This window comes from Clarias gariepinus, chromosome 27 (genome assembly GCF_024256425.1).
Source record: "Clarias gariepinus isolate MV-2021 ecotype Netherlands chromosome 27, CGAR_prim_01v2, whole genome shotgun sequence".
NCBI classification, from domain to species: domain Eukaryota; kingdom Metazoa; phylum Chordata; class Actinopteri; order Siluriformes; family Clariidae; genus Clarias; species Clarias gariepinus.
Genome location: NC_071126.1, coordinates 23424743 through 23496831, shown reverse-complemented (window position 1 = coordinate 23496831; position 72089 = coordinate 23424743). Strand labels below are relative to the sequence as shown.

Below are 72089 nucleotides of genomic sequence, written 5' to 3'. Positions count from 1 at the left end.
ATTGGGCCCTAATGTTATCTACTGTAGCACAGCACGTAAAGAAACAGGTAAAAACATTGAGTCACAACACTTGTGTCCAAAGGAAAAAAAAAAGTTCTTTTTTTTATGCACGAGTTTTTGAGCATGTTAAGACCCCAAAGCCTGATCTAGTGTCCTTTAGCCCAAAAAGGTCCTCAGGAAAACGAAAGGGTTCTGCACACCCTATAGTGCTTGGGCCCTAAAAAAAAAGTTATTTTGGGAGAAGGCTCTTTGGGGTCTTAACATGCTCAAAAACTTGTGACGATTGGCAGACAGGCTGGAATCTGCAGCCATTAGGATGCCTGACAGTCACGTGGCCCGGGGCCCCTAGGGGCCCCCCACACGAGATTTTGCTGCATAACTTATACACACTTGCACGTATGCACACGAAACTTGGTACAAATTTAGAGTTCATTTAGAGTTCAAACAACTTTCACATTTGCCAGAACGCACTCGATTGATTTTGATCTACTCCTCTTAGGGAATTTATACAATCGCCATTAAACCGGGCCGATGTGATCTAAAGACATTGAGGATATAAAATTGTAGAGGGATTTTTAATATTGCATGCCCGTGATAATGTCCTAAACTTATGCTGAAAAATTATTAATAACTTTCTGTGTGACATTATATTGAATGATATATATTGAGTGACATGTTCAAATCAAATTTAAATTTTATTTGTCACATACACAGTCATACACAGTACGATATGCAGTGAAATGCTTTTTCGACTACCAGTGACCTTAAAATAAAAGCCTAAACATAAGAAATAAATATAAATAAAAAGTAATACGGTAGAAAATAAAGTTAACTGGTAAAATATACTGTACAAGTAAAAATAAAGATATATTGCAGTAAAAGAAATATTGCAGAAAAATGAAATTAACTAGTAAAAGTAAAATATACTCTGCTAAGTGAAATAAAATAAAAATAAAAATATACTGTACAAATAAGAACAAAATATATATAATATAGAAATGTAAAAGAAGAAAATAGAAATTTGTCCATATAAGTAATGTAAAAATGGCTGAGGTGTGCAAATATGCATAAAGTGACTTTTTAAAGTGTCTTATTATTAAAGTGATTTGTGCAGTGGTCCATAATGAAAGTATAAGTATATAGTGCAAAAAGTGTGTATAAATGTGTCCATAGTGTCCATGAATGCCCACTGTTGGATGTAAAACAGATGATATTAGTCCTGTATTGGGTGGTTGAGAGAGCTTATGGCCTGCGGGAAGAAGCTCCTCCTCAGTCTCTCTGTGTTGATCTTCAGGGAGCGGAATTGCTTCCCAGACCGCAACAGAGAGAACAGCCTATTGTTGGGGTGGCTGAGGTCCTTCACCATCTTCCTGGCCTTAGTCTAGCACCGCTTGCTGTAGATCGAGTGCAGGTCAGGGAGCTCGGTGTGGATGATTTGTTCAGCTGATCGTACAACCCTCTGTAGAGCTCGTCTGTCCCCGAACCAGGTTGTGATGTTTCCCGTCAGGACGCTTTCTATGGTGCAGGAGTAGAAATTCCTGAGCACATTGGAGGGCAGTCTAAAGTCTCTCAAGCGTCTGAGGTGGTAGAGACGCTGCCGGGCCTTTTTCACCACGTTGTTGATGTGACAGGACCATGATAGGTCCTGCGTGATGTAAACACCGAGGTATCGAAAGCTGTCCTCTCTCTCCACTGGGCTGCTGTTGATGACTGGGGTCTGGTAGTTCCAGAAAAAGTCCACAATCAGCTCCTTTGTCTTGCTGACGTTCAGGAGGAGATTGTTCCTCTGGCACCATTTCTCCAGATTTCCAATCTCCTCTAGGTAGGCAGACTCATCGTTGTTGGTGATCAGGCCCACCACGACAGTGTCGTCTGCAAACTTGATGACGGTGGTGGAGTTGGTAGTGGCCACGCAGTCAAATGTATACAAAGAGTACAGCAGGGGGCTCAGAACACAACCCTGGGGGGCTTCAGTGCTGAGAGTGAGGGAGGCTGAGAAATGACCGCCCATCCCTACTGCCTGTGGTCTGCCAGTTAGGAAGTTGGAGATCCACTGGCACATAGATGAGCTGAGTCCCAGGTGCTCCAGCTTGGTGGTGAGTGTGGAGGAAATTATGGTATTAAATGCAGAGCTGTAGTCGACGAAGGGCATTTTCACATAATTCCCTTTCCTAGTGTCCAGGTGAAGGAGTGATGTGTGGAGGAGGTGAGAGATGGCATCATCAGTAGAACGGTTTGGGCGGTATGAAAACTGTAGTGGGTCGAGTGTGTCCGGTAGTGAAGAAATGATGAAGTCTCTGACCAGGCGTTCAAAGCACTTCATCACTACTGAGGTAAGAGCTACAGGGCGAAAGTCATTAAGAGAAGCAGGATGAGGTTTCTTTGGGAAAGGAACAATGATGGTCTCTTTGAAGCGTGTGGGGATCACCGACTGAGACAAAGAGAGGTTGAAAATCTCAGTTCACAGGTGCTAACTGGTCTGCGCAGGCTCTGAGAATACGGCCTGAGATGCCGTCTGGTCCCTCTGCTTTCCTGGTGTTCACTCTCTTGAAGGCTCTCCTCATGTCGTGCTCGGTGATGATGAACGCGCTTCTGGTGCTGGCAGTGTCTTCCTGTCTGTAGCCATTAGCGCCACTGGCATTAGCATTGCTAGCGCCTTTAGCTGCAGCCTCGAAGCGAGCATAGAAAGTGTTCAGCTCATCTGCCAGAGTCGCATATGCGTTCATCATACCGGTTGTTGGTGCTTTATAGTCCGTAATTGTCCTTAATCCCTGCCACAGGCTCCTAGAGTCAGTCTGTTGGAGTTGTGACTCTAGTTTTCTCCCGTAGTGCTACTTCGCCTCTTTCACCGCCTTCCTGACGTTATACGACGCAGCCTTGTACGGTTCCATGTCCCCCGACGTGAGTCCCGTGTTGTAGGCAGCGGTGCGAGATCTCAGAGCGTTGCGAATGGTTTTATCCATCCACGGCTTCTGGTTGGGAAACGTTTTAATAGTCTTTTTCCCAACGGTATCATCCGCTAGTTTCTCGATGAATCCCACAACCACTTCCGTAAACACGCTGATGTCATCTGAGCTGTTTCTGAACATGTCCCAGTCTGCGTCATTGAGTGCGACCTGTAACGCAGTCCGTCCAGTGCGCGACCTCCCTCTGAACTGGAACTTCCTGTTTCAGCCTGTGTTTGTATTTTGGCAAAAAATGGCAGCGTGGTCGGATTTACCAAACGGAGGGCGAGATTGTGCCTTGTAGCCGTCCTTGACCGTTGTGTAACAATGATCTAGTGTCCTTTCGCCCCTGGTGGGGCAGGTGATGTGCTGATAGAAGTTCGGCAGCGTCCCGATGCTGTGTTTGGTGCTGTGTGAGTGCTGCCTCATGCAGCTCGCATAAGGCAGTGTTCGTGTCCGCTTGTGGTGGAATATAAACGGCACTGATTATGACCGATGTGAACTCCCGAGGTAGATAAAAAGGACGACACATGATGGACAGATCCAGATTTTGTGTGCAGGAGCGTGTGAGAAGGACATCGCTCGCGCTGTTGCACCAGCTGCTGTTCACCATTAAACACACGCCGCCTCCCCTTGACTTCCCCGAGTCCTGTGTCCTGTCCATGCGGTGAACCGAGAAGAACTTGGCCGGCTGGATGTCGTGGTCCGGCACCGCTGGGTTCAGCCATGTCTCGGTGAAGACTCGGTGGAGATTGCAGTCCAGAATGTCTCTCAGGGAACTTTATCTTGGCCCTAAGGTCATCAAGCTTGTTTTCCAGTGACTGGACGTTGGCGAGCAGAATGCTAGGCAGAGGTGTGCGGTGTGCACGGGCTCTCAGCCTGTTCCTGACGCCGGCTCGTTTCCCTCTGGGCCCCTGCTTCACATCGCGTCCTTTGTTGTCTTTCAGGATCTCACTCGGCCAGCTCGGATCCGGAGTTAAAAACGTTAATTCGTGAGTACATTGTATACCAATAGAAACAAGAGTGTCTCTATCATAACTAATGTACTCCATGGTGATGAATTAGCCGGTTTAAAGTTACTGAAAGATAACTTAAAAGACGAAAACGAAGTAAAATAAGTCGGAGCAGTCGTGACGGCAGCCGACCTCACTGGCGCCATCTTGTTCAGTGACATCATGTTCAGTGACATCATAGTCTATGCTTTTTTCCAGCTTCTGCGGCTTATTCTCCACACGTACACATCACAAATGTTAACACTCTCTCTCTCTCTCACACACACACACACACAGACACACACATCTCTCTCTTTCTCTCTCTCTCTCTCTCTCTCCCCCTCTCACACACACACACACACATCTCTCTCTCTCTCACACACAGACACATGCACGCCTAAACACACTCATACACACACATCACAAATGTTAAAACTCACACACTCACATCTCTCACTCTCACACATGCGCACACACACACACACACACAGTTGACATGACAAATATTTAGGGCCCAAGCTGACATCAGCCCTATATAGTGTGTAAAGTGTGCAAGTTGTGTGGTGCACCAGGGCAGCGATGGCTTTTTGTAGGTCTTATCACGCTCGAAAGAAAAACAGGTTGACTGACTCTGAAGACTGCACTATTCGCTCCCTGTGTGAGCTCACAGACGCCCATGATTGATGTGAGAGTGCAAAGTACCTTTCATCCCACCTCGCTAAGAATGCTCAGCCAATCAGCTTTCCCCTGGCTGCGAGAGGCTACAGCAGGAAACAATCTAGCAATCTCCGGGTGATGTGGCAAACGCTTTAAAGTGTGTTCTTGTTATCTGTTATTTCCAGTATTATCATTATTTATTCTTTTTTTTTTTTGGAGCACACAAATGTTTTTCTAATAAGCATTTGTTTATTCATTTGGTCTTGGAAACCATATATATATATAATGACTCCAGTCAGATTTTACTCTGTAGATACATTTCCAGGATACTGCCGTACCTCAGCATGAATTTTTTAATTAAGAACTGAAATTTTGCAAGGAATATCTCGGCATACAAAGTGTTTTGGCATATAAGTGACCAAACCAAGCCAAACCAAATTTTGTGTGGCTGGAACGGATTATCTGCATTTACATTATTTCCTATGGGACAATGTGCTTCGCAATACGAAATTTTACCTTAAGAACTCGCCTCCGGATTAAACTTGTATGTACGGCTGTAAGTGTTATCTGTTTTTTACAAATAATTCTGCTTTATATGGCTTGAATACAGTAACTGAAAAGTATAAATCAGAGAATGTGTGTGTGTGTGTGTAGCTAAAGTAAGGAGCCCCTCCCTCTTCTTGTCTTACCCAGTTACCCTTCCTCCACTCTTTTCACACACGCACACACACAATGAAAACACTGTTTTATCTGAAAAATAAAAGTGATAAGGTCAGGGATGGGGGATCAGTATCTAATTCAGTTTCTGCCCTATTTAGGCCCTGGAACTGCATTGTATGACCTGTAGTTGTTCCATCATCTAAGGGCTGATGCAATAACTAGGGGTAGATTGTAGTCAAGTGGGTAAGTTCCCGCCAACATTAGCCTATCAGAGCTTGGTACAGGTTATATAAAGACTGCACCCAGGCTACCTGGAATGCGTCATTGCTAGCTCCGCCCCCTTGGTGTGTGTGTGGGTCTCTGGTCAGCAGGTAGGTTTAGCCATTTGGCTAATGTTGCAGTGAGTTTGTGCATTTTAGTTAACTACGTTGTTTATTGTAGCTGGAATAGTATCTTGTTCACAGCGTTAGGGTGGTGTATAGGCTACCTGAGATTTGTTATTGCCAGCTCCACCATTGGGGCATGTGGGTCCTTGTCTAGCAGGTATGTTCTAGCTGTTTGACTAATGCTGCAGTGAGTTTGTACATTTTGGCTAACCATATTTACTTATTGTCTAGCAGCAGCACCTTGTATCCCTGGCTTTGCGGTCCTGTGCAGGCTGTTTATTTCCTGGTGGTTTGAGTCGGTCACCTTTACATTTACATTACATTTAGGCATTTGGCAGACGATCTTATCCAGAGCGACTTACATTTTTATCTCATTACACATCTGAGCAGTTGAGGGTTAAGGGCCGCGTTTAAGGGCCCAACAGTGGCAACTTGGTGGTTGCGGGGTTTGAACCTGGGATCTTCCGAACCGTAGTCCAATGCCTTAACCACTGAGCTACCCCTGACCTTTGTCTATACTGCAGAGATTTTGGCCGTGAGCAACTGTTTGACTTAAGTGCCCCGGTGACCAACACCTGCAGGACAAATTGGTTTATTGGAAGCGCCTTTTTTATACAGGGGTCAGTTCTTTGTACATTGCTAACTCGGTTAGCTGGATTTGATTGTTATGGATTTGTCCTGATCTTGGATTGTGTCGTTCTTCTATGTGCTTCTCGCATTTGCTGTTATGGCAACATGTCCATAAGCTTGAACCTGGGGTCCGTTCTTTGTATGTCGCTTGACACATCCGAGATAAATTGACACATCTAAGATGAGATCATCGTGCTAATTACGATACGGCTAAGTCAGTTCTTCGAGCACACCTGTTGTTGATGATTAGTATAGCTGGATTGAGTTGTCTAGGATTATTGCGCGCTCGTGCGTTGGTTTAAAAGGCGATATGATCGACAGTAGAAACACTGATCACAAGCCCTCCGATTGGTTGACGAAATGGAAAAAGAGCGGCTCAACTTTTTTTTGTAACACGTGTTATGCACTGAAATGCCCCCTGCCATGGATTGCCCCCCCCCACATAATCGCTATCAAATATTATATTAGAACATAAATTCATAGCTTAATGGTTTACAAATTACAAATTACTGTACATGAGAATAAAATAAAATAAGCAATATGAAAATTAATATGTTGTACATCAAAAATGGAAATATTAATATTTTTTCAAATACAACATGTATACTTTTATATTGTTTATTTTATAATAAAATTAGTTTAGTCTAATTTATCATTATAATTTTTTTTAATATATACTGAACAAAAATATAAACGCAACACCTTTGTTTCTGCTCCGATTTTTCATGAGATGGACTTAAAGATCTAAAATTCATTCCAGATACACAATATTACCATTTCTCTCAAACATTGTTCACAAATCTGTCAAAATCTGTGATAGTGAGCACTTCTGCTTTGCGGAGATAATCCATCCCACCTCACAGGTGTGCCACATCAAGATGCTGATTAGACAGCATGATTATTGCACAGGTGTGCCTTAGACTGGCCACCTGTAAAAGGCCACTTTGAAAGGTTCAGTTGAAACACACAGCACAATGCCACAGATGCCACAAGCATTGAGGGAGCGTGCAATTTGCATGCTGACAGCAGGAATGTCCACCAGAGCTGTTGCTCGTGAATTGAATGTTCATTTCTCTACCATAAGCCGTCTCCGAAGGCGTTTCAGAAAATATGGCAGTACATCCAACCAGCCTCACAACCGCAGACCACGTGTAACCACACCAGCCCAGGACCTCCACATCCAGCAGGTTCACCTCCAAGATCGTCTGAGACCAGCCACTCGGACAGCTGCTAAAACAATCGGAGTGCATAACCAAACAATTTCTGCACAAACTGTCAAAAACCGTCTCAGGGAAGCTTATCTGCATGCTCGCCGTCCTCATTGGGGTCTCGACTTGACTCCAGTTCTTTATCGTAACTGATTTTGACAGATTTGTGAACAATATTTGAAAGATATGGCTATTTTGTGTATGTAGAAAATGTTTCAGATCTTTGAGTTCATCTCATAAAAAATGGGAGCAAAAACAAAAGTGTTGCGTTTATATCTTTGTTCAGTATATATTAAAAATAAATATTTTATAATGATAAATTAGACGAAACTAATTTTATTATAAAATAAACTATAAAAGTATACATGTTGTATTTGAAAAAATATTAATATTTCTATTTTTCATATACAACATATTTATTTTCATATTGCTTATTTTATTTCTCATGTACAGTGAAACCTCGGATTACAAGTAACGTGGTTTACGAGTGTTTTGCAAGACGAGCAACAATTTTTAATAATTTTTTACTTGAAAAACGAGCATTGTCTTAGTTAACGAGCACTGAGTATCATGTTTCACGCATGCGCTTCTTGTTTTAACAACGAGCGTTACGTCATCACAAGTGAGCCAACGGTTTTTCTCTTTCTTGCAGCAGAATTGTAGGTAATCGTCTCTCCTGCTGGGTGAATACACACACGCGCTGTGTGTGTGTGTGTGTGTGTGTGTGTGAGATGTGCGCGCACTCACACACACACACACACACACACACATTAACGGAGAGACTGTTTTTAAAACCGTTTAAAAATTAGCAAGGAACATCGCTAGTCACATTTGCGTGAGTGCATACTAACGGGATTACTACTGTAAAGTAAAACAACAACAACAACAACAACAACAACAAAAATTAAATAGCTCCTCACCTTTGAAAACAGTCGAGGCAGAGAAGATTTTGTGTGTTTATTTGGCAACCTGAGAGGAGGCGAGCTGTAAAGCCGAGACCTATCGTCTCCCCTGCTGGGTCTTAGAGCCTGCAGTGTTTTTGAGTGTGTGTGTTTGTGTCTGTGTAAGGCAGAGAGTTTGTGTGTTTGTTTGGCAACCTGAGAGAAGGGGGCCGTAAACGCGAAGGGCCCCCCTTCAGCCCCCCTCCTCTCAGGTTGCCAAATAAACACACAAACTCCTCTCTGTCGCGATTGTTTTTTGTTGTTGTTTTACTTACAGCAGTGATCCTGTTAGTATGTGCTCACGTGAGTGTGACTAGGAATGTTCCTTGCTAATTTTTAAATAGTTTTAAAAACGGTCTATCCGTTAGTGTGTGTGTGTGTGTGTGCGCGCGCGCACATTTTACAGACATACGGTACACTGCATGCACAAATGAAAACCCTTATCTGTCGGGGTTTAATTTTACATTTTTTAAGGTAATGTACAGGTTAATTTGTTTTATTTTTACTTTATATTTTGTATTAATTATATTTATGTATTTATTTTTTTGGGCTGTAGAACGAATAATTTAAGTTTCCATTATTTCCTATGGAAAAATTAAATTTGGTTTACGAGTGTTTTGGAATACGAGCCCACTTCCGGAACGAATTAAGCTCGTAATCCGAGGTTCCACTGTAATTTGTCATTTGTAAACCATTAACCTATGAATTTATGTTCTAATATAATATTAGATAGCGATTATGTAGGGGGGGGATCCATGGCAGGGGGGGGCATTTCAGCGCATAACACGTGTTACTAAAAAAAGTTGAGCCACTCTTTTTCCATTTCGTCAACCAATCAGAGGGCTTGTGATCAGTGTTTCTACTGTCGATGCATATCGCCTTTTAAACCAACGCACGAGCGCGCAATAATCCTAGACAACTCAATCCAGCTATACTAATCATCAACAACAGGTGTGCTCGAAGAACCAACTTAGCCAGATCGTAATTAGCACGATGATCTCATCTTAGATGTGTCAGTTCATCTGGGATGTGTTGAGTGACGAACTGTCCAAAGAACGGACCCCAGAATGGGATAACAAGGGCGCTGTTGTGTTGCTACTGTCTTGCTACTTTGTTTTTGTTTGTGTATATGGATTTTGGTTGCTTTGGTTGTATGATTTCTTTGATTTTGGTTTTTGTTTGTTTGTTTAGCCTGATCGAATTTTGTTTATAATTACTTTTCTTTTTTTTCTTTTTCTTTAAGTATAGTGTCTATTGTTTTTTTTCCCGTTAATGATGAGTATGGGATATTGCTTTTTTTTATTCAGACTTATTGTAATTTTTTGTGTCTGCTTGTTTAGGCCCCTAAGCTGAAAGGCAAGCTGTTCTAGTACCATGGTGTTAGTAGCACGGGGTGTGGATTGGTTGTGATCTAGCTAGCCTACCCAACTCCGGGTAAGCCTTGGTGGCTTCATAATTAGTGGGTTGTTATGCTGTTTAGTTCATCTAAGCTATCTTTTATTTGGTCTTTTAAGTGTGTACTTGGTCAATGTAATTTTAATAAACATTTTGTATACTGATTTCATGTCTCTGCCCTCCATGGTAATGAACTTGTGTGCCTGAATCGATTTAGTAATTAGTTCCCCTTACTGTAAAGGGGTGGCGTAATCAGATCATTTTTTGTATCAATCAAAAAATACTCTGGGTGTTCATAGTGAACTTGGACCCCCGTGCCCCACACCACATAAACAAGAAATCTCTCTAATGACACTCAATTGAGCGACACACTAATGGAATCACTGCTGTAAAGTAAAAATAAAACAAATGAACCTGCACTTTACCTTTGAAAAGAATCGCGACAAAGCAGTGTTTCTGTGTAGAGCAGAGAGAAAGAGTGTGTGTCTGTAAAGGCTAAAGTAGGAGGGGTGTGTGTGGCATGGTGTCCAGTGACGTGCGCACATACAGACACAAAAAGCATCTGATACAGAAAGAGAAAATGGATCTTTAACCTCTTTAATGAGACTTGCTTTTGCTTTAGACGCGTGTTGTACACACGCATACAGACAAAAAATAAAATGTTTTACACACACACGTGGTCACAGGGTTATAGTAAACAGTACACACTAGCAGAGATGTTCAATATACCAGTAAGAGATGCGCACTAAGACCCAGCAGGGGACACGATTACCCACAATTTCACAGCACAAGAGAAAGAAAAACTGTTGGCTAAGTTGTGATCACGTGACGCTCAGCATGCGTGATACATGATACTCAGTACTCGTAAAGCAAGACTTGTTCGTTTTCCAAGTCAAGTTTTTTTTTAACACTTGCAAACCGCATTACTCGCAATCCGAGGTGTTACAATATTTAAATTTGTATTTTTTAATATTTTAAGTGTTTCCTAAAAAAAAATCACACAAATAATTAGAATACAGAAGCCATTCAGTGCAAAGATGAACACCCTTTTAGAGGTGATATCACTATTTAGTGAACAATAACACATAAGTGGTTCCTCTTCACACCAACAGAACAAGCTGAGGTGGAGATCTACAGTCATGTCATTCATAATTATTATTATTTTTTTCAATGACAGCATCACATTTATTATCTTGCTCATGAAGGACTTTGTTTTTAGTCATGAGTTTATCACCCTCTAGTGGAACAAACACATAAAGGAATCAACCAAGAGGTGTAGCGCTATTTGTCTACGTGCTGGAGCGTACCTTTGAGCCATATACACACACTATTCCAATCAGCTCTAACTAACAACCATGTCTTCAGGGACAGGAGTAAAAATCTCATACATTTTTATGAATTATGTTGTTTAAATTTTTATCAGATTAGTTTAGTTAGCCATCCATCCATCCATCTAGGAAACTCTGTAGTTGAACCAGTGACCGTGGAAATAAAAATGAATCTTGTGTATCAGGATTGTCAGATATAGTGAACAGTGGAAAGCCACAGGACTTATTCATATCAGCTGATTATCGTCCCTCAGGACCTGCACTGATCCAGACTACAGAACTCCAGAGCATGAAGGTTCCAGAGTGACTTTACACACCTAAGGAAATATCCAGGTCATTTTCCCCGACTCAGAGTTGTGTTGTTGGTTAAATAAACAGCACTTTAATCTAAATAGTGATGAATCATCAGCAAACCAAATAAGTCACGCCTACGAGTCTAAACTCCACTCAGCTCAGCTCAGGTGCTGTTAAATACCCGAATTGATGTATTCTGTAATTGTATTGTATTCAATTGTATAGAGTATTAGTTAATTGAAACAGTGCGCAGATATGAGTTGAAGCAGGACATGCAAATTATCAAACAGATTTGTGAATGTTGATTATTGTTAAAAATGCTATGGAAGTAAACTTTAATGTTAACTTCTGATCTGAAGCTGTAACTGGGTTTCTCAGGATACCTTGGCTTGTTTTTCAGAACAGCGTGGGCTAAAGTTGGAGTTCGCTCGGATGGTCAGGGTCGGAGAGATCGATAGCTTTCTACAGCAAAAACAAACATCAGTGGAGTTTGGAAGTTTGCCTGAACATGACCTTTTTACGATATTTTATCTTTGTGCGAAAATAAGACAAAAAAGGTGAGATTAAAATTTCAAAACAAACTTATCACCTTTAAATTAAACGTGTTCTTACCCTATTATAATAAAATATATCTCATCACAACACTTTAAAATAACACACCTTTCATGCCTCCTGTTCTTGTAGTCTATATTGTCAGTATTAGATACATAAATACAGGATGAGTCTAAGGGCATTTTCACAGGTAACGATCACTGAAACTAAAACCGAATGAACAAAGTGCCTAATGCTTTATATCAAACACTAACTCCACTTCTACAAGACCTAGACTCTACTCTGATGGAATCGCTCCCCAAAAGAATACTTCATGGCTCATGATTTAACCTTTGGGATGTAATTTTGTTGGTAAAGACAAGGCTAATAATCAGAAATAATCATAATATTGTTTTCATTGTTGTTCTTTGAGCTGCTGCTGTCTAATCCAGTGGATTAGATTTGCTAGAGGTTTATGCTAAATGCTCTTCCTGACAGGACACTGACTTGTGCACCATCATGGCTAGGCTTATCAATCAGGAGGTCGAATCCTGAGCTTCCACAAGTCGGGCAGAGATACTCTCACTAATACAGTGGCATAAACTAAAGTAAACAGTTCAAATAGGAATTAGCAATTTGAAATCTTTCCTATTATAGAAACATTTTTTTTTATTTCAATGTTTCAAAGTTGCACTGAAATCATTATTGGTGTTACTTGACACTACTATATCAAGGGGAAAACAGCATGATGTTTAAGTCAAACCAGGACTTTTCAGATTAGGAAAGAAGGTGTAAAAGCGAATAACATTAACAGAAAATTTGTAAGCACAGTACGGTGATGAGACTGCACGTACGGTGCAGACGTGTTAAATAAGGCCGAAAGTCTGTGAATGACGATCCCGGCCAAGGTGGATCGAAGCTCACTGGAGGCATTCCTGTGAACATTTAGCGAGTGGAACGCCTGACCCTGCGTAAGAGACGCATCTGTCTGTGTAAACTATGCACGCGATCATTCACCAACACCACTTACACATTACAGGAACCCGGCTGCCACACCCCCTGTACAGTCCTGACCTCACTCCAAGACATTTCCACGTGTTTGGGCATTTTAGACATGAAGCAGGCAATCAGATCACGGGTCCGCCGAACTGAGAAAACTTGATGGTGTCTAAGCACTAGTGGGAACACCCCTCATAGTTTTGAGGTTTTGATGCTCGGCCTGTACCAGTCTTGTTTTTACCCAATTAAATGCTCTTATAGTGACCATGACCTGCCCGTTGTGGACGTGGCTTGTTCTACAGTAGTAGCTAAAGTAGTTAGCCATAAGCATAGTTCTCCTGTGTGTTTTGTATATATATATATATCTTCTCAAACACACAGTTTCTTTCTTGATTAAGTTAAGGTCATGTGACGTTTCTGTTTGCAGCTCATTTTCTCAGACCGGTGGAGCATTCCATCTTTATACCCTCCATCTGGTCTTTATAGTCTCCATCAGTAAGAGTCAGACGTCTCCAATGATGTCTCCGTAGCTCTGATTATTAGTTTCATGTATTTTAGATTTTAGTTTGAAACAGTATCAGCTCATGTTTTAAGTGTATTTTGTGTAAGCGCAACAAACCTGAGGTGATGAATAGCTTCAGCTTGTAAATCACTTTGCTTAATGAGGTTCTTCAGCATCTCACTGAATATCAGTCCTGAAAGAGTGGTGCATTGATTGTTCAAAGTTCTCTCATAGTGTGTGTGTGTGTGTGTGTGTGTGTATATATATATATATATATATATATATATATATATATATATATATATATATATATATATACACATCTAAAAATTCAATAAGCAGTATGAGTGTTTTGTATCATTTATGTTTGTGTACAACTTAAATAATAATAATAATAATAATAATAATAATAATAATAATAATAATGAGAAGAAAGATATTCAGGAACAATTGCAGAAAGGTTTGAAGCTAAACAGCCTTTAGATACAGAGTAATCTAAAAACTTTACTTATTTTAAAATAAATAAATGCATGGCTTTAAAGTATTATCTTATTTTTATGTCCATATTAGGTTAATACCGTGCAAAAAAGAACTTATATAATGCAGCATCGGGAGATCTCCTGACTCAGCTGTAAGTGTTGCATCACAGAGCTGAGGCTGATCAGATTCCAGAACGCAGTGTTAGCTCGCTGGTTAATGTGTAAGCCTTGGAGTCGAGCTGATGGTGAGGATATAAGCTTGTGTGAAGCCATGCTAAGTGTCTCCTATTGGACAGGACGCCGCTGGTGAGTAGCTCAGGTACAGGCTTTCATTTAACCTGTGTTAGAGTGTGTGTTTGGACATCTGTAAGACCGCCTTAACAACAACAACAAAAAAAGAAATAATACAGATTTAGGTTTATTGTCACTTCACACTGCAGTAAAAATCTACAACATGAGGGAAGAGCTCCAACAACAAAGTCAAATAACATAAGAATGAATTTTAACAACAGTAAAGTCAAAGGAAACAAAATACCAGTGCAATATACAAACGTGTGTATGCAATATTGTGCACATTTTTATTTCTTATTTATTTTTTTATTCATTTATTTATTAATTTACACTTCCACTGAACTACCACACCTCAAATTCAAACATATACAAATAATGATAAAAAACTGCACACACATCTTTATGCTGTTTCATTATACACGTGAGGTAACAGTGTGTGTCTCAGCCAAATAACTGACTTTCTTTCTTACCCTGGCAAATAGTTTTGTATGATGATGTGTTAAAGTCTGCAAATGGCTTAAATGTAAATATAAATGTAATCTTAATAATCTCTCAGTCAAACCCTGTGGAGTATCAGAATTATCAAAGAGTAAGATTTTTTTGTCGATAAACATGACCATCTCCACAAAAAGAACATCGTCCTATCTCTAACATAAACAAAGTTGAATTTCATTACTCTGTCTAGGTGACAAAATGAGGAGCAAGATCCATTGCTGTTTGGCCTTTGCCCTCTTCCTGATGGTAGCCTTGGCTGACCACAATCATGATCATGAAGGACATTCAGGAGATCACAATCAACATCTCCACCACGGCAAGAATGAACCTCACCCCAGTCATGATGGAAAAGATGAATTGTGCCATAAACTTGCACCTCGCAATGCTGACTTCGCCTTCAACCTGTACAATAAACTCTCCAGCCACGCTGACGCCAAAGGCAAGAACATTTTCTTTTCTCCACTGAGCATCTCCATGGCTCTGTCCATGCTGGCTCTGGGGGCCAAGGGTGACACACACTCACAAATCTACAACGCTCTGGGCTACAGTAACTTCACAGAGGATGAGGTCAATGAAGCCTATGAACATCTGCTGCACATGTTGGGCCACAGCAAGGATGCCATGCTGCTAGAAACAGGAGGAGGTCTGGCCATCCGAGAAGGCTTCAAACCTGTTGACAAATTTCTGAAGGATATTCAGCACTTCTACCATGGAGAGGCCTTCACTGTGGACTTTTCCAATCCTGAAATTGCTGTCCAAGAGGTCAACAAGTTCATTGCCAAGAAGACCAAAGACACCATCACTGACATGGTCAAAAGCCTGGACGCAGACACGATCATGGTACTTATCAACTACATCTATTTCAGAGGTATGTTCTTGTACAAAATAGTAAAAAAAATTACATCCGTACTTCAGGTAATGCACAAATACCAAACCCTTTGTATTTTCTCAGGCAAATGGGAGAAGCCTTTTGAAGTTGAGCAGACTCACAAAGCTGACTTTCACGTAGACGAGAACACTAAGGTGACTGTGGACATGATGAGGAAAACCTCCCGCTTCGAGTTCTACCGGGATAGGGATAACTTTACCTCTGTCATCAAGTTGCCCTACAAAGGCAACACCTCTATGATGATTGTTCTGCCAGATGAGGGAAAACTAGAGGAGGTGGAGAAACACCTCAGCAAGGAAGACCTTGTGTACTGGCATGACAAACTCTTCCTAAGGTACAAAAAAACAAAAACCTTTAGAACTCCAAAATTTCTATTACACCACTTTCTAATAATGTTTCTGTTCTTCAGCTCTGTGGATTTGTCTATGCCCAAGTTTTCCATTTCTGCTTCCTCCGCACTTGAGGACATTCTGAAGGAACTGGGTATGGTTGATGCTTTCTCTGACAAAGCAGACTTCTCAGGGATGAGTGCAGAGACCAAACTGAAGGCTTCCAAGGTATGTGGTGAAATTATAACCTTTTTTTATGAGATAGTTTTGGACATGTTAAAAACTTTGTGTGTATGCATGTATGTATGAAACCTCTATCACAGGTTCTTCACCAGGCAGTCCTAAAGGTTGATGAGAAAGGTACTGAAGCATCTGCTGCCACCACTATAGAGATCATGCCCATGTCTCTTCCAGACACTATGGACCTCAACAGACCTTTCATAGTCTTCATTGTAGAGAACACCACCCACAGCTTCCTGTTCATGGGCAAGGTCAACAACCCTGCTGAGCAGTAAGAGTCAGGCCAGTTAGCACTTTCAGCAGTTTCACAGCTCTCTTCAGGTGTGGTGTAAGCTCGATACTGTTGCTGTAGGGAAAAAAAGAAACAAAAAATAGGAGGTTTTTATTTAAACCTCATTTAAGCATTTCATGTGTCTCAGTGTTTCTCATTTACACACAATACAGATTTATTAGCACTTGCTGTTATAAATCTCAATAAACCTTTTCAAATTACTGTGACTCATTGTTTGCTTTTGTAATTTAAGTTTTTGATTATTTCCTTTTGTAATACACTAGAAAAAACATGATCATTTCAGATTGAAGCTGCTGACATCTGTAATGTCGCACATGGCATGAGATATCTTAAATATTTATCAATACTTAGGAATTCTTTGGTGCTTATTGTTTGTGTTTTCTCACTAAAGGCTGACTGTAACTTCAGGTTTGCTAACATTGATGCTTACTTATTCACTGTCCAAGTTTTAAATAGTTTTACTACACGTATCAGGTTTTTAGCATTTGTTTTATTTATGTAGCTACGCTATTAAAAACTACAATAGTCAGATCTCCATGTTAGTTCTGAAAAATCATATAAAGCTAGATTCTTCACCTTTTAGCTTACCATAACCTAGACACAGCAAACAAAATGACTCACTGGCCCTAAGAGATCTAATCTTATGAGAATAGGGGATTTATTTAGGCCTGTAGTTTCCTTACAAAGGCAATTTGTGTTTCTATTAAAGCAAATCTTATTTTTGGCTATGGTCATAATGCATGCTGTCCAATCAGCATGTTAAGCCTTTACATCAGTCTTTCTCCACTACACATATGGAAATTGCCTTTGTTTAAATTTTGGCTTGAACTGCACTGTTTTTTTATTGCAGCATGTACATCCAAAGGAGTTCTTTCATCACACTTCACCATGATTTAGTGTAGCAAAAGCATGTCTCATATATACCAGCTTAATACACTGTTCAGTCACAACATTTACATTGAATGACAATGATACCCAAATAGATGGGTGACGTGGCTTACTCAAGGCTCTCCCATGCCTGGTGAACCAAAGGTCAGTATGTGTCCGATTCCACATGTACAAAGTACATAAAAGTCATTGCTGGCCATAATAGAAAGGCACTAGAACAACCAGTTCACCACAGCTCATTACAAACGGGGCCCAACAGGCAAAAAGCCCCTGACCTGGCTTTCAAGCGCCCCATATCCCAGTTCAATGAAAAACCCAAGGAGTGCACAAGATAAACAAGTACAATCCATGTAGGCCGCGCCTCAAAACCCACAGCACCTACAGGTTCCACAGCCAATGTCCTGGGACCAGACACCATAGCACTCTCATGAGGCCCTGCAGAGCCACCTTCAGAGGGGCTAGATCTGACATAGTGGCAGGAGTGTGTATGTGTGTGTACTGTATATAAAACTGATATTCTTCAGCACACCCAGTAAAACCTAACAGCTGTTTAACTTACAAAACTACACAAATCTTTATCTAACACTTCTATCACAACCTGTCTCTGAAAGTCAATAAGACAAAAGAGATGGTTGTTGACTTCAAGAGGACACGGAGCGAACACTCTCTGCTCAGCATCAAGGGCTCTTCTGTGGAGATTGTCAAGAGCACAAATTTCCTGGGTGTCCACCTGGAGGAGAACCTCACCTGATTCCTCAACACCAGCTCTCTTCACAAGTAAGCCCAACAAGGTCTTTTCTTCCTGAAAAGGCATAGGAAGGCCCAGCTTTCACCACCAATCCTCACCACCTTCTATAGAGGAACCATCGAGAGCATCCTAAGCAGCTGCGTCACTGTCTGGTTTGGGAATTGTACCATATCAGACCACAAGACCCCACAGCGGATAGTGAGGACAGCTGAGAAGATCATCAGGTTCTCTCTGCCCTCTAAAGCCACCAGCATTGTGGCTGATTGGACACATCCAGACTATGTAATAATGCAACCAGTCTGGATAAATGCAGAGGGTTGTGTCAGGAAGGGCATCCGACGTAAAACTTTTGGCAAATCAATGATGCGAATCACAAATATAGTTCCCATACCGGATCGGTCGTGGCCCGGGTTAACAACGACCGCCACTGGTGCTGTTGACCTACAGGGTGCTGGTGGAAATTGGGCTACTGTTGATCGAAGAAGGAGAGGAGGAAGGCGTGTTCGAAAGCAGAGAGAGAAGAGGGAAGGCAAGAGTTTAGGAGTGATAGTAGGGACTTTGAATGTTGGGACCATGACAGGGACGGGAAGAGAGTTGGTTGATATGATGCAGAGAAGAAAGGTGGATATACTGTGTGTCCAGGAGACCAGGTGGAAAGGTAGCAAGGCTAGAAGCTTAGGATCAGGGTTTAAATTGTTTTACCATGGTGTGGATAGGAAAAGAAATGGAGTAGGAGTTATTCTGAAAGAGGAATTTGTAAGGAATGTTCTAGAGGTGAAGAGAGTATCAGATAGGGTGATGAGTCTGAAGCTGGAAATTGAAGGGATAATGTTCAATGTTGTTAGTGGTTATGCCCCACAGGTAGGATGTGAGTTAAAAGAGAAGGAGAAATTCTGGAGTGAGTTAGATGAAGTGATGCAGAGCATCCCCAGAGGTGAAAGAGTGGTAATTGGTGCAGACTTCAATGGACATGTTGGGGAAGGGAACAGACGTGATGAAAATGTGATGGGCAGGTTTGGTCTTCAGGACAGGAATGTAGAAGGACAGATGGTGGTGGACTTTGCAAAGAGGATGGAAATGGCAGTAGTAAATACTTTCTTCCAGAAGAGGCAGGAACATAGGGTGACATATAAGAGTGAAGGCAGAAGCACTCAGGTCGACTACATCTTGTGTCGACGTTGTAATCTGAAAGAGATCAGTGACTGCAAAGTGTTGGTAGGGGAGAGTGTAGCCAGACAACACAGAATGGTGGTGTGTAAAATAACCCTGGTGGTGAGGAAGGTGAAGAGGACAAAGGCAGAGCAGAGGACAAAGTGGTGGAAGCTGAGAAAGGAAGAATGTTGTGTAGTCTTTAGGGAGGAGTTGAGACAGGCTATGGGTGGTCAGGAGGTGCTTTCAGTTGACTGGACAACTACAGCCAATGTGATCAGGGAGACAGGTAGGAGGGTACTTGGTGTATCATCAGGTAAGGGGAAAGTGGACAAGGAGACTTGGTGGTGGAATGAGGAGTGCATACAGGGAAAGAGGCTAGCTAAGAAGAAGTGGGACACTGAGAGGACTGAAGAGAGTAGACAGGAGTACAGGGAGATGCAGAGTAAGGTGAAGGTAGAGGTGGCAAAGGCCAAACAAAGAGCATATGAGGACTTGTATGCTAGGCTAGACAGTAAGGAGGGAGAGGGGGATCTGTACAGGTTGGCGAGGCAGAGAGATAGAGATGGGAAGGATGTGCAGCAGGTTAGAGTGATTAAAGATAGAGATGGAAATGTACTGACAGATGCCAGGAGGGTGATGGGAAGATGGAAGGAGTACTTTAAGGAGTTAATGAATGAGGAAAACGAAAAAGAACAAAGAGTAGAAGAGGTGACTGTTGTGGAACAGGAAGTAGCAAATATTAGTAGAAGTGAGGTGAGAAGGGCGTTGAAGAGGATGAAGAGTGGAAAGGCTGTTGGTCCTGATGACATACCTGTGGAGGTATGGAAGTGCTTAGGAGAGGTGGCAGTAGAGTTTCTGACAAGTTTGTTTAATAAGATCTTGGAGAGTGAGAGGATTCCAGTGGAATGGAGGAGAAGTGTATTGGTGCTAATTTTTAAGAACAAGGGAGATGTGCAAAGCTTTGGCAATTATAGAGTTATAAAGCTAATGAGCCAGAAAATGAAGCTGTGGGAAAGAGTAGTGGAAGCTAGGTTAAGAGCAGAGGTGAGCATTTGTGAGCAGCAATATGGTTTTATGCCTAGAAAGAGTACATCAGATGCAGTATTTGCTTTGAGGATGCTGGCGGAGAAGTACAGAGAAGGTAACAGGGAGTTGCATTGTGTCTTTTTAGATTTAGAGAAAGCATAGAGAGGAGCTGTGGTATTGTATGAGAAGGTCTGGAGTGGCAGAGAAGTATGTTAGAGTAGTGCAGGACATGTATAAGAGCTGTAAGACAGTGGTAAGATGTGCTGTAGGTGTGACAGAAGAGTTCAAGGTGGAGGTGGGTCTGCATCAAGGATCGGCTCTAAGCCCCTTTTTGTTTGCTCTGGTGATGGACAGGATGACAGATGAGGTAAGACAGGAGTCCACATGGACTATGATGTTTGCAGATGACATTGTGCTCTGTAGCGAGAGCAGGGAACAGGTAGAGGAAAATTTGGAGAGGTGGAGGTATGCTCTGGAAAGCAGAGGAATGAAGGTTAGCCGCAGCAAGACAGAATACATGTGTGTTAATGAGAGGGACCCAGGAGGATTGGTGAGGCTACAGGGAGCAGAGGTGAAGAAGGTGCAGGATTTTAAGTACTTAGGGTCAACGGTCCAGAGCAACGGAGAGTGTGGAAAGGAGGTGAAGAGGCGGGTACAGGCAGGTTAGAATGGGTGGAGAAAAGTGTCAGGTGTGTTGTGCGATAAAAGAGTAACAGCGAGAATGAAAGGAAAGGTGTACAGGACAGTGGTGAGACCAGCGATGATCTACGGCTTAGAGACAGTGGCACTGAAGAAAAGACAGGAGGCAGAGTTGGAGGTAGCAGAGCTGAAGATGTTGAGGTTCTCCTTGGGAGTGACAAGGATGGATAGGATCAAGAATGAGTTTATCAGAGGGACAACCCACGTTAGATGTTTTGGAGATAAAGTCAGAGAGGCCAGATTGAGGTGGTTTGGACATGTTCAGAGGAGAGATTGTGAATATATTGGTAGAAGGATGCTGAGGTTGGAACTGCCAGGCAGGAGGTCTAGAGGAAGACCAAAGAGGAGATTTATGGATGCAGTGAGAGAGGACATAAAGTTAGAAATGGTGTGAGAAAAGAGGATGCAGAGGATAGGGTTAGATGGAGGCAAATGATTCGCTGTGGCGACCCCTGAAAGGGAACAGCCGAAAGACAAAGAAGATCCAGACTATGTACAGTAACAGTTTTTACCCACAAGCCATTTGTCTCCTCAATATAAAGGGACTGGACTAATAAACACACACACACACACACACACACACACACACATAAATAATTCAGACGATCTAAATAACATCAGGACTCACCTGATAAACACACGTGTACAATCACCCTGAACTACAACCATCTCACAATTGTTCATACCGACCTACCTGACCAGCTCTTAGCAATATTCGCACAATATTTTATTTTACTGCTATTTGCACACAATTTTTTTTTAAATCATTGCTGCTACTTGCTGCTATGTCAAAATTTACTGTTTCTCTTTCCACTACCTCAAAATAATATTAATGAGAAGAAAGATATTCAGAAACAATTGCAGGAGGGTTTGAAGCTAAACAGCCTTTAGATACAGAGTGATCCAAAAACTGTACTTTTTGTAAAATAAATAAACGCATGGCTTTAAAGTATTATCTTATTTTTATGTCCATATTAGGTTAATACCGTGCAAAAAAGAACTTATATAATGCAGCATCGGGAGATCTCCTGACTCAGCTGTAAGTGTTGCATCACAGAGCTGAGGCTGATCAGATTCCAGAACGCAGTGTTAGCTCGCTGGTTAATGTGTAAGCCTTGGAGTCGAGCTGATGGTGAGGATATAAGCTTGTGTGAAGCCATGCTAAGTGTCTCCTATTGGACAGGACGCCGCTGGTGAGTAGCTCAGGTACAGGCTTTCATTTAACCTGTGTTAGAGTGTGTGTTTGGACATCTGTAAGACCGCCTTAACAACAACAACAAAAAAAGAAATAATACAGATTTAGGTTTATTGTCACTTCACACTGCAGTAAAAATCCACAACATGAGGGAAGAGCTCCAACAACAAAGTCAAATAACATAAAAATGAATTTTAACAACAGTAAAGTCAAAGGAAACAAAATACCAGTGCAATATACAAACGTGTGTATGCAATATTGTGCACATTTTTATTTCTTCTTTTTTTTTTTTATTCATTTATTTATTAATTTACACTTCCACCGAACCTTAGACAAATCAGAAATTCTAACAATAATCATTTAATGTTTTTTAGTTTTATTTTTATTAATAATACATAAAGTAAAAAATACCTTTTGTAAGCAATACTAATAAGTTAGTAAATAATTGTTATGCCTTATTAAAGAAAGCTCAAAATACATACAATTCACATGCAATTTACGATTCACATGCTTCAGTTTTCAACTCCTGCTTCAGTGTTTGTTTCTGGTTTTTATTTAATTGGGTGTTAAAAAATAACGGCTCTATAGTGTGTAAGAAGGTGTGGTTGAAGGTCTGCAATTGGATTTTATTGCACACACTACTGTTAGCGATCCATAAATATTAGGAACGGAAATCACCAGGGGCCACCTGATACCATATTATCACGATACCCCATTGATGATTCAATTTGTATTGCTGTTCTATAAATATCTTAATTTTTTTAAATATCCTAAATAATAAATAAAACTCTGAAACGTAGTAAATAATTTCTGGTACAAGACACTGTGCTGTCTGCCAGTGCGTGGATAGTTAAGTACACCACCTATAGGCTCATAGAGGAACTACCACACCTCAAATTCAAACATATACAAATAATGATAAAAAACTGCACACACATCTTTATGCTGTTTCATTATATACGTGAGGTAACAGTGTGTGTCTCAGCCAAATAACTGACTTTCTTTCTTACCCTGGCAAATAGTTTTGTATGATGATGTGTTTAAGTCTGCAAATGGCTTAAATGTAAATATAAATGTAATCTTAATAATCTCTCAGTCAAAGCCTGTGGAGTATCAGGATTATCAAAGAGTAAGATTTTTTTTGTCGATAAACATGACCATCTCCACAAAAAGAACATCGTCCTATCTCTAACATAAACGAAGTTGAATTTCATTACTCTGTCTAGGTGACAAAATGGGGAGCAAGATCCATTGCTGTTTGGCCTTTGCCCTCTTCCTGATGGTGGCCTTGGCTGACCACAATCATGATCATGAAGGACATTCAGGAGATCACAATCAACATCTCCACCACGGCAAGAACGAACCCCACCCCAGTCATGATGGAAAAGATGAATTGTGCCATAAACTTGCACCTCGCAATGCTGACTTCGCCTTCAACCTGTACAATAAACTCTCCAGCCACGCTGACGCCAAAGGCAAGAATATTTTCTTTTCTCCACTGAGCATCTCCATGGCTCTGTCCATGCTGGCTCTGGGGGCCAAGGGTGAAACACACTCACAAATCTACAACGCTCTGGGCTACAGTAACTTCACAGACGATGAGGTCAATGCAGCCTATGAACATCTGCTGCACATGTTGGGCCACAGCAAGGATGCCATGCTGCTAGAAACAGGAGGAGGTCTGGCCATCCGAGAAGGCTTCAAACCTGTTGACAAATTTCTGAAGGATATTCAGCACTTCTACCATGGAGAGGCCTTCACTGTGGACTTTTCCAATCCTGAAATTGCTGTCCAAGAGGTCAACAAGTTCATTGCCAAGAAGACCAAAGACACCATCACTGACATGGTCAAAAGCCTGGACGCAGACACGATCATGGTACTCATCAACTACATCTATTTCAGAGGTATGTTCTTGTACAAAATAGGACAAAAATTTACATTCGTACTTTAGGTAATGCACAAATACCAAACCCTTTGTATTTTCTCAGGCAAATGGGAGAAGCCTTTTAAAGTTGAGAAGACTCACAAAGCTGATTTCCATGTAGACAAGAACACTAAGGTGACTGTGGACATGATGAGGAAAATCTCCCGCTTCGAGTTCTACCGGGATAGGGATAACTTTACCTCTGTCATCATGGTGCCCTACAAAGGCAACACCTCTATGATGATTGTTCTGCCAGATGAGGGAAAACTAGAGGAGGTGGAGAAACACCTCAGCAAGGAAGACCTCATGTACTGGCATGACAAACTCTTCCTAAGGTACAAAAAAAAAATCTTTAGATCTCCAAAATTTCTGATCTATTACACCACTTTCTAATAATGTTTCTATTCTTCAGCTCTGTGGATTTGTCCATCCCCAAGTTTTCCATCTCTGCTTCCTCCTCATTTGGGGACATTCTAAAGGAACTGGGTATGGTTGATGCTTTCTCTGACAAAGCAGACTTCTCAGGGATGAGCGCAGAGACCAAACTGAAGGCTTCCAAGGTATGTGGAGAAATTATATCGTTTTTTATGAGATAAATTTGGACATGTTCAAAACTTTGTGTGTGTTTGTGTGTGTGTGTGTGTGTGTGTGTGTGTGTGTGTGTGTGTGTGTGTGTGCATGTATGTATGTATGAAACCTATTCACAGGTTCTTCACCAGGCAGTCCTAAAGGTTGATGAGAAAGGTACTGAAGCATCTGCTGCCACCACCATAGAGATCATGCCCAATTCTCTTCTAGGCACTATGGACCTCAACAGACCTTTTATAGTCTTCATTGTTGAGGACAGCACCAAGAGCATCCTGTTCATGGGCAAGGTCAACAACCCTGCTGAGCTGTAAGAGTCAGGCCAGTTAGCACTTTTAGCAGCTCCCTTCAGGTGTAGTGTAGGCTAGGGGTAGCTCAGGAGGTAAGGCATTGGACTACGGTTTGGAAGATCCCACACTCAAACCCCACAGCCACCAAGTTGCCACAGTTGGGCCCTTAACCCTCAATTGCTCAGATGTATAATGAGATAAAAATGTTAGTTGCTCTGGATAAGAGCGTCTGCCAAATGCCTTTATGTAAATGTAGTGTAAGCTCGATATTGTTGCTGTAGGAGCAAAAAAAGAATAAGAAGTTTTTATTTAAACCTCATTTAAACATTGCCTGTATCTCAGTGTTTCTCATTTACACAGAATACAGACTTATCACTTGCTGTTATAAATCTCAATAAACATTTTCAAATTACTGTGACTCATTGTTTGCTTTTGTAATTTAAGTTGTTTGATTATTTTGCATGGCATGATATATCTTAAATATTAATCAATACTTAGGAATTATTTGGTAGATTTAGAGGTATAGACAATGAGTGAGTGAGAGAGTGAGTGAGTGAGTAAATGAAATTTATCAGTTTATCCCTGATGAGCAGCCAAGGTTACAGGGCTAGAAGAATAAAACTCCCAGAGACCTTATGAGAAAGAGACCTTGAGAGAAACAAGACTCCATAAGAAACCCATCATCATTGGATAATAATAATAATATTAATAATGAAATTGTCCCTGATAAGAAAGCCAAGGGTGTCAGCGACGGTGGCAATAAAAAACTTCCTGAGATGGCAATAGGAAGAAACCTTGAGAGGAACCAGACTCAACAGGGAACCCATCCTCATTTGGATGAAAATGGATAACAGGAATTATATAACGACATCATGTCTGTTAGGCTGCTGAAAGTTTAGTATAAGAGAACTCTAAGTTCGTAAGATCGTGGAGTCCAGTTCAGCACAGGGATGAATCAGCAGGTGCAGAGGACAGAGGGAGGTCTGGATTACTGGAAGCTCTGTATCAGCATATGTAAATCCAAGCCATTATGAAGTATAATCCAGCAAGGTGGTCCTTCTCTGGATGCCTCAAGATCCTCGCAGGGTTGGCCTTTGTCTATTGGAGCTGGCACAATCTCCAGGTGCCTCGGGATGGGTAGAAAAATAAAGAACAAGTGGAAAGAATTGGTGTAGTTGCCATTCAGGGTATTAGCAGCATTAGATATGAGTGTGCATTAAAAAAAAAAATAATAATAATAATTCTTTCATTTTTGTGAAGCTGCTTTGAGACAATGACCATTGTTAAAAGCACTATATAAATAAAATTTAATTAAATTGAAAATTGAATTTAGATATACTGGAGTACGAGGTTATGGAATGAATTATGCGTATGCCAGATGAAAGAGATGTGGCTTGAGGCTTTTAAACTGGTAGACTGTGTTTGAGCCCCAAAGACTGTCTGGAAGACTATTCCAAAACTTAGGAGCTAAATATGAAAACGCTGTACACCCTTTTGAAGATTTTAATCCTTTTGAAAGTTTTGCGATCTTATGGAGCATGGTGGATTGTAATGTGTCAGAAGACCGGCTAGATACGTAGAAGCTAAACCATTTAGAGCCTTGTTCGTAAGTATGCTGAACCCTGGTGGCTGCATTTTGGACTAACTGTAGCTTGTTTATTGGAGATGCAGGACAAACACCGAGAAATGCAACAGTTACAACAGTCCAGTCTGGAGGTCATAAATGCACGAACTAGCTTTTCTGCATCAGATATGGATAAAATGTTGGCAATATTTCTAAGGTGGAAAAAGGCTGTTTTTGTAATATTGGAAATATTATTTTCAAAGGATAAGTGGTCTAATAACTGTCTAATATTATGCCCAGGTCTTTCTCTGTCGATCTAGTAGTAATAGTACATCCTTCTAAACGCAAGCTGAATTGTGAGAGCTGTTTGTACTGGTTTTTGGGCCAATAAGTAATATGTCTGTCTTATCTGAATTTAGTAAGAGAAAATTATCGGTCATTCAATCTTTTATATTAAGGACACATTCAGTTAGTCTGGACAACTTGGGAATTTCGTCTGGTTTTGTTGAGATGTATAACTGCCATATCAGTATACCAATGGAAACTAATCCCATGTTTTCTAATGATGTTACCCAAGGAAAGCATGTACAGTATATGGAGAATAGCAAAGGTCCTAAAACTGACCCTTGTGGGACCCCATATTTTACTGGCATTACACCAAACAGTTCTCCATTCAGATCTACAAAATGGTAATGATCAGACAGGTAGGATCTAAACCATTTTAATGCCTGTCCCTCAATATCCATGTGATTTTGTAAGCGATGTTACAACCTTTAGGGGTTAGCCGTAACAGAAAGAGAGAACTAAGTGAACTTATACCAGAGAGATAATTTAAATCATGTATTTTCACTTTTTCTTTACACAGGATTTATCTTCAGGGGAAGATCAGGCCAAAACAATAAACAAAACACTGTTTTAAACCTAAGTAACCTGAAATTAAATGAAAGAAAACAAAATACAAACTAGCTAACATGTCTCCCTAAACAATAAAAACCTGATGATCTATAGTGTCTAATGCAGCACTAAGATCAAGTAAGACTAGTATTGAGATGTAGCCTTGGTCCGGAGATAAAAACAAATCCTTTGTGATTTCAACTAGTGCAGTTTCTTTAATATGATGGGGCTTAAAACCTGATTAAAATCCTTTGTGGATATTGTTTTCCTGAAAGAAGGTGCATATTTGAGCCTACACCACCTTTTCTAATATTTTTTTATATAAATAAAAGGTTTGAAATCGGTCTGTAATTTGTTATTTCATTCGGGTCTAAATTAGATTTTTTAGGAAAAGGGCTGAATAACTGCCAACTAATAAGAAATTGGGACAGATCCGGCAGATTACTTGTGAATCTGTCTTTGGTGGTCGGATTAATGTTTCGACTAAATCGATAACGTGGGGAGACACAGCTAATCTGTTCTACAGGTAGAGTATAAACCAAGAGGTGATGATCTGTGATATCATCACTTTGAGGTAGAAATTCTATATCAGTGACATCTATACCATGGGGATATAATTAAATCTAGCGTATGATTAAAACAATGTGTCGGTCTATTTATGTTTAAAGATAAGATAAGATGCCCAAGGTATTAACTGTCACTAATAATAGGGTATATATTGTCACTAAACAATGCAGAATTTTTTTTTTCATGCTTTCATCACCTCTAGGTTGGACTATTGTAATGCCTTACTGTTTGGTTGTTTAACTAGATCGTAAACAAACTTCAGTTAGTCCAGAAGGCAGCAGAGAAACAGTCTCAGTGTTTAAGTCTTTAGGCTAAAACCCTAATTATTTAGTTTAAAAGTCCTATGTTTAATTCTCAAGCATTTATGTAAATAGATCTTCCTTAGGTAAAGGAGCAGATCTGGGGGACTCATGGACGTAGAGTATTATGGTGAACTGGTATGTTTAGATGCTGTCCTCCTCACTCTCATTAATCACTCAGGTTTGCTGACGGTGAGGTGATTGGTTGCTTTACATCTCAGGGAGCCCATATGTCTGTGTTTCCTTCTGGCTCTCTCTTGTAGTTATGCTGTTATAGTTAGTCCTGCTGGAATCTCTGCTTGCACTTTGTACTATATATACTGTACATTCACCTTATACATTGTGTGACTGTGACTATTCCTTTATATTATCTCTCTTTCTCTTTTTCTCTCTTCTTTCTTCTCTCCTCTCTCTTCCTCTCCCTCTCTCTTTTTCTCTCTCCCTGTCAAAATTCAATTCAATTCAATTTTATTTGTATTGCGCTTTTAGCAATTTTCATTGCCGCAAAGCAGCTTTACATAGTCAAAAGACTTATTTAAGTTTGTATGAAATGTGAATTTGTATGAATCAAAATGGTCAGTTTGTCCCTGGTGAGCAAGCCGAGGGCAACAGTGGCAAGGAAAAACTCCCTGAGATGGTAATAGGAAGAAACCTTGAGAGGAACCAGACTCAACAGGGAACCCATCCTCATTTGGGTGAAACAGAAAGCAGTAAATGATCTGCATTTATACAGTGTGTAGGGTGGGAGGCAGTTCAGCTATAATAGCTGATGTTAATTGATGTTAATATGGAGTTCAGGTAGTTATTGAAGACCCAGGTAGACTTGTAAGAAGTTCCAGTCATGAACTATCGAACTGTCAAGTCCCCAGAGAAACAGTTGCCAACACCAGTCAAGGCCAGAACCATTTTCAAAAGAACACATATTCGTGAGCTGCCAGTGAGTTAGACCCCCTCTTGCCACTGGACCCGTTTAACTCGTCCTTGTGCCCTGCTTCTGATTGGAGGTCTCCTCGCATGAATGCCCTGTGTGGTTCGTCTAAACCCCCCCCCCCCCCCAAGCATCTGGCAAATGAGGAGAGGTCTGCCTTAACACAAACAAAAAACAACATTACATTACTGGTTATTGTGGGTTGCCCTATGGGTGTGTAATTTATTACCCTTTTATAATTTTTAATAGCTGCTGGATCCCCCCACTTGAGCGCTAGCTTAGCAGAGCAATTTGGAGGAGCGGAGAAAAGAGGATGCGTCAGTTCGCCCAGTAGTACCTGCGCTTTGTACCGCTGGGACTAAACCTGGCTTGTTTGACTTTCCGATGTCTTTGATGTTGCGAGACTTCCTCCACTGCTTTACGTGGGTTTTGTCACAGAATAGTTGCTGCTTGGTCCGAAGTCGATGTTCCTTCAATGCATAGTGCCATGGGGCTCTGGAGTGGCCCGAACCGCGATAGCTCCGCTGATGTAGTCCTCGGGGTTTCTGGATGGGCGGAGCTACGAGCCTAGCCGGACTCCGACAGCCTCTGGTCCTCGTTTTGCCGTTGTTGTTCTGGCAGACTTTACAGAAGGTGATGAACTGCCATACGTCCTTACATACGGAGGGCCACCAGACGACCTCTAGTAGCCCGAACAGGGTTTTTAGCCTCCCCCTGTGTCTGTCTGATGGATGATGATGGTAATGGCGTAGGAATTGCTGGGTCATGGATTGCGGGATTATTATTTGGAGCCTTTCCCCTTGCTTCACGGTAGCTCTTCTATATAGCGCCCCCTGGTGATATACAAAGGAGCTCTTTAGGCTTGGTGTTATCCCAGGGTACTCTCCAGCCACCAACTGGGCTATTCGGCTGTCGTCCCGCTGTGCTTGAGCTATCTCCCCCAGGTCACAGGGCAGGTCAGAGCATACCGTGGGCAGTCGTGGAGGAACCGGCTTTGGAGGCAGCGCATAGGAGAGATGATAGGCTGCTGAAATGGGCTCCTCGCCCAAAATTCCAGCTTGGGGGAGGTCTAAGATCGCTTAGTGTTTTCCTTCACCTCCTTCTTGCTGGGCGGTGCCTTCAGCTTCTGCCAGACATCTGTGTCTGCTATGCTGCCGTTTTCCATGTTGGATCCCCCCTTCACCGTCTGCTCCACTGCGCTCCCTGTGGGTCTGAGATCATCAGTCACCCTGTTGTTCCTGTAGTGCCGCACGCCGTCCCTCCGCGCTGACGGCTGTCTCTCTGGAGCTCTCTGTGTTTCCGCAGAAAACAGTCAACGACTGCTCTCTCCAGCTTTTCCAGGACCTCGTAAACATAGTTTTCCAACCCTGCTAAGCTAGCTTCTACAGACTGCCGAGAACTAATTTCCCTATTAATTTTACTGTCAGTGACTTCTTTAAAATCAATAATGTTAAATCATTCTCTAATGTTAAATCATTAATGCATTTCACTACATTTTGTACTGTGTATGTTTGTGTATGTGACAAATAAAATTTGAATTTGATTAGAGAATGATTTAACATTCTTAAAAAAAGCCAATAAGTCCACTTTACAGCTATTCACATCCTCCTGCAAAGTTTGCACCATAGTCATACCCGTCACACAATCCCCACAATCATCACCAGTCTGTTTGCTAGACATGTACAAAGAGTTTAAAGATGTTGCAAACAGGCCTACCAAAAAGTCTACAGCACCCTTATAAGCTTGTGCATATCCTAGCTTGCCCGAGTCAGCCATATTTACAAAACTAGCATTTTGCTAGTTAGCTTTAAAACACCCGCGACACACAACCAAAAGGTCTCCTGTACAGGCCATCACTATGTAACTAAAATATCTTTAACTAATGTTACAAAAACTGCGAGGTCTAAATCCTTGTGCCTGAGTACTTTAAAAACTAGTGAGCAAGAATGATACACACAAGACCAAGGAATTTGTGGAACAGCATGGCAATGGTTTGCTTCTTACCTAAAAGATAGGTCATATGAGGTAACATGGAGGGGATCTACATCTGCCCCACGTAGACTCTCTACTGGTGTCCCGCAGGGCTCAGTACTTGGTCCTCTTCTGTTCTCCCTCTATACCCGGTCTCTTGGTAAGGTCATATTATCGCATGGATTCTCATACCACTGTTATGCAGACGACACCCAACTTGTTCTCTCCTTTCCGTCCTCTGACACTCAGGTTTCCACCCGGATCTCAGCACATCTGGCAGACATCTCATTTTGGATGGCTGCTCATCAGCTGAAGCTCAATCTCAGTAAAACCGAACTGTTGTTTATCCCTTGTGACTCATCTCTAGGTCAAGACCTTGTGATATCCATGGACAACAACCAAATCACTCCCTCAACCACTGCCCGCAATCTTGGGGTAACCGTGGACAATCATCTGTCATTTTCCCCACACATTGGTAACCTTACTCGCTCTTGTCGATTTCTTCTTTACAATATCAGAAGAATTCGCCCATTTCTTTCTTCACAGGCTACTCAGGTGCTTGTTCAGTCCCTTGTTATTTCAAGACTGGACTACTGCAACTCACTCCTGGCAGGCCTGCCTTTGTCCACGATTCGTCCTCTGCAACTAATCCAGAATGCAGCAGCACGACTCGTTTTTAACCTTCCCAAGTTCTCCCACACCACCCCACTCCTCCGCTCCCTGCACTGGCTTCCTGTAGCTGCCCGCATCAAATTCAAAACACTGATGCTTGCCTACAAAGCTAAAAATGGCCCAGCACCCACTTACCTCTCTGCGCTAATTACATCACGCACTGCACCACGTTCCCTCCGATCCTCCAGCACTGCTCGCCTCATCCCACCATCTCTCAGGGATCGAGGGCGGCATTCATCCAGGCTTTTTTCTGTTCTGGCACCTAGGTGGTGGAATGAACTTCCTCTAGATGTCCGTACATCAGATACTTTGACTATCTTTAAACGACGACTCAAGACGCACCTGTTTCTCCAGTACTTGGACTAACCCCCCCTCCCCCTTCCCCCCCCCCCCCCCCCGAGGAAAAATAAAATAAAAAATAGATGTGTTGGACTAATGGTACTTAGTTATTAACCTAGTTAACCCAGTGTAAGTATGTATCCAATGTTGTAAACATTAAAGCACTTTTTGTAAGTCGCTCTGGATAAGAGCGTCTGCCAAATGCCTAAATGTAAATGTAAATGTAAGACCAATTCAAACCAAACCAAAAGTGTATTATACAAAAAGGAAACAAAGTGCACCAACCAAGAAAACTAATAAAATAAACAACATTTACAAAATATATGCAATCAAAAACGGAAACGGAAGGGTGTGAAGGTGTAAAATGTCCAAAGTCCAGGTTATTGTAAGTGTGTGCGAAGGAGATGGATCGGTCTCACCGGAAAGGATGGTAAACAACCGGGAGGCCGGTGACGGAGTGCATAAGCATTTCACTGCATATCGTACTGTGTATGACTGTGTATGTGACGAATAAAATTTGAATTTGAGTGTAAGAACGGTAACGAAGCAGTCCAGTCGGCGATACCCCGGATGACCAAGAAATCCCGCAAGGAAAAGTCTCTGCCAGTCTCTTTGTAAACTCCGTAAAAGCAACCATGTACACAGCGCGCTGAAAACTCCTAACTCCCTCCTCGAGTGTTTTTCCGGACCGGCTTTTATTTCCGGGTCATGTGACCACGTGTGTCACTATTTTCCCGTGCTGACCAGCAACGCAGCCTCGCGAGAGTTTGAGAGCGGGAACCAATACACATATAAAGTTCATAGGTGCAAACAAACCCTTAGGGGCACAATTAATACAGTGCTGCAACTTATTTTCACTATAAATTGGCCCCTTATGAGGCAGTGACTGCAGTCGCTTCATAGTTCACGACTGGAATTTCCTACAGTTTTGTAACTGAGCCTCCAATAAAAATCTCAGGAAATTTTTCCTTGCCAGGAAAAATTCCTTTCCTTTCCTTTTAAATTCCTTTCATTGCCGCCACCCTCAGCTTGCTCATCAGGTATAACCTGATCATTTTGAATTATACGCATTCACATTTCATACAAACCTCCATTATTTCTTTCGATTATATAAAGCTGCTTTGCAACAATGACAATTAGTGCTATACAAATAAAATTGAATTGAAATATAGAAATATAGAAAATTCAGAAAAGTTCAGAGCAGACTATTAATGCTGAGGAGACTAAAGTCATTTGGAGTGCAGGAACACTACTGAAGACCTTTTTACTCCTGTGGCCAGCCATCATCTATGAAGTTGTTTGCTGGTCCAGCAGCATCTCTACTAAGTTGATAAAGAAGGCCAGTTCAGTTCTGGGAATTCCCCTGGACAATGTACAGCAGGTGGATGGAAGGAGAATGGTAGCAAACCTATCATCATTGCTGGAAAAAGACTTTCACCCTGTTTGTTTCATCTTAAAAGCAATATTGAAGGTCTTTTTCACCTGCTGCTATTAGACTGCACAATCAGAACTGCTCCAGGTAAACCGGTCACTGTAATGCAGACACTGTTATCACTGTTATGCAGGAATCGAACTCGGAGATGGTGTCATTGGTTGTTTTGACACTTGTTTTGACACAGCGATTTAAGGTGAGATATACAGTACAGGCCAAAAGTTTGGACACACCTTCTCATTCAATGTGTTTTCTTTATTTTTATTATACTGCGTTTTCCTTCCACAGTCCAAAGACCTACAGATTAGACTGATTGGTGTTCCCAAATTGCCCGTGGTGTGTAAGTTTGTGTGTGCCCTGCGATAGATTGGAACCCCATACCCCATGTACCCTAAGTCTTCCTTGAGAGGAACCAGACTGTAAATGGGACCCATCCTCATTTGTGCAATACCAGACAGTGAGACCATAAATCATACCCTGCTATAGCTGTGCATCCTGAGAACCAACTTACAACTGTATAACAGGAAATGTGTTTGAGTTAATATGAGGTCCTCTGACTTGAGGCCACAAACTGATGGACACTTGGGTATGAAAATGCTCATGACGATTTTAGTCCTTGAACTATCAGAATGACTGCAGTCACACATCAGCACAGTGATATTGTGTGAATCAGACGCCTCAGATGAAGATGCACAAAATATCTTCTCAGTGGAACTATCTTCAGTTATCACACGTGTCTGTCAGCAGAGCACATGGGGTCATATCCATGGGGTCATCCTCAGCAGCAGTGATTTGAACTCTAACCAGGAGTAGGGGAGAGAGAAAGAGAGAGAGAGAGAGAGAGAGATCTGGTTAATGTTTAAGAGATTTTACTCAGATGCGACACTAAAACTCTATGAGATGAAACGCTGAGAGACGCCCTGACGGTGAGTGATTTACTTAAATTAAAAAAAGAAAAATAAGATTTATATATAAAACGTTACTGACTTTTATAAGTCCTATGTTTTATTGTTGTATTTTTTTCTTTCTATCTATTCTTTATTTATCGCAATTTGTGAAAAGCACTGAGTCCTCCATGTGAAGATTAAAACATTAAATACACTTCTTCTTGTCTCTTCTTTATTTTCTTTTTACACTGAAGCAGGAAATAATATTTAACAATGCCAATGTCATAAATATATTAAAATTATTTTTCATGGGAAATATTATATATTGATAATAATCAATTAAACTTTGTATATACATGATATACGTTTTTGGTTACACTTTTTATCAGTATTTTTAGTGTTGTATGTGTTTGAGAATAAAAACCTCCACTGTTTTATTTTCTCTAAAATAAACTGTAAATGAGATGTATAGATTCTCTGAACAGCTTGACTTTAACACCAGGTCATTAACCCTCAGCTTGGCATGATTTGGTTAGCGTGACATCGTCTAACACACACAACTTTGAACCTAGATTTTTTTGTGGGGAGGGGTATTTTGTTTTAGGTTTTTTTTTGTTAGCAGGTGCAAACTACAGACCATCACAAAACTCTCTATACAGACAGTTTAACAAAAAGAACTAGATTTACAAAACCTACAATACATCTTGCTAATTTCTTTGCAAAAACACGTAGAATCATTGCTCTCTTGATGAACTCATTTTTTATGATGCTTTCCCTTATGTATGAAGACTTTTGGGGTGAATGTAGTGTGTGTAAAACAGATACACCTCTCAAAAATGCAGGTTTTTGTGATGAAAAATTCAAACATTTTCATTGAAAACAACCAGGTTTGCATTTGATTGGTCTGAACACTCTTTTATAAAGGGTCATATGATTATTCTTAAAATCAACCAATCACACTTAAGCCCATGCTTGAAAGTACTGTCATTCTGATTAACTTCAAATTAGGATCAGCTGCTTCTGTAGAATCCTCTTGACATCATCTTCAGTAGATCTTAATGTTGCTTTGGTGGCTGATGGAAGTGCAATAATTTAAGCCCGAGCACCAAGAAGCTGCTATTGTTGAGACCTATTGTTGAGAAAGGCTCTTAACCATATCTGCTCCAGGGGGCAATGTATACTAACTGACCCTGTGCTCTGTCAAAGAACTTTACAAGCTTGTACAGAATCTCATAATGGAAAAAGTCTGAACAGAAAAAGCGAAGTAAAACAATTTCTGAAGTATTAGATGTCCTGTGGAACACCATGAAGGCAATGACCACAAGTGGAAAAACTAGAGCACCACAGTGTCATCACTAAGAGCAGACATCCATCTATATCTGATGAAAGGACACAAAGACAACTAATCAGGGAGGCTGCTGATGGACCTACAATGACAGTAAAACACCTGTAAAACATCTGGTAGGTACAAAGTAGGTATGGATAGACTGAAGCCAGGTCCATGTCCAAAGTCCCCTCCAAACTCTGAGGCAAAATGTGTTACTTTGTGATGAGACAAAGCTAGAACTTTTTAGGCATACAGTAAATTAGACCCTTCCCAATGGAGCAGTACAGTGAGGGTAGCATCATGTTATGGTTCTGCTTCAAATCAGCTGGGACTCTAATACATAGAACCTGCAGGTTTATATAGAGCTGTAGATGAGAAAACATTTCACCCACCAATACAATTACAAGACAAAGCACAAGCACACTTCAGGAGAATAAGAGCAAGCTTTCAGACTGGTTCAGTCAGAACCCAGATTCAAATCTAAAAGAAAACTTGTGATATGACATGAAGAGATCTGAACATAACTTAAAAATGTTTAACTATGGATTTTAAACTTAGAATTCCTTTTCACAAATTTCAGGATGTAGGGTTAAAATGAGGCTGTCTTGTGCCTAAGCTTTAATTTAAAGAGCTAAGAAACTGATGAGAGTAGCATGCTCATAGTATAAGTGTTAACACAAACTTGTTTTGAGAATGTTAAATGTACCCACTATATAAATGGCTTTTGATCCATTTATCCAACGTGTTGGTTATTTAAAAGAAATGTTGGTGTGAATTAAGAGAAATAAAAGTTTGTATAAAGTTACTGTATAAAGTTCTGATTCAAGATACCAAGATTGTGTTTTAATCTGTGTCCAGGTGATAAAATGTGGAGAAAGATCCAGTGCTATATGACCCTTGCCCTTTTGCTGATGGTGGCCTTGGCCGATCACCATGAAGGCCATGATCATGGAGAACATTCAGCAGATCATCATCGCCATCTCCACCACGGCAAGAATGAACCCCACCCCAGTTATGATGGAAAAGATGAATCGTGCGACAAAGTCTCATCACACAATGCTGACTTTGCCTTTGCACTGTACAATAAGCTCTCCAGCCATCCTGATGCCAAAGGGAAGAACATCTTTTTCTCACCATTGAGCATCTCCATGGCTCTCTCCATGTTGGCTCTGGGAGCCAAGGGTGAGACCCACTCACAAATATTTAATGCTCTGGGCTACAGTTCCCTCACAGAGGATCAGGTCAATGAAGCCTATGAACATCTACTGCACATGGTGGACCACAGCCAGGAGGCTATGCTGCTTGAGGCAGGAGGTAATCTGGCTGTTCGAGAAGGCTTCAAACCTGTCAACAAGTTTCTAAAGGATCTTCAGCATTTCTACCATGGAGAGGCCTTAACCGTGGACTTTTCCAACCCTGAAGTTGCTGTTCAAGAGGTCAACAATTTCATTGCCAAGAAGACCAAGGACATCATCACTGACATGATCAAGAGCCTAGATGAAGATACCATCATGGTGCTTATCAACTACATCTATTTCAGAGGTATGTTCCAGCAAAAGTACCACTTCTCTTCTTCACTTACCGTATAAGTACCAATTATTAAGCATTTGAATTATTTAGGTAAATGGGAGAAGAACTTTGACATAAAGCACACTCACAAAGCCGACTTCCATGTGGATGAAAACACCAAGGTGACTGTGGACATGATGAAGAGAACCGGACGCTATGACTTCTATGAGGACAGGGACAACTTCACTTTAGTTATCAAGGTGCCCTACAAAGGCAACACCTCCATGTTGATTGTTCTGCCAAATGAGGGAAAACTGGATGAGGTGGAGAAACACCTCAGCAAAGAGAGTCTTAAGTACTGGCAAGACAAATTCTTCAAAAGGTAACAGCAGGTTGAATATGACATTTTGACTTCACAGTTTGTATAAAATGCAGCTAGACTTATCCATGATGGAAAAAAAGTAGTATGGGAGTACAGTTGAGGGTGGCACATTGGTATAGTGGTACACTGTTACCTTTTCCCACAATTTCCGTAGAAGTCCTGCCTCAGGTCTGGGTGTGTGGAGTTTGCATGTTCTCCCTGTGCTTGGGGATTTTAGGGCACATTGTTTCCTTCCTAAAGACATGTAGATTAGATTAATTGCTGTTTCCAAATTCTCTGTAGTACAATGACCTGGCACCGGGCTGAAGATGTTCAAACTCAGTTGTTCACAATTAAACACATTTCATGTTAACATACTCGTACCATGTCAAGTTAAGTAGGATATTTACTTTATTTTTTTATGAAGTAATTTAAAAAATAATAGCTGAAAGATGGCTGGGATGTTGCCTTTTCTGGTTGTTGCCATTTAGATGATTTTTAGCAGTGGTGGCTCCAATGGTTAAGGCTTTAGTTTAATGATTAGAAGGTTTGGGGTTCAAGGTTTGGGGTTCAAGCTCCTGCACTGCCAAGGTGCTTCTGTTTAACAAGGTGCTTAACCCTATCTGCTCCAGGTGGTGCTGTATCCTGGCTGACCCTGCAGTCTGACCCCACCTACTTAACTGGATTTACCATAGCTTTTTGATGGCTAAAAAACACTAAAACCTGCAGGGCAACCCTACCAGGCTTGAGGTCCACTGTCCTAGATAATATTTCTTGTTTATGATGCAATCTATCGTTAGAAGTGCACCTGTCCCTTTTATAGCAAAATCTCATTACAACATGATGCCACCTCCACCATGTTTCATAGTTGGCATGGTGTTCCTCCCCCCCCCCCCCTTTTTCTTCATACACAGTTCTGTCTATTATGGCCAAGCAGTTTCATTTTATTTATGAGTCTGACCATAGAACACTCTCCTGAAATGCAGGTAACCAGATGCATTTCATACATGCTTGAAGTAGCAGCTTCTTTTTTGCATGTCATATGTAATTTAAAGAATTCAATATGTAATAACTATTCTTAATAGTGGATTAACATACTTTGGCTCCTTAACCTGGTCCTTAGTTGTTCCCTTGGGGTGTCAGTTGAGCCTCACTGACACAGGTCTGTTCATCCCTGGGAGGTCATTAGTGCTGTCTAGCCAAATGAAGCAGTTTGTGTTTATTTTTGTAGTTTACGTTCTACAACAATATCTTGGATTTTACGCCCCCCCCCCCCCCCCCCTCTTTTTTTCTGAAAAAGTCAGTTTTTGGAATCTGCCAGTCAACATGGTGTATGTAAATGTTTGAACAGAGCTGGATGTCCTATACACTCACTACACAATTTGTGTAGGCCCACCAAATACACAAGACCCTTGTGTAAAAGGACATGACAGTGATCAGATAATGAAGCAGAGCTATTTTCATAAGCAAGACAAAGTTGAACTGTAGGTACATCAATCAGGCCAGCTTGAATTGCCTGCTGTCCAGGTTTAATGTCCATGAATAGCAATAAGGTTACGTTAATGTATTGCTAACCTCATTTAGTAATGCAACTCTTGACCTTATTGCATATATCATTTTATGAAATGGTGGGTACTGTTGCAGTGCTGGAATCCCCTGGTATTTAATATAGATTGTTCTTATTATTCTATGTAATATTAAGAGTTTCAACATACATTATGGTATTTAATTAATGTTACATTCAAATTTTAATTTTAATCGTCACGTGCACAGTCATACACAGTATGATATGAAGTGAAAAGTTTTTTTTTATTTACATAATATACAGCAATAAGAATAGTAAAAATTAAAGTAAAATAGTAGAATAAGCTAGAAATATAAAGAAGTTAAATAATGTATATTAAAAATAGAAAGATATACTGTATAAAGTAAAATGAAATATAATAGGAATGTGATGTAGTGCAGTGTAGAACCGAGTCCAGTTATTAGCAAGATAATGTGCAAGACCTGGGCCAGACCTTGTTTAAAGGGGAAGACAGCGGGGGAGGACAATGCTACATGGTGCTTAGCGTGCGGTTGAATGGGCGCCGTTTTGTTTCGGACTGTGAACTCTGTCTTGTTGAGGATTTTTTTACATTTACGTACACTTATATAATATAATTGGAAATATTGATATCTGGTGCACCGCAGTGTCCATTGTTGTGTAGAATACACTTGAGCTACTTTTGCGATTGGTTCGCATCTAGGAGTCTTTGTAGATCCGAGATTCATTCATATCTACGGAAATTCATAACTTGAATGTTGGGGACTATATATTAGCAAACATGCATCATGGTGTCAAAAATACCTTAATGCTTTCTACCATGATACCAGATTCGAGCAGAGCAGGTACCACAGTACCTACACCATGGTACAATTTCCTATGGGGAATTTCAGGTATAATCTTGAATTTCTACTTTTTGTAAAACATATTATTTCCAATTAATATAAAGTTTTATCAAACAGCCAGGTGGAAAGAGACAAACTAATTACACATAAAATGCAAACTAAAAGCATAAACTAAAGACAATGACAGTGTGTAGATGATGTTTAAATAAATAAATAAATTAATTAAATAATAATAATAATAATAATAATAATAATAATAATAATAATAATATAAACATAAACATGAATTACTAATGTAATGTGGAATTAACCACAGAATCTCTGCTATTCTTTCTGGGAGCCCTAACTGAGAAATGTCTCCCCTTTAAATATTAATAAATTATTTATGGTTATAAATAAGTGAGAAGTTGCTTTAAACTGTGGTGATAATATTAATAGGAGAATATTTATGAGGTAGAGTTAATGGGAAAATATTAATAAATGAATATTAATAAACATAATGAAAGAATTAATGAGGAAATATTAATGAAAGAATATTTAGAAGGCAATATTGATGGTAGAATATTAATAAAAATGTAAATGATGGAAAAATTTATGCTAAAATATATGAGAATATTAATAAGATAATATTAATAAAAGAATATTATTAACAGAACATTTATGAGGTGATCTTGATGGGAGAATGCAAATTATGTGATTATTTACATAAGATGAAACCCTGAAGTATAATAAGAGATGAATAAGAGCACATAAAAGAATATTCATTAGAAAATATTGATGAGAGAATGTTAATACAAGAATATTAATGAAAGTGTATTAAGACTGCCTACAACATGTCAATAATGTTAATTGTAATTATGATTCAGTTTAATTTACCAGTATGGCTTCCCTGGTCTTTATAGCATTTGATCCAGAGCATACTAATATTGAGCATTTTATTTTTTAGATCATGTTCTTATCATGAGTTATTCATGTGCAATTCAATATTAAAATATTAAATGGAGGTGATGACGTTCTGCCATGTTCAGTTGTGAGAGTAACTCAGTGATGCCACTGGTGTTGTTCAGTCAGAGCAGTTAATTTACATCTGTAGTTAGACTGCAGGTTCTAAGTAGCGATGTGTGTGATTTCAGGATTTAACACTTACTACAGTATGTTCAGCTCAGTCCTACACTGACGTCCACCATTTTACTCTGCAGGAATGTCAGACTTTTTTTGCCCAAGTTCTCAATATCTTCCTTCTTCTCACTGGGGGACACTCTGACAGAAATGGGTATCATTGATGCATTTTCCAACAACGCAAACTTCACAGGAATGAGTGAAGCCAAACTGAAGGCTTCCAAGGTATGTTAAGAAATACACGACCATTTAAATGTTTAGGGTCACTTGCACATTTCTTTGTTTTTGTTTAGTGATTTATTTTCTACATTCTACAACAATACTGGAGATTTCAAAACTATAAAATAACACATATGGAATTAGGTAATTACGTAACAACAAAAAAAAACATCAGTTAGTTGTTATTTTAAGACACAGAGGTCGGCCTTTCTGTAATAGTTCTTGCAAGAACAGTATTGTGTCAAGTGCATTCGCAAAATCCGTCCAGCACCATAATGAAACTGTCTCTCATGAAGGCCGTCCCAGGAGGGCGAGACCAAAACCTACCTCTGTCTCAGACGAGAAGTTCATTTAGAGTTATCAGCCTGAAAAATGACCAATTAACAGCACCTGAGATTAGAGGCGTTATGAAGTCTTTACAGAGCAGAAGTAGCAGAAACATCTCACCATTAACTGTTCAAAGGAGATTAATGCATTTTTTGGACGCCTTCAGCATTCCTTTACAATGTAGAAAGAAATAAAAATCAGGAACCATCATGGTGTTAGAAAGTGACCCCAAACTTTTGAACGGTAGTGTTTGTGAATGTAATGGTGAACTATTCCAATGAAGGTTTTTGGCTAATGGATTGTTGAAAACCTTTAATTGAAATTTGCTACATGAAAGGTAAGAAAATTTCCTTTTGCAACACCACCAGGTTCTCCACCAGGCAATCCTGAAGGTCGATGAGAAAGGAACTGAAGCATCTGCTGCCACCACCATTGAGATCATGCCTCATTCTTTACCAAACACCATGAACCTCAACAGACCATTCCTGGTCTTCATAGTCGAGGAAAGCACCAGGAGCATTGTGTTCATGGGCAAGATCACCAACCCTACTGAGCATTAACAGTCAGATCAAATCCCTCTGAAACAATAAATCTCAATGTAAAAGATTAACAAATCCTGAATCATTTTTTGTATGTTCTTAGACTTTTTTAGTCATATTTCAAATTTAAAATCAGCTACAAATAGAGAGATAATTATTTTAAGTGTTTTGTAGCTGTAGTCATAACCCTATCATAAGTAGTCTTTAAGATTAATGTTAAAGCTGAAACTATGGATTTGGTTACAAGACCTGGACTGTTATAATCAACCAATTAAATCACTAGAATAAATAAATTACTTAAAAAATATCACTAGTTGTGTTGGTGGAAAAAGCCAAAGTTAAAATCTAATTCTTTTCCACCTCTTTATTAATTGCATAATAAACAACTTATATTTTTCTTGCAACTATTATTATTATTATTATTATTATTATTATTATTATTAATATTACATTTTACTTAAGCACCATTTTTTTCTGTTACTTTGAAACACACAGTAAGATAAATTCTCACAAAAAGCAAACAAAGTATTACAGTGTGTTAAAGAAATAATGTTAAAGTGTGTACTTGGACAGAGGACAAGTAAGTGTTTGTTAAACCTACAGTTCATTAGGGGTAAACTCAATAATCAATAGCATGGTCATTAAACAAGCACACACATACTTATCTAGGGGTAACATGTCATCATGAGAAAAATACAAAAACAGGCAAAGATCAATGTGAGAAAATGTTCAGCGGCCGGAGTAATAATGATCTTGAATCATGTCAACTGTGTTTTATTAAACAGAGAAATAAACAACAATTACAATTTAAAAAATCCATAAAAAAACAACTAAACAAGACCTATATTTACAAAGAATAAACTCTTTAAACAAACAAATGTTAACAACAGTTTGTCTTTATGTGCATAGCATTTTACAAACTTTGTGTACAATGGACCTGTTGCTCAGTGCCGCTGATCTCACCTGTTCTGGACAAGCCTGTGCATCTCTGACGACACAACGCCTGCTGAGGATCAACCCAAACAGCCACGAACATCACCAAGACGGCTATAAAGCCTGTGCTTTTGCTGCACGTAGCACATTCATAAAGAACTACATACATGCTAACGAGTACAGGGCGTGACATTGTGAGAGGGTTTCCATGTTGTACGGTACGTCGGACCTGTGAATGAGAAATCCTGTATGCAGAGAAGCCATATTGTTTTATGGAGTTAGTGTCTTCAGCTCTTGCCAACCATTGTAAAGGAGCATGGTCGGAACCTGAAGTGAAGTACTGGCCTTCTTGATAACAGCGGAGCTCCTCTACTGCTCACTCAGTGGCAAGTCTCCCGTTCGATAGTCGTGCTCTAGATAGCACTGCAGAGTTCGGCGTTGAGACCCACTCTCTGTCCAAGATCTGTCGAAGGTTGTGCAGATGATTCTCCCAGCTACGTGAATGGATCATTACATCATCCAGGTATATAACAGCGTACCATACGGGTGATACACTGACATGCAGATCTGCTTAATCTACAGCAGCCTGCAGACATCACACAAAGGTTTTGACATGAATGCCATACCTTGATCAGTGAGCACTTCTTTGGGGAAAGCTGATGTTGCTAAACAGCTGTCTCAGCTCTCTCGCGATGTTCTTTTACATGGCCTTCCCCACCGGGACTGCCTCAGGATAGTGCGTAGCATAGTCCACCATCACAAGAATATACTCATGATGTTTTGCAGATTTGGTCAGTGGCCTGGCCAAATTCATGCCAGTTCTCTCGAAGGATTTTAATGGCTAGTGGAGTTAACAAAGTGGGGTGGGCTTAACAGGTGTGCTGACAAGTGGGACACAGCTGACAGAAGTCGCGTACTTCTGCATTGAACCCAGGCCAATGAAATCTGTCTTTTATCTTCTTGATAGAGTTTTGTACACCCAGGTGACCTCCCAAGTGCGTGGAATGCACCAGGTGAGTTAGGGTGTTAACTTGCCTTGGGAACCACCAAGAGATTGCACTCAGATTCTCATCGTTTTGTGGGGGTTGACGATTTGTGGTAGGTCGTTTTATTGTGTAAAATGATAATTAGAATATCTTTGTATGCACTAATTTACCATCCTTTTACATGATTGTTAAAACTCGTTCCTTTTTAGGAAGTGTATTCTGACGATTATTGCCCCTTTATGGTGTATGTGTCTGGTCAGCTTTAAAGGTAATTATTTTAATGGTTATTGTGGATAGGATAGTTAGCATTTTAACATTGATTGTAATAGATATATAGACAGTGGGTTTCATTTAAAATGGTAATGTTTGTTTTTTGTGTAATTTTTAATTGTTCAATTTAAGAATGGGGGATTGAAACATGGACTGACAAATTGTGTTTTGCAGTTTAATGTTGTTTTCTTTTTTTCTTTAGAATTTGTTTCCGTCCAGCTTACTGTAAGTTTATCACTTTTTTCATTTCTTTTCTTTTGTATTTTGTTTTGTGAATATTATATTTTTGAGTGTTGCCCAGGTCTTTGTATTTTGTTTTTTTGTGCTCTAGCAAGGCTTGCTCAGTGTGATTACGGAAGAGGGATATTCTCACTTCCACATGCACGAGTGTGAGGTGTTAAGAGTGATTGCATTTTCTTGTTTTCGTATGAGTTAGTGTGCTTTGTAAGAAGATTGTAATTTATTTTGGGTATTGATTGATGTGGCTTGGAAGTATTATCCTACCCCACTGACTTCTTGTATTTCCAGCTCATATGAGCAGTGTTCTGTCAGCTTGTGAGTACAATTAGATATGATCATACTGTAATAAAAGTGAATAATTTGTAATAATTTTGCTTGAAGCATATTCATTGAATTGAATAGCCGTGCGGGACCTCTTATTTGATGGCTTTGGGATCTCCTACCCAGAGTAAAGTGGAGTGTTGAAGATAGTTTCAGTAAAGATAAAACATATATTTGGTAACAGTATGATAATACAACAGGTTATAAAACCTCGCACTGTTGCTGAGACAGGTGAATACGTAGACTGGTTAGAGGTATCATTATGCCTCAAATAAATTTTTCACATCATCACCGCTGTCTGTAGGAGTGACCCGCTCTCACAAATGGGTACAATTGGCAGATTTATTGGGGAATATGTATAAAGATCAAAGATTCGGGAAAAAGGAAGAGAAAGAGTACAGAAAGCTGAATTAGTAACAACAAGAACTGTACCGACAATTAAGCTCTGCAAATAGGTCGGGTTTATTAGTCAAAACTAACTCGACCTATTTGCAGAGCCTAATTGTTGGTACAGTTCTTGTTGTAACTGACCTTTAACAATAGTTTCACAAAAAGGTTTAATTTATGAATCTTCATTCATGAGTTTGTTGTACTGACATCTAGTGGACTATTTTTGTAGCAAATAAAACCTAACATTGCAAGCTGTACAATTAATATGGACATGTAACACCAAGTCAGTGTAAAGAATTCCCAAACAAATCAGCAATTTAAAAGAGAAAATTAATTGAAGTGGAAAAGAAAAAAAAATAGATACAACAACCCTAGGGTTTCTTAATTTGTAATCATTAATATAAACCAAAAGTTTGCTGTGTGCCTTTTCCTTCTTTATATATTTTGCAGTTAAGAAGTAAATGCAAAGGGGCTGCATGATGGTGTAGTGGTTAGCACTGTTGCTTTGCACCTCCACGGTCCAGGTTCACTTCCAGGCCGTGTTTAATTCCTGTCTCTGTGTGCATGGAGTTTGCATGTTCTATCCGTGCTTAGTGCGGATACTCTCGTTTCCTCCCACAGACCTGCAGATTAGGCTAATTGGCCTTTCCAAATTGCTCGTAGTGTGTGTGTGTGTGTCCTGCAATGGATTGGCACACTTTACCGTACATCATTTACCATATACTGCTTTCATTTGCTTGAGTTGTAATTGATTGCAATATAAAAACAATAAAAGGACTACCTCCCCTTGCGAGGCTATACCCAAGTACTGTGCAGCAGCAGTGAGTTTTTGAGAGCAGCAGATGACCCCGGGCGCTACATTTACAATGACTGACCTATGGTAATTCTCACACTGATCTTTACAGAGTTTGACACCGGGAATGGTTTGCCCTTTGTTGTGATTAGGGAATGTTTATCACAGGTGCACGACAGCTTTTAAAGGAGTTTCTTGGAGGCCAGCTTTTCAGACGTGAAGCAGGCTGTCTTTCTACCACTAGTGAAATGCTGGGATAAGTGCATTAGTGTTGCAGGGGATTATATAGAGAAATAAAGGGAACTGGGACGTTTTACTCTCAGAAATGTGTTCTGTTATTCTGTTAGTCCTACTTTGACTTGAACGTACCTTGTACAATGATAAGCTTGTCTTGTCTGAAACTGATGCTTGTGTTCTAACCAGGTGAGAGACTGTTGTACTTACTTGTGTTTATAGCCAATTGTAATTATATTTTATATTATATGTAATCATAATTTTTAATGAGTTCAATTTGCAAGAATCATCCACAACGTCTATATTTGTTTTACATTTTTATTTTAACATTAACACTTTGCCAATCTTCACTCACAGAAGATCTACACATGCAACTGATCAAGTAACAGCAAGACCCAAATACAACTGCTGATGTCAGCAGTTATTGTTCAGCAGGGTTGACAATCTTGCCCATGAAAAGCATGCTCCTGGCAGCTCTTTCCCAAATAAAGACCAGGAAGGGTCTGTTAATTTTTATAGGGAATGGCATGGCTCTCTGTACTATCTCTATAGTGGTGGATCCAGCTGCTTCTGTGCCTTTCTCATCAACATTGAGGATTGCCTTGTGGAGAACCTGTGGAGATGTGAACACAAGAGTAAAGTCAGTTGATCAGTTCAATTAATTATGCATTTAGGCATTTATTAATATAGCATTGTCTTCCACTAATCAAAGAAGCGGACTGTAGACCGCCTCCTTTACTTCTGGTAGAAAAGAGTTTCCATGACTGCAGACTTGATAAAAAAAAAAAAAAAGAGGTATGGTACTAGATCAAATGAGTGGGGAGGGTGGTCAAGTACCAGAAACTCAGCCAAAAACCACTTCACTGGGAGCATGGGACGTCTGAGCTTCTGAGATAACTAACAGGAAAAAATATACTGCACTGCATTGATCAACGGAGCATCTGTGTGAGGCTGGGTGTGAAGTGAAGTGAAGGGGAAATGAAATGAAAATACTTCAATAAAATTAAATTACAAGATTATTATTATTTATTATTTAATATTATTTATTATTATATTATTATTCTATTATTTATTATTTAACAAATCATACACTGCAAGGACATAAAGATCAGCATCTCAGAAGGGACAAATTATTGGGCTGAACCAAGCAAAGAAAACATCAGCAATCTACCCAACAGGAAAGAAGTCCTTTAACATGACTTAAATTCCAAATTGAAATTACTGGATTTAATTTAAGACCTGTCCAGCACATTAATAAAACCTGGAACAATAGAGCTGAAACCTCAACTTTACAAAAGCAATGCGATCAGAACACATACTGAATGAAAGTGATAGGAGATCACTTTAACGTCTGGTGAAGTTGCATGTTAAAAAACAGCAGAAAAATGAAAGCTATGTTTAATAATAAACGTAAGAGCATTTACACACACTCACACACACACACACACACACACACACACATATACACACACACACTGGCTTAGGACTAAATCAAAGCTCGAGGTTAAAGGTTGAACATAATATTAGAGTGTGACTTTTTACTGGCCAGGTGTATGACAGAGATTAAGAATTAAAGACATAAAGAGTAGTTTTCTTTACATACTTTGGAAACCTTGAGTTCCACATCTTCACTCATCCCGGTAAAGTTTGCATTGTCGCTGAATGCATCAACAATACCCATTTCCTTCAGAGTGTCTCCAATGGAGGCAGAGGCAGAGATGGAAAACTTGGGCATACAAAGATCCACAGACCTGAAGAACAGAAAGAAGTTCAGGGATGTAAAATGGCCACTAATAAAAATAAGGCTGCGTTTTAATGCCTTTTTTTTTTTTTACATGTTTGTTTGGGAGTTCATTACTTTGGGCTGGCTTTAAAAATCCATTCCCTGAGCAGATCCTTGTTTATGTTTTTCTCCACTTCTTTCATTTTGCCCTCAGCAGGAAGAATGATCACCATGGAGGCATTGCCATGGTAAGGCAACTTGATAAGGGTAAAGTTCTTGGATACATAAATATTGTATTGCTCATCCTTTGCCTTCATCATGTCCACAGTGACCCTTGTTTTTTCATTCACATGGAAGTCAGCTTTGTGTGTGGCCTCCACTGGGAAAGGCTTCTGCCATTTACCTTAGAGAGTGGATTAAGAACATCAATTTTAATTTATCTAAAGACACTAGGCTACATCTGATAATCACATTAATGTGTGTTGAAAATGACTGAGCTGCTGATTCTACCTTTGAAATAGATGTAGTTGATGAGCACCATGATAGTTTCAGGTTCCAAGCTCTTGATCATGTCAGTGATGGTGTCCTTGGTCTTCTTGGCGATGAACTTGTTAACCTCTTCCACAGCATGTTCAGGCTTGGAAAAATCCACAGTGAAGGCTTCTGTGCGGTAGAAGTGCTGAAGATCCTTCAGAAACTTGTCAACAGGTTTAAAGCCTTCTCGGACAGCCAGACCTCCTCCTATCTCCAGCTGAATGGCCTCCTTGCTGTGGTCCACAATATTCAGCAGATGCTCATAGGCTTCATTGACCTGATCCTCTGTTAGGGAACTGTAGCCCAAAGTGCTAAAGATTTCTGAGTGGGTCTTCTCTTTGGCTCCCAGAGCCAGCATGGACAATGCTATGGAGATGCTCAGTGGAGAGAAAAAGATGTTCTTGCCTTTGGCATCAGCATGGGTGGAGAGCTTATTGTACAGGGCAAAGGCAAAGTCGGCATTGTGAGGTCTGAGTTTGAAATGTACCTCATCTTCTTCATGGTGATCTGCTGAATGTTCTGCGTGATTGTGGCCCATGTGGTGGTCAGCCAAGGCCACCATTATCAGGAGGGCAAACACCAAACAGCACTGGATCTTTTGCCACATTTTACCACCTAGTCAAAAAAGAACCAGGGGAGACATATTACAAATTCAATAATACAACTGAGTGGAGGCTTGTTTAGTGTTGAAGTGTCAAATTGATGAAGACCGCGTCTTCATGTGACCATCCTTATGTGAAAAGGCTCTTGTTAAATCATACTCATAAAGATGTGGAGTGACTGTGCTAACCATTGTGCTAAGCCACCATGCTGCCGCATTGAATGACGCTTGTGCAATTTCTTTCTTTACCCAACAGACTAATCTGTCTCCCGTGTCCTGTTATGGTTCTCCTCAAAGCACACAAACTGCTGGTCAGTGACCTGCCATTTGGACATCACTTTTATCTAGCTATCTCAGTGAGGTCACATGACTTCTATGCTGATATACAAACTCCTCCTCCTCTCCTTTCCATCTTCAAATATCAATCTTACTACAGGGACCCAGCAAGTCATTCATGGATGAAAGCTCACAAGTTGAAACTGCATCCCTATACGTCTGAGCTTCAAGCATCCCTGACCCACCCCTTGCTCTTTATACATCCTCTCTTCAGTCTTTGTAGTTTCCCACTTATCTGATATAAAACATTTATGATTGCCAGTCACTCGACCAGACCCAATGTGCTGAACAGTAACGCTTATACTGTAACTCCAACCTTGGAAGGCCAGGGTCCAGCACTGTTTGTACTTCAACACTTAAACACACCCACTGAACATGGCAATTAACTAATTTGTTACATACTGTATGCTGGATTTAAACAGAAAAATCACACAAAACAGATTTGAACAGAGAAATATCAACACCCCTGGCTTATAATTGAACTAAATCCATATTGAAGCAGCAAAGTGCTGTAGTGGTTAGCACTGTCACCTTGCAACTCCAGAGTTGGGGTTCAATTCCTGGCTCAGGCCTGTATGTGTGCAGTTTGCATGTTCTCTCTGTGCTTGGTGGGTTGGTTTCTCTCACAGTCGACATGCATGGTAGGCTAATTGGTGTTTCCAAATTTCCCATGGTGTGTGAGTTAGTGTGCTCTTGTGTGCCCTGCTATAAGTTGGCTCCCCAGTCTAGAGTGCACCCCGCCTCTGACTCATGAGAGGCTCCGGGCTGAAACGAAGCAATACTTACTTACTGATACAAAGCGAGAGAGAGAGAGAGACTGAGAGAGAGAGAGAGTACAATACTCCTCAACAAGACAGGAATGGGAAAGAGGATGAGTATGAACAATTTATGTAATTATTGCATGAAAACATGAGGCATATACTATAATAATAAATACAAACAACAAAATGCAAATATTTTAATGAAAATTTCCATTTAAGTATTCTAAAATAATTCCTTAAACGTACTTGCTACAAAAACCAATAATCAGGAGAACTTCACTGTTTCCAAAGGGAATCATTATAGAATATGTAAACTTTACTGAAATATTTTGTTGAACACATTTATTATTATTATGTGTCATGCATACAGTACATGTCACAATTACACACTTTCTTGAGAGACTAATGTTTTAACTGGTAATAAGAGAAACCTCACAAACATTTACACCAGTATAGGATAAACAGCTTATTAGTGATGTTAATAGTTACTAATTAGATAATCAGGTTAGTCAGCAGTGTTAAAGTGAGGTTACAACACTGAAGATTTCTTCAAGGGTAAATGATGACAAGCCCATGGCCATCCATTGCCAAGAATCCAAGAGCGCAAAACTGGTTGTGCTTTCCATCGCTCTCTCTCTCTCTCTGTATATATATATATGACACACAATATAAAATTTGTAATGTAATAAAATACTGGTACTTACAGTCAGTATGTCCACAGGTACTGTGGCTTAAACTGGGGTTATTTTATAGAGTAGGAACTGACCGCCAACAATCTTTAAACATTAACTAGTTTGAAGGCCAGGAGTAAAAGGTCGTGTTTGATTCCTGATCTAATATGATGAGTCAGGACTTCAAGTTGCAGCATAAATATTTGTTTTTAGATCCACTACTTTTAGGAAAGCAGTGATACCTGAGGAACGCCTTTGGCTATTAGCAAAGAATATAATGACATAATAACTAACGTGACATGTTATAAATAAAATGGCTCAGTTTAGCTAGGTTAGCTACAGTAGCTAGAAATCTTCTCCAGTGAGAACATTAGCTTGTCAAGCTGAATTCTCTTTTTGTACTTTATTTACTGCTTGAAAATAAATAAAGATTGCAAATAAAGTACATTATACAGTAGGCTACTACCATAGCTATTGAAGTGAGAGAATATATAGAAATACAAATGAAACGGGGCCCTGAGTCCTGGCTGGTTCTTGGCAAAACCAAAAATGTAATACTTTTTACTTAACAGCTAAGAAAGCACAAGTTCATACATTCACACACCTCCAATCACACACACACACACACACACACACACACACACACACACACCATCGTAGTTCAAATTGATTCAATTGCATTTTAGCAAAAAAAAAAAAAAAATGCTGTTAGTATTTCCTGACACTAAATATTGTGATTGTGTTAAAAATTGTTGTTTTGGGTTCAGACTGATTGCTTAGTTTTCCCAGTCAGTGACCTAATGAACCAGGGTGTGTTTATTGATAAAGACTGCAAAGCACGTCAAACACCATAAACAAATCACTCACTCTTCTTGAATATATTACAAAATGGACTCTGGTGATACCTGAACCTCCAATAACGAACTGGTCTCCATAATAACAGCCTCCTATCACACAGTAGGACTGCAGCTCAATCCCTGCTCTCAGGGACAATCTAATCATTATGATTCACAAATATTTCTCACACATTTTATTTTCATTATAATTATTTTCTTTGGATTCTATAAAGCTCCTTTGCGACAATGGCAATTGTTAAAGGCTCTATGCAAATAAATAATAAATTAAATTAAATCATTTTCTAAAACTCAAAAAACGGTGAGTGACTTACTCTCTAATAATTTTTTTTTTTATAATATACATTTCCCTTTATTATAATGTTTGGCTAATTAAAAAAAGATAAAAATCTGGAAATTCATTAATAAATAATTTCAATTATTTAATAAAAAAATTATCATTTAAATAAAAATATATATTTGAAGTAATTAAAAATTAAACAATTAAATGGTTTCATTAGCCCTACTAAAAACTTAACACATCTAAATTGAGCTAAACTATAACATTCTCATCCTAACCAACAATACATCGTCATTTGTGTTTATGTTTAAAGTAAAAGGGAACCAAACAGGGTTTTTTTTTTTTCAGGTAATTAATTCAAGCCATAATTTTTCAAATAAATAAATACTTTTCCCCACTCATCTACTGTTTAGAGAATAACCTCCACATCCATAAGGAGCCTTTATTTTAATCCTCGCTCATGACAGAGAGCTCAGCCTGGTCAAATTCTTCCACTGTATACATATAGACTTGAGGATGTGAAGGTAAACCTTCATGAGGAAGGGCTAATGTTTTTCTCCACCTGCTCCCCTTCATCCAGCAGGATGCCCATCCTAAAGCCTAGCTCCCACTTTCACGATTTTTACTACAAATTTCTAAGGTTTTAAAATCACAGCCTGTAGGTGTTATATGGTGGTATTGAAGTGTGGAAGTAGCAGTAGCACTGAGACAGACCAAAATAGAAACATTTAAATACAGAAAGGCCACATATCAAGATAAATATTTCCAAAAAGTGTACAGCGCACTGTAAGGGTATAGGGGCTCCCTACGGAGAGATCTGCGATACCTGACTCTTTGCTAGAGGTGGTATTTATTAGGGTTGTCAATAATAATGCATTAACATGTGATGAATCTAGAGATTTTAACGCATCACTATTTTTAACACAAATTAATCATATGACCAATTTTGACCCTAACAGCTTCCCATAATCACAGCGCAGCTACCCGTCTGTGTGATAATGGCATGTTTAATGCGGATAAAAAGTTGAGAAAAAATACCAGGTGTGCTGAATGGCAAGTTTCATTATAAAGGTTTAAGATGAAAGTTTTACTTAAAAAAAATAATAATTTATATATATATATTAAATATAGGATGTCGGAGTGGTGACATTTATGTGGCTAAGGCTCCAGGTTGTTGATTTTCTGATCTATTTTCGGCGGGTTGCCACACATCATACAAGCATTTGAGTAATTTTAATTTAACATTTGTTAAATGATCATTTTTGAGATATTATAAAACTTGTGTAATCTAACTGTGTTCCTGTGTTCTGTATTCCAAAATTGCACAAATTAAGTAAATCTGAGTATTTTAAAATTGGTAATAATCCCTATGCACATAGAGAGGAGAATATCAAACCACTGACACTATGACTATCACTATCACTGCCACTGCCTGTACCTGTCAGGGATAACCACTAGAGGGCGCTATGCGCCCAAAGATTATGCTTGTATGTTTCGTAGTTCTGTTTGTTTTGAACTCACTTTTCCAAAATGCACCTCAGTCAGGTGAAAGGAGCGATCACCTGAACCAAGGCAATTTATTAGTTTTTGTATAAATAGTCTTTCGTTCCGGCACTCTGGGTCTGGCATTTGTTGTGTAACGTCTGGTGTGTTAAGTTAACTTTTGTTGTGTTATGTTTGTTATGTTAATTTGGCAGCTGTTTTTGTTTGTTTAATCTTAATAGTTAGATTGTCTCTTGTTCTGTGTGTCTCCAATGTCTGTGTGTATCCCCTGCTATTGTGTCGCCAGGCATGTGTTCTCCTGGTCAGGGTAGTTTCTTGTATGTTTAGTCCCTTGTATGTTTAGCAACTGGTATGCTTAACTTCTAGCAACTAACCAGTTTAGATACTAACCTTCTTAGTTACTAACCGAATTAGCCACGAGTCTCTCCCGTCCCTGGTCTCTCCCGTCCCAGGTTAGTTTAGCTCCAAGGTTGTTACGCTCCGAGCCTATATTTAAGTTCTGAGACTATGTTTAAGTTCTGAGACTGTGTTTATGCTCTAAAACCTGTATTTAAGTTTCGAGATAGTTTAAGTTTTTCATTCATTATTGGTTTGCTTATTAAAAGACTCTTGAGCATTCCCCTCTGCGTTTAAGCCTAAACCCAAACCCACACACAACACACCAAACATGACAGTGTTACCAAATCTAGAAATAAATTTTTGAGTGATAATTCCCAATGAGATATGTTTGGCACAAAAATTAAGACATCTACTGTAGAACTCAAAGAGCCCCATCTCCACAGTGAAGCATGAGGGTGGCAGCATCAGGGATCATGGAACACTTCACATTCCGGAAGTCCGAGTCAACAAAGAAAAAGCTTCAAGAGTAGATCAAGATATTATAATGTTTATTCAGAAGCAAGATCAGAAGCTGTTAGACTCTTCCTCAAAAACATAGTCCAGTATTGGGAGCAAACACTTTTATTTAAGAGGAGTACATACTTACGTGGTCAGACTTTAGTAGTTAAGTAGAATAGAAAATATTTTTACATTTAGGGTGGGACAAGATCTGACAGGACTTTCTGTTTGTTTGTTTCATTACAGGCATGGAAGTTTGTTTCTTGTATCAATAACTGTATTTATAATTAAGACAATAGTTTACAGTAATGCAGCATATAGTTAAAGTCTGAAACCATTCAAGCACTGATTCTGCAACTTACGCCTGGAGCTCTCTTAGCCGGACACTAGAGTAGGCTCATTTTTAGAAAACCGGGCAACAGAATCTTTTAAATATTAACCGGTTTTGAGCAGTGGTGATTAGTTTGTGACCTTTGACCCCTCTGATCCATGTCTGACATCAATGTCCTAGTGTTATTTTTTCATCTGATGATGAGGAGAGAATAGAAATATGTTACTGTTATTCTGCAGAGAGACTTCTTTAACTTTATTCAACACTCTAATGAACTATCTTTTATAACTCGCTCTAGAGCATCTGCCAAATGCTTAAATGTGAATGTAAATGTATTTCAAATCTAAAGCCAGATATTCTGATGTACTAAAGGGTGTAATATTAATTTGGAATATTTAATTATTTTTTTTTGTTTATTTGTTCATTAACTAATTTATTTATTTATTTGTATTTTCAAAATAAGGTTAGAACAAGTGTATAATAATAAACAACATATTGTGGCGTGAGCGGGATTTCGATTGGGACCATCATGCTTTGCGGGAGGGGTTGTTGTGTGTTCCCTTTCAAAAGCTACACTCGATGCTGCGCGAAAGCGCTATGGGAAACGATTCCTCGTGACCGGTTGTGAAGCACGTGTGTGTCAAACACGCCAAATATTTTGGCATCTATAACCTCAGGCAGGTGACGTCAACCGATGAGGTGCACCTGGAGGTTATAAATAGGCATGAACCGGAAACACCCTCAGATCATTTTCTCTTCAGGATCCATGTTGTGTGTGTGCGTGTGTGCAAGCATTTTAACAGAAAGCGAAAATAGAAGTGTCTTACTACTCACCAGAAAGATGGCCGAGTTAGACACGAGTCCGTCCCTCCGTGTAGAAAAATATCTCGCTGAGGGCGATCTTCGCGTTTCTGTCTGAGTGTTTGGGGGAGGAGCACGCTATCTCGGGCTTCAGGGAGCAGGTAAGTATTGCGATTTTCTCCCTATTAAAGTCCCGCGCGCTCGGGTTCGCCGTCTTAAAGTGAAACCGCGACCCGCAGCGCATTTCTGGCGTGCAATCTGGCCGAGGTGCGCGAGACAGGATTTTCCTTTTCTCTTGCTCTCTCGCCGGATTATGAGTCTTTTACCTTCCACTTCTCCAGCGCGCTTCGGCGCTTCTGGTGAAGGGGGGAAAAACTTTCTCTCTCGCTCCCGCGGAGATGGAAACTATCACTCCAGACCGCTCCTCTAGTGATGAGCCGGTGTGTTAGTTTGTGTTAGAGGTGGTAACGCGCGGTCCGACGCGTACACCTCGATTCGCGGTAAAAATAAAAATAAATAAATTAAATAAATCCCCCAAACGCTCACGGTCAGCCGACAGGTGTCTGTCGGGTGGCCGGAGGAGGAGGGGCCTCAGTGATGGCCCCTCCCCTCCTGGCGACCTCCATGAGTTAACTCTTTCATGGAATAAGCCATATTTATCCTGTGTTTTTGTGCTATTGACATTTGGTTTGTTCCAATGTCATGGATGAAAGCATGCTCTTCCTTTATGATGATGTCCCAGATCAGAGAGACGCTCACGGGCTATCTCTCTCCTGGGAGCTCATCCTCTTGGGAAAAATCCACACTCCCTACCAAGCGTGTAGACTAACATCTTCGTTGGTGGGAGAAGATTTTTCAGGCAGCGGGTCAGCCTGGTGCAGCCCTGCACACGATGGCTTTGCAGGCAGACCAGACTGACCTACTGAGAGCTGCACCTTTTAGAGCGGCTGGCAGCGGGGAACCTACTGCCAGCTATGTCTCTTTAGGTACGAAGCTATGAAGAGGACCAGCATCCTTAGGAGGCCGTGGTTGAATCTCCGCCACCATTGGTGTTTCGGAGAGCAGCGGTCTCCAGTGACACACCCATCTAGCCGAGGTGTTAAAGTTCGTGCACCTTTAGAGAGGCTGGCAGCGGGGAACCTACTGCCAGCTATGTCTCCTTAAGCACGAAGCACTGTGGAAAATCAGTATCCTCAGGACAAAGTGTTAGTTGCTCGGGTTCCTCCTGCCGTGTTTCAGGGAACCGAACACCTAACAGCCACCACCATCACTACCCCTCCGTCGGCGTCAATACGTCGCCCTAGCTCACCTCACTTCTTAGGATGGAGCCCTAACGCCATAAAGCGTTCTCCTTCCTACATGAGGTATGAGGTTGAGTGTCATGTGGAATCCGAGCGCAACGCGGGCACAGCTGTCTCCTGCGCGCGCCGAACTCATTAAAGCATACTCTAAAGGAGTATAAGCTAGGCGAGGTGGTAACGTCACCGCTCCCAGAGTGGTTTCAGTGGTGGCTCAGTGCCGGGGGATTTCATCCAAGGGCCAATCCCCAGAGGCAACAAGGGTTACGCGCCGGGAGCTTCGTACCCTTTCTATGTGGTTCAGACCCTCGTCCTTGACTCTGGGTCCCACTCTAAGTCCGTGCTGTCGTCGCGAGTTGCTAACGGCAGACGTTTTTCCCTTAGGGGCCGGAGCGCGACCTTAGATGGCCGCCCAGCCCAAGGGAGCTGGAGAGGTCATCTTCTCGTGTGGCACACTAATTGCCCCGAAACGATGACTCTATTTCTGGCCCTGAAATACTCCCTCCAGCAACTGAGAGGCAACAAGGGTTACGCGCCGAGAGCTTCGTACCCTCTTCATGGAGCTAGCGCCTTGGCATTAACATGTCATCGTAGCTCACCTCGTTTTCTTTAGGATCGAGTCTCAACGCCATGGAAAGCGTTCTCTTTCCTACACAAAGCATACATTGAGTGTCATGTGAGATCCGACCGCACTGCGGGCACAGCTGTCTCCTGCGCGCGTCAAGTCCATTCTGAACACTCTAAAGGAGTTCAAGCTAAGCAGGAAGTAACTTTCACCGCTTCTGTGGTGGCTAAGAGCCTGGGGATTTCATCCAAGGGCCAATCCCCAGAGGTAATAAGGGTTACGCGCCGGGAGCTTCGTACCCTTTTTATGTGGTTCAGACCCTCGTCCTTGACCCTGGGTCCCACTCTAGGTCTGTCCTGTCGTCGCAAGTTGCTAACGGCAGACGTTTTTCCCTTAGGGGCCGGAGTGCGGCCTTAGATGGCCACCCAGCCCAAGGGATCTGGAGAGGTCATCTGTTCGTGTTGCACATCAATTGCCCCGAAACGATGACTCTATTTCTGGCCCTGAAATATTCCCTCCAGCAGTCAGGAGGTTAACATGTCCTAGCTTGGAAAACTACACTAGGACATGGCAAAACATGCAGACCCAGTTCACTGCCGAACTGCTTCAGTGCTGGAGCTTCTGCAAGAAAATTGACCTCAGGCTTTTGCCCTAGTGCACTCAGAACATACGTAGCCGCTCCTCGCCTACGTCCTGACTGATGGGGCTGGTGGAAAGCACCCCTTAGTTGCAGGCTTATTCACGGGCCTCATCAGCCTTCTTACTGTGCTTAGGCTTTGCCATTGGCTAGCTAGAGCTATTCTGCATCCTCACCCAGCTATCTTCTGCAGTTGTCTTCGAAGCTTCTGTTCTCCGCCGTTACAGCTACGGGGCAGTAAGACTTCATTAACTGCGTCTAGTTCATGCTCATTAGGATTTACAGTACACCACCGCACTAGCCAGTGGCGTAAATCAGAGCAGATTTCATATGTCTTGGGGCCGCAGCCGGAGGGCAGCCGCCATTAGACGAGTTGGGTTAAAGATGCTAGCACTCTAGCCTAGGAGTACAAGACAAATTCTGTCCCTCGGGACCTTTTACACTCCAGCCCAACTATCTTCCACAGTCGAAGCCTTCTGTCCTCCGCCGCTAGCTCCGGAGCAGTTAAGACTTCAGTCGCTGTGTTCAGCTCATGCTCTTCAATTTACAGCGCACCTCTGCATTAAGCCAGGGCCGTAAATTAGAGCAGGGTTTCATACGTCTTGGGGGCTCGGCCGAAGGGCAGCCGCCATTAGACGAGTTGGGTTGGAAATGCTAGTGCCCTAGCCTAGGAGGACAGGACAAATTCTGTCCTTCAGGATCTTTTACATTCCAGGACATAAAACATGTAGACCCAGTACACTGCCAAACTGTTACAGTGCTGGAAGTTTCTGCAAAAAAAAAAAAAAAAAAAGCCGTTCTGCATTTTTACCCAACTATCTCCCACAGTTGAAGCCTTCGGTCCTCCGCCGTTAGCTCCGGAGCAGTAAGTCTTCATTCGCTGTGTCCAGATCATGCTCTTCAATTTACAGCGCACCTCTGCATTAAGCCGGGGCCGTAAATTAGAGCAGGGTCTCATATGTCGTGGGGCCGCGGCCCAAGGGCCGCCGCCATTAGACAAGTTGGGTTAAAGATGCTAGTGCTCTAGCCTATGAGGCGCGTGGCATACTTCGCCTTCAGTGATTAGGGCCGTTCGACCAGGAAGCTTGCCTTTGTCTATTGCTCCGGCAAGAGGGGCTTCCAAAGATGGCATGCGGCAGGCTGCCTTTCCGCAAGACATCGGTCAGGCGTCATGGTTTGATGCCATGCTTACGGGGTCTAGGACTCCTTGGGGGTACTGTGCGCACACGACACAACCCTGGGGGTCCAGACACTTGCAGTGCGGCGGAGTGGGTATTCTCGTTCCCATAGCGCTTTTGCGCAGCATCGAGTGTAGCTTTTGAAAGGGAACGTCTCGGGTTACTTTGCTGTAACCCTGTTCCCTGAAAAAGCGGGAACGAGATGCTGCGCTACAATGCCGCACTGCATGCGTGACTGGACATCCTTCAGACAAAATTGACCTGAGGGTGTTTCCGGTTCATGCCTATTTATAACCTCCAGGTGCACCTCATCGGTTGACGTCACCTGCCTGAGGTTATAGATGCCAAAATATTTGGCGTGTTTGACACACACGTGCTTCACAACCGATCACGAGGAATCGTTTCCCATAGCGCTTTCGCGCAGCATCTCGTTCCCGCTTTTTCAGGGAACAGGGTTACAGCAAAGTAACCCGAGACGTTCACCCTGTTGGGAAAGGCTGTTTGGGTTAGTGGCTTCGGCCAGGTGTGTGTGTGTGTGGTTAGAAGTGTGTCTTGTGATTGTATGTCTTGTGCCTGTTTGATTGTGGATGTGCCGTTTACGTACCAAGTTGAATAAAATACTCCCAGCCATTAGCATTGGGCAGCAAGGAAGCTCACTCGCCTCTTCAAGTTCCTGCTTAGCGGTGAAAAACGCTACAATATTTTGAAACTGACATTTATAGATTTGATTAATTATGATTATAAAGTCTTTACCTTACAGATCTCAGGAGAAAAATATAGTTAATTGGTTGTTTTTTCTAAGTTAAATTATGCTTTTGGATATGAAACACAATGCACACACACACACACACACACACACACAGACTCTCAACGTTCTCATCAATACCATGGAGCCTCACATATCAGCGCTGTTTAGTCTGCTGTTTTTGGTAAAGTGGAGTTTCGGGGTCGGGCTAGCGTTGTTTTTGCCCGTGTCTGGCTCTCACTTGCTCAGTACTATAATGTCCTGGGCAAAGGTTTTTCTTTTTTTCCTTCTTTTCTTTTCTCTTTTTTTGCCTTATTTTGAATCTCACTTCCGTAATGGATATTGGATATTCACCATCTCAGCTAAGGGCCTTGAACTGCCATCCGCGTCTTGATTCTATGACGCATGAGCTTTGCCAGAGTTTACGGATTCTGCGGTGCCCACGGTCCATCCACCGCTCACGGCGTGTGTTCAGGAGTACCTTTTGCTTTAAGCCCAAGCCCTTCCATGCATCTGAACTAACCATAGATGGTCTGCTTCCGAACAACTTCCTGCTGGTCGTACTGTTCATCGCTCTCTAATTTATCTCGCTGGTAATCAGCATCGTACTGCAAATCTGAATTCTGTACATTGTCACTTTGCACTTCTGAACTCTCGGTCAATGTCGGTCATTATCTCAATGAAATTATCACCGACAGTAAGCTTGACTTTTTTCTTCTCACTGAAACCTGGCAAGCTCCGGATGATTTTATTCAGTTAAATCTTCTTGCTCCAGATGGATATTAGTATCTCACCCGACCTCGACTGCATGGAAAAGGGGGTGGTCTCGCTGTCATTTACCGGGACAATCTTCATCTGAAACAACTTGATTTTCACAATACAAATTTATTTGAATACATGGTTTTGAAAGCTGACTGTCTCACAATCATCTTACTCTACCGTCCTCCTAAAGCCCTGTCCAGCTTTTTTTCTGAACTCAGTGAACTGTTAACCCTTGCCTGCTCATTGTCATTTTTTATTCTTCTGCTTGGTGACTTCAATATTCATGTTGATACAGTTTGCCCCAACACTACCCAGTTACTGTCTGTTTTCTAATGTTTTAATTTGACCCAGCATGTTCGCGTTCCTACTCATACACGTGGTTATACCCTTGATCTAATATGTACTTCAAGGGGTGATATCACTTCTATTTCTGCTTCTGGTATTTCTGACCATAAACTTCTTGACTTTAGCCTTAATCTGCCTATGCACTCTAAATGCCTTAAAACTGTTTTTTTATATCGTAATTTTAAAACTATTGATACTGTATCATTTTGTACTACTTTTATTGTCTCTTTGAATCTCTCTGATGTCATTGATATTTCTTCTCCATCCGGGATACTATCTAATTACAACTCTACAATTTCTGAAATCCTACAGCAGCATGCTCCTATCAAGACCAGAAATGTCCCCGCCACTCACTCTTCTCCTTGGTATACCCCTGAGCTCCGTATTCTTAAGGCTACCGGCAGACGGCTTGAACGTCTTTACAGGAAAACCGGTCTTACTGTTCATTATTTGGCTTTTCTAGATCATCTTAAATGTTATAAATCCGCTCTCTTTTCAGCCCGCTCTAACTTTATCTCTGCCACAATTAATAAATCGAGCAACAGACCAAAAGCATTATTTAATACAATAAATAAACCTTGACCCAACCTTGACTCCTCAGTCTTATCTAACTATCATCCCAATTCTAATTTACCTTTCATATCCAAATTACTGGAAAGTACTGTTGCTGCCCAACTCCAGTCTTTTCTAGTTGATAATAATCTCTTCGACCATTTTAGTCTGGTTTTTGCCCCCTCCATAGTACTGAAACTGCACTTTTAAAGGTAGTGAATGATCTACTGCTTTCTGGTGATTCTGGTTCCTTGTCTATACTGCTGCTACTTGATCTCAGCTCTGCCTTCGATACTGTCTCCCATGATTTGCTTATTTCTCATCTCCCTGGTCTGGGTATCTCTGGTACTGCTCTTCCTTGTTTTTTTTTTCCTATCTCTCAGATAGACAATTTTATATTTCTGTTAAGGATTTTCGATCGTCCACCGTCCCCCTGAAGCGAGGTGTTCCCCAGGGATCTGTTCTTGACCCACTATAATTCACAATTTACATAATCCCACTCGGTCTGATCCTTTAACGTGATGGTCTTAACTATTACTTTTATGCCGACGACATTTAACTTTATTCTATCTGTTCACCTGCATCTGCCCAAATTGACAAAATCTCTGCTTGCGTGAAGGACATTAGAGATTGGCTTAACTTAAACTTTCTGAAACTTAACATGGACAAAACTGAGATAATTTTCATCGGAACCCCACACTCACCAGCAACATCTCCACCAAGTATTCTTTGACTCCACACTCTTCTTTCAGCTCACATTAAATCTAAACTTTAAACATTTAAGGGTCCTACACATTATATTTTTCATTAAATTTTAATATGATCTTTAGGGTCCTAATGAAAAGTTTGTATTATACGTTAATTAAAAATTCAAAAGGATTGTGTAAAAAAAACACTCCTTTTACCTGGTAAAAACTAGCTCTGTTCTCAGCAACCTGTTTCAGTACATGCTAATTTAAATGCTTATGATCTCTGCTGAGTCCAGTTCTGTGGGGCGTGTCTTCACAACACACGTGGGGTATAGCCACGGAAGTGTAGTCCAGTGCGGGCAATGCTTTGGACTGCATTACCCACAAAGCATTGCCACAACGCAGTGCTTTGTGGGTAATGCAGTCCAAACTGGAAAACTATGGATTATAGAGCCCGAGCCTGTTTTCTTCAGTCGTTTTTGGTTTGATTTAAGTACGGAACCTACGCGGAAGTTTGTAATATCGCCTGACATCGCAGAAATTAAAAGAATGGACATGATCGACCCGGTTGTCTTTCTCATCACTGCATGGGCATGAATTAACGGGCTGTTACGCTGCCGCGAGCAACAACAACAACAAAAGCGGAGAAGCTTACTGAGAGAGATACGGACGCGATGTGTTTACTGATGTGTTTACATGACTTCTTAATCTTCGACAGTCATCGTTATAAACCATCTAATGTAACAAAGGTAAGCATAATATAGTTTTCTGACTACGTACACAGTTTGCAACTAGACAATCACCTCAATGCATTGTTTATTATAAACGGGCGATTAGGGATTATATAGAGACGGATGTACATAGAGAAGAAGCCATAACCATGTTCTATTAGAGTATAAGTTAACTTACACTCCGCATTCATCGTGATTATTAGAAAAGGCGATCTGCAAAGAGTCATAGTAAAATAAATTACACTCACCGAGCCTGGGGAAGATGAAGCAGGAACACGAAGCGTTAGTACAGATCCGATTTTTAGGAGCAGCTTCCTAGTAAAACCTGCTTTATATTGACCCGCGTTTATAAAGCAGTCCGGTGAAAAATGATTATCGCAAACATGAACGCATTTAGGTAAATCAGCGGGGACGTTAGCTTTAAAAACTAAATTCAGCCACTGCGTCCTCAGTGGCTCAGATACCTAACCCTAGGTAGGTACCCTAGGTCACTAACCCTAGGTAGTGAATGAAGACTGCTGTGTTCGCTATTACACCCAACAACTGTACACATCGCTTAGGCGCCATTTTGCTCCAGCGGCGAAAAACAATGGCCGACAGCTTCTTCTCACTCGGGGCGGGTCTTTGCTAAAACACCAGTGTCAATCAACTTGTGTAGGAACGCCCTCTTGTGGTGTGGCGTCACAAGGCAAGGCTTTTGCGATTGGCCTGATTTCAGAAGGGGGATGTTACTGTAATAAACAAAAAGAAAACCACTGGGTGGCTCTTTATCATCGTAGAGTGGTTGTGTACGCACTCTCCTAACACACAGTTCAGTCCAAACAGCTTAAAATAGTGCATGCAGGCCTGTATGACCCCTTTAACCCATTACATCCCACAAATTAATTAATAGTTGATCAGTAAAACACAACTACATGAAGATAATGAGGAGCAAACTTAAGTGCCCCATTTTGCCAAAAGTAACCCTGCATATGGAACATGAGGGACTTCACTGACTCATGGGATTAAAGAAAGAAAGAAAGAAAGAGTCACACATTTGACACTGTACAGTGGGGCGTCTGCTCCAACATACTGATCAGTAGAGGGCGCTGTGGTGTTAGTGTTTTCTGTTTCAAATTCATAAATCATCCCTGACTGATTAGCACAGTTTAACACTTTAAATTGCACACACACACACACACACACACACACGAGGCATTCACACTCCATAATAATAATGATGTAGGTAACACACAGCAGCTCTAAACATTAGAAGAGATTCAGGAATGTTTTGTGCAGTGATGTGTGTTTCTACAACCTCTGGAGGTTCTTCTGAGTTCGACGTTTCCACGGATAAAAGTCAAACCAGTCGTCCTGCAGCTTTATCTCGCTCTCTGAGAGTTTCACCTGCATTACCTCAGACATTCCTGCTGTTTCTCTTCCCTCGTCATGTGGTTTTCTTTCTCCTGTACTTCATGATTTATCTCTCAGCTCTCGTTAATGTGAAATCGATTCACTCGGTGCATGAAGTGAGGAAACATCTGTGCATTTGGTTCCCACATCTGGTACTGTTTCACTTTCTTTGTTTCTAAAAACAAAGAGATTATTATGTATTGGTCTATCTATCTATCTATCTATCTATCTATCTATCTATCTATCTATCTATCTATCTATCTATCTATCTATCTATCTATCTATCTATCAAAAGACACATAAATCAATAACACGCTGCTTCCTGGTGTTATACCAGCTCAGTGTTATTCACGTCTATGTTCTCATTATAATTCTCAGGCATGTCATGTCTTACAGGATTCAGTGTGACGTGTCATTTGCAAAAACGTCTGTTCCTGCATCTACATTTCATTTAAACAGGGATTTAAACTCCAGCCCGCTGTATCTCAGAAGTGTGTTTATAATAAAGATTTAAATTCAGACTTTCACCTCCAGCAAAAATGACATCTTAGAAAAGTGAAACTGTCCTGAGTCTAGTCAGAGTTATTGATTATTCCTTTGTAGAAGTTTACAATAAACATAATAGTTTCTTTAATACTATATTTAGGTAGAAATTTCTAGTTTCTTTGACAGTTATGTTATGTCTCATAAACTCGGGTCTCGGTGGCTTAAAAGACTAAAGGATTAAAAAGTGCTAGACTGATGATATTTCTCAATAAATTTGCTCATTCTAACCATTTATTTCCATTTATTATTATTACTACATAAAATGTAGTATATAAAAAGTTTAATGATATTTTTATCTTATTAACTGAAAATATGTCTATAAATAGGCTTAATAATCTTATTAAGTATATTGTAATTGTATAATAAGAAATATTATACACATTTAACCTGTTGGCATCTGGCTCAGAGGGTCAAGGGTTCAAGACGTGCCATTACCCAGCTGTTACGTTGGAAACAATATCGTGTTAGAATGAGCACATTAATATACAGCACTGTCAGAGCTCCAGTTATAGACATTATTATAAACTTTTTGACCAATCAGAATCCAGAACTCAACACTGGTGTGGTATAAATAAAGTCATTTAAGACTACTGTTGCAAAAACTACACTATACAGTGTTTAAATGAGATCTTTAGGATTTAAATTCCGAATGTAAAACTTTAGATTTCATCAGCTCTACACTTTTAATATATTATCTTGCTAAACTTGAACTTGTTTAGTTAAAGATTACAGAGTTCCAACAACTCGGCTGATTGTGTTTGTGAAATAAAACCGGACGGATCTGTTATTCTTGTGCGAGCTCCTGTTTCCTCTCAGTCATCTACATGCACATCAGCATTCACATCTTGCTCCAACACTTGAGTGTTTTGTTTACAACACCAGCCTCACAAACACACTCCTCAAAATCAGAGTTTAGACAAGGCGTTGTCGCTGCACATTCCTAATAACCTGCAAATGGAAAATCATTTCAGACGTGCGGCTCAAGCACGCGCCATCGTCTAACGGGAATTACCTTCTGCTCCTGTTTTTCACCAAACATGGGGACTGAAAAGGTCTCACTTTAGTTCCTGCTTCCATTAGTGCACTTCCTTTAATTCTGCGTTTTTAATGACGAACTGAAAGTTGTTAATTTTTTTTTTAATCAATGTCCGGTGATGTGGTGAAGCTTTTGTAACATGTCTGAAAGGAGTCTCCAGTGTCAGAGCTTCAAACAGTCAGGGTAAAGTTTTCCTGATATCTTCAGGACAGAGGAGAGGCTGGTGAGGGAACAACAGTGACAATGTAAGTGATAGATACAGTAGACAGACAGACAGACAGACAGACAGGCAGACAGACAGACAGACAGACAGACAGACAGGCAGACAGACAGACAGACAGACAGATAGATAGATAGATAGATAGATAGATAGATAGATAGATAGATAGATAGATAGATAGATAGATATGGTTTTATGCCCCAACATAACTATTCATTTTGTGTAATAATAACACAGCTGGATGTCGCTTTATCTGGATAAATAACTGGATAAATTAGAATATTTGAACCTCCTTGGACCCTGTCTCGGTAACGACGTGAACTTCGATGATCTGGGAGGATGAAGTGTTTGGAGGAGGAATAAAAAGAGAAAGGATTAGAGGAGTGGAGTGAGAGAATGCCTCTGATTCTGTACAAACGAGTTCTGAATTCACAATCAGGTCTCAGAGTGCTCGCTGTCGGCCCCCGGCTGTGAAACCTGCTTACTGCTCTCTCTCTCTCTCTCTCTCTCTCTCTCCCACTCCTATCCTAGAACTGGCAAAGAACTAGATTTTATATCCTCTCTACAGACTCAGAAACGAGATGCGGTGTTAGATACTGCCCCAGATATACGACATGAAGAGCTGAGATCAGATATAAATATTAAAGAGGCAGCGTTTGATGAACTGAACATACGTGAAACACTCGACCCGTCAGGGTTTTATCGACTTTACTGTGCAGACATTTGGCGTTGTGGAGGAATCAGAACATCCCGTTTGGATGGCTGCTGTAATTTTCCTCCCAGCTGTGAACACACGCTGTCTCCTTCTCAGACAGAAGTGGCTTTGAGAATACCTGGCCCGGGTTCAGGCAGAGTCTCAGGTCTCCATCCAAATGTCTGAGCACACAACCAGGACCTGCTTTTATTCTTCATGTCAAAGACTCGTAAAACATGTTCCTTCCTTTAAGAAACGGTTCCTTAATATCTGAGACATTTCATTTGTGTGGGTCAGAGAAATGACGGAAAAGCCTTTACATTAAATTTACAATCGCAGAAAGAAGCCAGTGTAAATAACTCCGAGTAAAGCTTTTATTTGGGGCACTGATCACAGCCACAAGCACCAGGAGGAATTAAAGCACAGGCACATCTGTAATACCATTAAACCAGTCTCCCTTAGCCAGATGTGCGAGCTCCATTACACACTGGTAATTTTAATAGGAGTGTTTCTTCTCATGTCTGAAGACGAATGTACTATAATTCTTTTGTACTGTCACTTTTATTCTGTTACTTTCTTACTTTCACTTTTTTATTGTTTTACTTTATTTTGTTTCTTTTCTTAATTCCTCTGTAACTTTTTTTTTTATTTTGTTTTAAATATTCTATTTGAATATATACATGTTTTAGACAAAACCCACATTTTCTCTTTTCTAACAATCCAATCGTGTTGCTTCTTTCTGCCGTAAAGCTCTGAGCCGTGCAGAACAGCAGCTGCTGTGAGTGAATTATTATTTTGTTACTACTGTTTATTTTGATGTTTTTATTTTATAAATTAATTGTTGTTTATTCACACAGGTACGTGACATTCGCATCATGTCCATCCTGCAGCTGTAAGAATTTAACTGTTAGTTTTGCTTTTTTTGTTCAATTTCTACAAAAAACGATTCAGTGTTTTGTTTTGATTTTCGAACCCAGACACTGTCACTGTTATCTGCTGTTAAATAAATCGAGATTATCCTGCACCATCGGTTGGTGTTTATTCAGACCCAGTGTCACAGTGCTGATAATAAACATGTTTCTGCTGATTTAATGAGTTTAATATTCCAGTGATCAATAAAAATAATAAACTTGAGATAATGTACTTTGTTAAAGCTCTTAATGTTTTGTCGCTACACTGGGTTCTTATTTTTTTTTTCTTTCTTTGTTTCCCAGAGCAGTTTTCTTTTTATTGACTGATGAAGTGATATTAAATATTCATGGCATTCTCAGCCCCAGCCTTAATAACACAACAGTTAAAGGATCTCACATTAGACCTGCTTTATGACGACCGAGGATTCAATACACACTTATTTTCTTCTCTCTCTGGTGATATATAAAAAAATTCATTGGGTTAAAATCAGCATTTTTTTTTACAACATTATTTTCATTTATCTCCAACTTAACACTTTGACTGGAGAATGCTATAAATACCATTTTTACACTTTTACTCATTTTGGCCAACTATTATTCTCTGGCACACAGGCTTATCCATGACAAACTGTTGGAATTGTAAACTGCTATACACCAATCAGCCATAACGTTATGACGACTGACAGGCAAACCAAACATCACTGATTTTCAGTCCTGCCCAACTAAACTGGTAAAAGGAATGTATGTGCATCCGGGGTTTACACATCCTGTGAGGACCGAAGGCCAGCATCCCAGTCCCATCCCACAATAATATGATCTGCATGTTGTGCAGCCTCTCAGGGGCCAGTAGTGGCTCAAAACCTTAAGGATGTAGGTTCCTGATTGGATGGTCGGGGGTTTGAACCCCAGCGCTGCTGAGCTGCTACTTTTGAGTCCTTGACCAAGGCCCTTAACCTTATCCGCTCCAGGTGTGCTGTATCCTGGCTGGCCCTGCACTCTGATACCAGATTCCTACATGGGGTTTGTGAAAAACATATTTTGCTGTGTTACACCCCCATCTTGTAAGTGTGGTTCGCCACAAGCTTTGGTGTAGTGATTATGTTTCCTGTCTTTCCGCACTTATAACAATTAAACTTGTGGAAGCACCTGGATCCTGCAGAACCTCGCAATGGTACTACTGTAGTAAAGTTAGTTTCTATACAAACTTTGTTTCAATTTCAAATGCTCCTGTCACTAGCCCGTGGGTTGGTCCATTTGGGAGTCACGATTTACTTAAGATAATGTTTTGAATGTAAAATAGAGTGAAGGTATAATATTAAAGCACTGTAAAGAAGCACAAGCTTTGTGTATGTGGCGGAGCGCAGAGGCAAGAAAAGGTTTATTAGAATTCCGATTACGCCACCCTGGATAAGGGCCAGGGACCCTAATTAAGTAAATCTCGTCAAAAGGCACACAGGTCAGTTCACGAGATAAAGCAGGAGACTAGGGTATCCAAAAGTATCAAATTTTATTACACATATTTTAAACAACTTAATTATAACAAATAAACAAAAAGAAATCAATAACATAAAATGACTGGGACCAGTGGTTCACATAAAATGCACTCATGAGTAACCTGAATATCCAGAGCCTCAAGTTCAGGAACCGAGGCCGGGCGGCGGGGCCTAAGGGCGCAATCGGCCTACACAGCACAGCAACTTGCAATCACAAGTGACTCACCACACACACACACACACACACACACACACGCTCGTATTCCAACCACTCAAATAGGAAAAACTAGAATTCCACCGCTGCCATAAGCACCCGGCTCCTGTACAAAAAGAATCTGATGAAAGTACTGGACAAATACAGTCACACAAATAATGAACAAAGGTTGCCCACCCTCACAGCTGGCCCAGGATTACAATACATTAATCTAAACAAAAAAATAAATTCACATACAAAGACCTACAAGAAAATCTTCTTGGCCAAAGGCCATAAGGTTTTCCCACGGTCTTATTCGGAATGCGTTTTCTCTACACACACATCCAACATATAACAACCCGATACTCACTCACACTTATTCACAAAAACAAAAAGGGAAAAATGCACATGCGCGCGCGCACACACACACACAGTGACTTACAACCCAAAGGCTGTAAATTCCGGCACAGAAAGTAACAATTAAGCTCCAATTTAGAGCCTGGAAGCACACAAGACAAGAGAAACGCACCCAAAAGAAAAACACAAACCAAATACTTTGAACAATGTAAATAAACTTGAACAAAAAAATAAATAAGAAATCACTACTACCAAGCGACACGGCTAACAACGTTAGCAAACAAATTGTAACAAACAAACATAAAACAGAATAAAACAGCCTAAAACAAAACAGCAGCGCCCGCCGATAATGCTCTTTGCGTTGCAGCACCTCAGGAAGCTAGCACACGTCGCGCCACCCCAATCTGTTGCATGAAAATGACAATTAAGACCATTACCGGCAAAGCATACTGCATAAACATAAGCAACTTAATTACATACCGTGCAATGTGGAACCAAGTCTCACCAGAAGGGCATTTAAGCCAGGTTCCGGGAAGCTGAAAGCTCAATCAGTTCTACAGGAAGACTGCCAGTTTGTTGGGAGGAACAATCACTTCCACAACAGGTGAATGCCCGTACCCCCTGACTTAAATCAGGCTTGCTGAACTGTGTAAATACCACAGACAGAACACCGCTATAATATACAAAACCCACCAAACACATACACCGCAACTGACACCCTTACCTGCAACACAATCACCTCCGACTTCCTGGTTCTGTTCTGGGTGTGACGACATACAATGAAAGCTAGGAAGAATTATAGCATTTTGTAAAATAACACAAAATTCACATTGATATAAAAAAACACTTACTATTTTAACATTTGTGCTTTTCAATGCCCTGTGACTAAAAGAAAACATGTAATGACCAAATATTTTCTTTCAGTGTGCAATATTTCTTCTTCTATTTGAAATTATAGTTAGAGTTACCCTTTTGTTGTCAAAACTTTACTGATTAAAAATTTATTTTAATTACTGAGTAATTACGAATCTGTACATCTAGATCTCTCAAAGTCATGATTTATTCATGAATGTAAACAAATGATAGTTGATCAATTAAGAACAATGTGCAATGTGTATTTGTATTCAATACAAACAATTAGGACTAATGAGTCATAAAAATATGCAAAGTAGTAATTATATTTACTGCACTTTTTTTTACTGAGACTTACTCAAATGAAATGTATTTCTACATAAGCACCCCGTATTTATAGAACAATTAAATGATTAAATGATCAATTAAACAATTTACATTAATGACTGGATGCAGTGCTGGAAAAAAATGGGACGATTGTGTGAGGACGGGCATCCGGCATAAAACTGTGCCAAGTTGTTGTGTGGATCAGATGGTCCGCTGTGGCGACCCCCTGACGGAAGCAGCCGAAAGACCAACAACAACACTAATTTACACCACAGGGATGCTGATTTCTTTATTCTGATTAGGCCAGAGTCGATGAATTATTTAGAAAATTCTTAAAAACTCCTTCACTGGAAAACATAAGACAATTTACTTAAATTTACAAGGTTTGATATGTTTGTTTAACATTAGTGGAAAGAGCCTCCAGTGTCGGAGCTTTGTAACAGTCAGTTTACGCTCCTTTGCGTATTTTCAGCAAAATGACAAGCTGTGATTCTATTTATAAAAGAAAAAGAAAAAAGAGAGACTGTGAAGGAAATTTAAGTAAATTAAAAATGTTAATCAGTGCAATGTTGCGGAAGTTTAGTCTTTGGCAATATGATAATTTCTCATTTGTAATGATGTTCAATTTGCTCTTTGTCTGCTAGAACAGTGAACAGCGACAACTTCTACATCTTCCTTAAATTCAATTCAATTCAATTCAATTTTATTTGTATAGCGCTTTTAGCAATTTTCATTGCCGCAAAGCAGCTTTACATAGTCAAAAGAATTATTTAAGTTTGTATGAAATGTGAATTTGTATGAATCAAAATGTTCAGTTTGTCCCTGATGAACAAGC

At 40.5% G+C, this 72089-nt stretch overlaps 3 protein-coding genes across 4 annotated transcripts; 2 read left to right on the top strand and 1 right to left on the bottom strand.

The window, feature by feature from the left end:
- Positions 1-14178: 14178 nt before the first annotated feature.
- LOC128514932 (uncharacterized) lies at positions 14179-25402 on the top strand. Its single transcript, XM_053488846.1, has 10 exons — positions 14179-14266; positions 14924-15601; positions 15686-15956; positions 16032-16179; positions 16275-16462; positions 22180-22202; positions 23418-24095; positions 24180-24450; positions 24528-24675; positions 24823-25402. The coding sequence occupies exons 2-10, from the start codon at positions 14932-14934 to the stop codon at positions 25012-25014; spliced, it is 2589 nt and encodes an 862-aa protein (XP_053344821.1). The 5' UTR covers positions 14179-14266; positions 14924-14931; the 3' UTR covers positions 25015-25402.
- A 9085-nt stretch (positions 25403-34487) lies between these two features.
- Positions 34488-42694, top strand: LOC128514794 (alpha-1-antitrypsin homolog). 2 transcript variants are annotated; one of them, XM_053488668.1, is made up of 6 exons: positions 34503-34582; positions 35826-36004; positions 36729-37412; positions 37491-37761; positions 41328-41472; positions 42162-42694. In XM_053488668.1, the coding sequence occupies exons 3-6, from the start codon at positions 36737-36739 to the stop codon at positions 42351-42353; spliced, it is 1284 nt and encodes a 427-aa protein (XP_053344643.1). In that variant the 5' UTR covers positions 34503-34582; positions 35826-36004; positions 36729-36736; the 3' UTR covers positions 42354-42694. The 2 variants fall into 2 exon arrangements, with proteins under 2 accessions (XP_053344642.1, XP_053344643.1); XM_053488667.1 differs by lacking the exon at positions 35826-36004 and having other exon boundaries at positions 34488-34582; positions 42162-42693.
- A 4109-nt stretch (positions 42695-46803) lies between these two features.
- LOC128514795 (alpha-1-antitrypsin homolog) lies at positions 46804-51244 on the bottom strand. Its single transcript, XM_053488669.1, has 5 exons — positions 51159-51244; positions 48733-49371; positions 48358-48625; positions 48103-48250; positions 46804-47112 (listed from the first exon to the last, which is right to left on the bottom strand). Exons 2-5 carry the CDS (start codon positions 49361-49363, stop codon positions 46921-46923), a joined length of 1239 nt encoding a protein of 412 aa, XP_053344644.1. The 5' UTR covers positions 49364-49371; positions 51159-51244; the 3' UTR covers positions 46804-46920.
- Between the last annotated feature and the right edge of the window lie 20845 nt (positions 51245-72089).

Coding starts and splice junctions, on each gene's coding strand:
- LOC128514932 (XM_053488846.1), top strand. CDS start 14,932: ATGAGGAGCAAGATCCATTGCTGTTTGGCCTTTGCCCTCTTCCTGATG. Junction 15,602..15,685: donor CAACTACATCTATTTCAGAG/GTATGTTCTTGT, acceptor GTATTTTCTCAG/GCAAATGGGAGAAGCCTTTT. Junction 24,676..24,822: donor CCAAACTGAAGGCTTCCAAG/GTATGTGGAGAA, acceptor ACCTATTCACAG/GTTCTTCACCAGGCAGTCCT.
- LOC128514794 (XM_053488668.1), top strand. CDS start 36,737: ATGTGGAGAAAGATCCAGTGCTATATGACCCTTGCCCTTTTGCTGATG. Junction 37,413..37,490: donor CAACTACATCTATTTCAGAG/GTATGTTCCAGC, acceptor TGAATTATTTAG/GTAAATGGGAGAAGAACTTT. Junction 41,473..42,161: donor CCAAACTGAAGGCTTCCAAG/GTATGTTAAGAA, acceptor CAACACCACCAG/GTTCTCCACCAGGCAATCCT.
- LOC128514795 (XM_053488669.1), bottom strand. CDS start 49,363: ATGTGGCAAAAGATCCAGTGCTGTTTGGTGTTTGCCCTCCTGATAATG. Junction 48,626..48,732: donor CAACTACATCTATTTCAAAG/GTAGAATCAGCA, acceptor CCACTCTCTAAG/GTAAATGGCAGAAGCCTTTC. Junction 47,113..48,102: donor TGGAACTCAAGGTTTCCAAA/GTATGTAAAGAA, acceptor ACATCTCCACAG/GTTCTCCACAAGGCAATCCT.